The sequence below is a fragment of the Corapipo altera genome, unplaced genomic scaffold (assembly GCF_003945725.1).
Source record: "Corapipo altera isolate COAL_440 unplaced genomic scaffold, ASM394572v1 99, whole genome shotgun sequence".
NCBI classification, from domain to species: Eukaryota; Metazoa; Chordata; class Aves; order Passeriformes; family Pipridae; genus Corapipo; species Corapipo altera.
In genome coordinates, this window is record NW_020884988.1 from 766,479 (window position 1) to 838,567 (window position 72,089).

The following is a 72,089-nucleotide window of genomic DNA, read 5'->3' on the forward strand; positions in this document are numbered from 1 at the left end:
AACACAAAGAATGAAAGCTCTTGACTCAGGCTGCCATGAATTCTGTTTTATTTGAAATCTGATTGGAAAGTTTGTAAAGTGACTCAGTCCATGCAACCAAAACAACAGCAATTTCTGGTGAAATTCCTCCTAATAGGCCTGGCTGTTTGCACTGTCTGTTGTCTGCTGTGGGATTGGACTTTCTTAGGTGACTAACTGTTGAGAGGGCCCAGTGGGTAAGAACACCTACCAGGAAAGCCTGTGAGCAGCAGCTCAAGATGAGTAAAATAATGTGGATTTGGGCACCTGTGAAAGTGTGAACAGCTTTAAAGCTTTCCTGTAGTGCCTTGTTTTCTCAAGGGGACCATATGGCAAGCTCTGCAAACAAAATGGATGATATTTTACGTTCAAAGCAGACATCTAATTGCACCTCCCAGCCACTGGGCTAAGCATATTTATTAATTCTGTCTTCTGTAATTCAGTGTAACACTCATTTACACATGTGTGAAGCACAGTGGTGCAACCACCCCATTCCTCTGGTCTGGTGTGTTTGTAGTAGGGACTACAGGTGCTCGTGCCAAACTTGCTTGTAGCTTGAGTATAATAAAGCAGAGGGGAAAAACCTAAACAAACTATTTGGAGCCTGATTTCAGCTCCATCTACACTAACCCAACTAAGAAACAAAGAAAATTTTTGTTCCTTTGGGAACCTGTCCATGTTGCGTGAATACCAAATGCAGGCAGAAACAAAGTGGCTGGAGAACAAAGGAAAATAAGACCAAAGGTCCTAGTTTTCCTATTTAATAGTTTATTAGGCTTTATTTTGGGGGGGGGAGGGGGAATGCAAACAACCAAACTCATAAACCTGAAGAAGTTTATCCTGAGTCACAGAATAAATACAGATCATTATAGTGCAAAGTAGCAAAAGGAATGACTGCTCCTGGCACTGAATGCTTAAGGTATCATCTATTGGACCCAATTCACTGTGTTCCAGGTTCTGAACCAGTCTTGGGATTGAGACAGTCAGGGATGATATAGCTGCAAGTTTGACCCGATTTCATGTTTCTTTAGCTTTGTTGTGTAGTTCTGGATAGTCTTAGTCTTCATAGTTAGCTGAGGACCACCAGAGGAATCTTTACAATTTCTGCTTTCTCTTTGTTTCAAAGGGGTTGCATTTGAGGGATCCTTTATCCTTTTTCCTCTGTAGCTAGAAGGATGGTAAAAAGCTGTGAATGATCCTACTGACATGAAAACCAGCAACAGTAATGTCCTGAGTGACATCTGTTCTCTGCAACCTTGCTCACTGGGCTATTCACAAGAAGAATGCACAAATCCATGCAGATGGATGGCAATATAAAAGTAAACCTATGTTTTGGAGATTGATATTAATTTTGGCAGTGTTTTTGTAATAATCATGCCATAGGTGAACAGTGCAGCGGTAGCATTTAATGTTAGATTAGGAATCCAGACTCCAAATGGGATCCAACGGGAAGAGGTTTATTGTTGTGTTCATTCAGCAGAGTAGCCAGACCATACATAAATCTGAGAAGGAAAGAAATTCAGTAGCATCTGGGAGCAAGAAAAAAGTAGTTCATGAGTTGGACAAGGGGAAAAAAAATCTGATAGTAATTAAGGTCAGAAAAAAAATCAATGCATGGAAATCAAATGCGTCCAGGACAGTTAAAGGAGACATCAAGGTAGTTATTAGAATGAAATGGGGAGAAATGCAAAAAAGATGAAAGATATGGCTTTTAGTTTTCACTTTTGAGAGGTTACAACTTCAAAAGAAACCAAATGAAACAAAATAAAATGCTTCTTCCTCATGCAGAAGTGATTTGGCCATAGGTGCCTGTGTTCTTTTTATAATTTTGTCCTCTGGAGGGTTTGAGTCCTCCTAAAGCTCACTCGAGGCAACCACTCAAGCTCATTCACCTCAATGATTAGCAAGAGGCCTACAGTGCACTGAAATTTTATAAGGACCCTATTGCAGAGCTCATCATGAGCCAAACAGATTCTTGCCTTGGCAGCATTCCCCCTCCTGGTTTGTGAAGATAAAAGGAGGATAGGTAGAGGTTAGTATTTCAAAGCAAGCATCTTGGATCTTGAAATATTTGGTGAAATTATTCAAGAATAGTTCATTCATGTGGAAGTAGTTTCTGTGTATTGCTGTCCAGGTCAATGAAAGCTGAAGTCTGACGCTGGCCAAGCAAGCAAAAACTGCCTGTGGGCTCCCTTAGCTTACACACCTGGAGACACTGAGCTTGACACAGTGAAGTCTGTGGGGAGCAGGACTGGGAATTCACAGGCTTTCTGGAGTCGGTTCTACTGTTGTTTTAAGTTGGACTAAAACCCCTAATGTCATCAGGAGCTTAAAGCACATACTTCAGGAGTGCTGATGTGCTATGGAATCTTGCTCTGTTCGGGCTCCTTCCTTCCCAGCTACAGGCTGGTCTCCCAGCTACAGGCTGGTCTCCCAGACCTCTTCCCCACCACAGCAGGAATCAAATGATGGCATGCAGGTCCACCAGTCAACTGGTGCATGATATACCAAATATGTTTGGCTCCTCTTTCAATACAAAATTAACATTTAAACATCCAAGTTTTCAAAATGGTTGAGATGTTAGGTAGTGAGACGTGGGGAACCTGCCAGCTCTCAGCTGTGCCGCAGTCATGCCAAGCCAGGGATTTTGTCAAAGGTCTGCTGAGGTGTCTGAACACAACCAGTGTGTGTTGTGTGACATAGCAGCTCATTCTGGGTGGTTATCCAGGGCCACTAACATGAAGCTGTTTACAGGGGCTGAACATCTGAAACCAGCTCCTATTTAGGAGCCTGCGTCACAGAGCTAATGACCCTTCATCCTGAACAGGCTGTGACAGCCACGTCTGCTGTATCAACCATGTCTGCTGAAGCCCATAGTGCAAAGCATGAAAACCTCTGCTAAGCATCTGTGTAAGGACTAAATGCAAACATTTGTAGAGGCTTAGCAGGTCCTGTTACCGAGTCTGACTCTTTGTTTAAGACCTGTATGCCAAGTTGTCCCATGTAAATGCTTAGGCTTCAGTAGCTTATTGAAGAGATGTTAAGGAAAGGTTGCTCGTAAAATTACTTTCCTAATAAAGGAGGAAAGGTACAAGAGGTGGGCTTTCAGGGGGTTGGTCAAGTGCAGGAAAGCTGAGATTGTTTTATCATTTCACACAGTGTGGTAAAGGTTTTAGACTTAAATTTTAGAAATTATTATCTACAAGTTGAAAATATCTGTTGATATGCCCTCACTGAGTGGACATGTCTGCATCTGAGTACAAAACAATCCTCCTGTGATATGTTTATCTCCAGCTTTGAAGGTGAATGAAAAGGTGAGTAATCTATTGGACTAGATAGTAATTTGGAAACTCTAATACATGTAGTTCCTGGGAAATAAAAAGTGGGGTTTTTTGTTTGTTTGTTTGTAGGGACCTTGGACAATTTGGAAATTCAGTTTGTGTCATATTGTTACAGCATTTCTTAGTTTTCTGAGGAAATTAGGTATGGACAACTGCTATTGAGTAAAGGAACAGGAAACAATACCTACTCATAACTGGTTTTAATAATTTTCAGCCATTGGTATTTCATAAAGTCTGTTTGACATGGAATTCTTGCAGAAGTCCCATGCAGGGTGTTTTCTGAGGCTTCTGAGAAGCTGGGTGATGCACCAAGGTGGTGCTGGACCAGCATGAGCAAGCTTGCACACAGAGCAAAGAACAGGTGCAGAAATGTGAATCCAGGTGCCATTCCCCCCTCCATGTGGCAAAGGGACTTTTCCTTTGGTGAACTGGAGGGAAAAAAAAGACGAGCTACATCTTCAGTGTCAGTTTGAATCCTGTCTTTATTTCCTGCCATTTTGATGTCGGATTTTGTAGCATGCTGTGTTATTTTACTGGGTCTGTGAAATGTACATACTCCAACCTAAAAATCTGCATGTTCCCATCTGTACCCCGAGGATATCTCAAAAGGGGGGATTCAGAAACTGGGGAAGAAAGGTTTCATGAATTTTGCAAACTTTTTCCTTTAAGTGCTTTTTTTTACACTTGAGTGATGCTTACGAATTACACCATCCACTATAATTTAATGTGTTATACAATAAAGAGTATCTGCTGTTCTTTGTGTATTTCAATACCAATGCTTTCCTTATCTATTTTTCCCAGCTTGCCATTTCATGCAGTAGAGGTTCTGTCATGTGATATTACTCCACACAGAGGGAAGTTGCAGCAGCCCTGCACGCTGCTTTACACCACTGGTAAGCAGTCAGAGGATTTGCTTTGGTCATAAATGCAGTTTCTCAATGTGCATCTCTCCTCTCCCTTGCATGTTGAACATGGCATTTCAACAACTGAAAATTCAGTGATTGTCAGCTGAATCAGGATTCAAATTAATAGCTTGTGTAGTTCTTTGGAATAATGTTTTTAGCCCTAATATTGATTTACAGGCACTCCAAACTACACTCACTTATGTGTGTGTGCAATTTCTGTTAATATCATCATTTGAATGCCAAGTGAAGAGTAGATTATATTACTTGTCTTCTAGATTTTGCTGTCTTTGCACAAGCTCAGTATAGTGTTTTTCATACTCTGAGATCTTTGCAAAATTAGGAATCGTTGCTGTGTAAATATTCATATTTCAGGATCTGTGTTATCAAAATACCCAAACTGTCGTATCACAGACTGCATATATCAGTTACCTAATTCCTACCCCTGTGACTCTGTACCTGTTTTACTGTTCTTCTGAAATATTTTGCAACAGGAAAGGAAAACGAGGAATATCTCGGGGTGGACTCAGGCTACAGAGTAGACTCATCGTGCCTTACTTTAAGAGATCTATTCCGATTTGTCCTCTATCTTTGCCTTCAATGGGCAGCTCGTTCCATCTTCAAATAATTAAGTAAAACAGGTTTTTATCTGTATATGGAAAAGGAGCCTAGGCACACAATTTTTAAGCAGCTTAAGTAATTTAAGAAGAATCCATTTCTTCTTCTTAAATTCCCTGCATTTCTTCCATTCTCTGCAATACTTGAGCAATTGCGTTTTCCTTCCACCCTCTCACCCTATATTTTTCTGATGTCTTTAACTTCAGATATAGGTTTGGGCCCCCTTCCAGGAACTGGACTTCTCAGTAATGGGTGTGAATTGTCTCATGTGGGAATTCTGAGTAAAATTACCAATAACATACTTACATTCATTAAATGTTTCAACATACACATCATTTAGCCACTCAGTAGGGAAATGCTCTCTGCCACGTTCAGGGATGGGTAATCGATACCTGCTCACTAGTAACATGTCTGAAAATTTCAGAACACTGTAAGTAGCTAGGTGATGTAGATGGCTTTGTCTTAGTAAATTGTAGTCTGACAGCTTCACTTAACCGTAATCAATTCCCGTCCCCATTGTTCAAAGGAAAACTGTCGAGTGCTTTAGTTGCTTCTGACTCAGTGTCAGAAATCATGAAGCACCCCGTTCTAGGGAGAGAAACAATCTGGACTCAATCACAAAATGAGCAGGACATGTTGTCTCATTGAGACAACACTGTGGAAAAAATTACATTGAGAAAAAAAGAATCACAGTGAGGTGTGGGGGTGAACTTAATGGGTGTTCTCACTTCTTGAAGTGTCATACACTGACACAGGCAGGCTAACATTGTAAAAACAAGGAACTCAAACAGCTTATCCACAAAAGAGATTTGGGCATACCCATCAAGAAGATGTCAAAGGTGACCTGTGATTCTGGTGAGTTGTTCAGTGCAGGAAAACACTGAGCTTTGACTGCAGGAAGGTTGAGTGAGGGGCTGTGTGAGTGCCAGGGGAGTCCAGTCATCTGGGCCTACAGAGCTTCCCCCGTGTCCCTGCTTCCACAAAAGCTAGGCAGGTGGGAAAATGGGGAAAGTTCACCAGTGGACATGCTGAAGGCAGCATGGAGCTAGTAGGTGAGTAAGAGAGATGATAGCATCTGTCCGGGAGTCCTTGACCAGTCGTACCCATTAATACTGCATGTAAGCACCTGTTTTGGCCAGTTCTGAGAGGTAAAGAAAGGTGAAGCTTTCTGGTACTTTTAATTTAGATGTGAAGGTCAAGCTGCACTTGCACTTGGACACTGGATATATTTGAGTTGAAACATGGGTATAGTCCAACATATGAAATAAGAGATAGACGCCACCCTGTTTCTGTCATGTGAATAACTTGATTGATGCCTATTTCTTTTCCTAATAAACCAGTCTCCTGCCTCCCAGTGAGCAGGTAAGGAGTGGAAATAAAGTCGCCTTTATGGCTGGAATAAAATTACTAGGATGACAAATGTGGGTCAGGATCTGTCAGAGCTCACAGAAGACCCAGAACCAATCAACCTGATTTCCTCAGCTGTGAATACTCAAGTCAGACAAATGTTTAATGCATCCAACTCTGTCTAACATGTATGTGCAGCCTCCATGCTGGGACTACACTCCAGGCTTTTGAAGTTTAGCCAGTAGCCACTGTATTTCTAGTTGTTTAGCACTTGCTAAAGAGGAGCTCAGTAGTAACAGGATGAATTATAATTTTTGCCCTGGGAAAGAAACAGAGAAAACAAAAATCTAACCGGACCACTAGAAAGCTTTCTGGAATAAGTATTATTTTATACAGGAAAGCTCTAAAAATATCAGACATGGATATTTTTTTTCTTTACTAATTGAATTGTGACCTGAGACAGAGTACAGTTTTGTAAAGGTTTGTTAAAGTACAATGTGTACATAAAAATAGCTTGAAATGAATTAATGGATGGAAAATTAAGCATTTGGAGAAATCAAAAACAGCACAAAGGTTTAAGCACCCTGTGTGATGCACGCTGCTACTGCAGAATGAAGCAGACTTTGCAGGTGTCTTTGGTGTTTATAATATGTCTAACTATAAAATCTCTAAGAAAATGTATAATTTCTGCATTTTTCCACCCCTAACTTCCCTATTCTCTTTCTCTACAACTGAGTGATACTTTCTTTGGGGGGAAGGCCTGGATTCAGACAGATTAATTGAGGGTTACAGTTTGCTTCACTTGCCGTTTCAGGAGGCTGCATCAACATCCTACCTGGCAGTGTTGTTTACAAGCAGTTTTGCAACCTTTCCATTCTGCTCTCTTATTTTTGTTACACGTAGTGTACTGATGCCATATGACATTTTAAGTCTGAATTGATATTCTTTGCGGTATCTCCTCAGGCCTGTTGTGCTTTGGGTGTTTGCATTGCCTGTTCAGACACCCACACACAGTGTGGTTATTTTCATTTGTGACTGAATGCAAGCTTTACGCCGGATGTCTAAGGAATATGTTTAGAACTTCCATTGATCTCTTAACTACAAATAATCATTATAGCTGCAAAACAAATACTGGATCAAAACTGTGGGAACGTGGCACAGAAGATGCTGCTCACTTTTCCTTCTGAAATGCATGATGTGCAGGTTGGAGGTATAATACATGAATGGTTGAAAGGTTTTTAGCAAGAAAACAGGACAGGATATCATTAGGCAAGGAAAAAATTAGCTTCACACCTTTGGTTCTTTAAAAGAAGAAAAGGAGAAAAAGGTACAGGCAACCATGGGAAGTTGGCTGGCTTATGGGAATCTTCAGCACTAACACAGTACTCTCTAAATCCCCTGCTGTATTTTGACTAAACACAGGTTTTTGCTTCTCGACACTGTTGCTTTGTGGCGTTTGCACAGTTCACCTCTTCCACCCCAGAGATGGTTGCATCCTGCATAAGCAGTTTGAGGAATTTATAGACATATTCTGTGGGGTAACATGTAAAATTGTTCTTAATCCATTGTTTAATTGGAGACATTGGTGAACAAGGCATGGCTTAGAAGCAGAGCAGTAAATGCAGCCTGAAATATCAAGATGAGTTAGCTACACATTGGGTGAAACCTGAGTTTGGGAGAAGAGTTATTTGAAAGTTTAAATCAAAATTATGTTAGAATGCAACATTTATATTGCAACATCCTGGGTCCTTGCACCTCTTTAGTTCTCCACCTTACTTAGGAGAAAGGGAAATTTCCAGGGTCTTGTCAAATGTGAGTGCCATTTTCAAGTCAAGAAAGGTGATCCAGTGTTTCCCTGAAATTTCTTGTTTATCTCTTTTTCTTGCACAGCTTCTTTGGGTGTAATTCTGGGCAATCTATGGGGGCGTACCTGTGAACATGATGGGGATAGAGCTGCCTCCTGCACTGCTCCTCATCATCTAGTCAAGTCCTGCTGACAGTCTGACTTCAAAAATAGCCCAGCCTGAGCACAGCCAGGCTCGTGTCTGTGAGCATGAGCTGTCACAGCTGCACGTTGCCACAGAGGATGAGGTTAGGTCAGTGCCAGCTTGGGGAGGTCTGTCCTAGTGCTGCTTCAGAGAATCCACTCCTTCCTTAACGTCTCTCTGCTTTGGTCCTCCCTCTGTAAAAAGATAAAATTCCCTTCCAGGAGGTCTTCTGAAGATAAATGCATTGACAAGTATGATGCAGGTAGTCACTGCAGTACTGGAGAATTATTTATATGTCTAAAGGTTTTAGATGTAGGTGATTGCTAGCTGAAGCTTGTCCTCACAGAGCCAGGAATGTGTTTAGGTCCTTCCCAGCAGAAGATCTGGTGCTTATTAGAAACTGGTGGTTTACATGTTTTAAATAATTGTTCACAATGATTCCTGTCCAGAAGAAATATGCAGGACATAAGCAGCACTCTCTGGCAGCAGAGTGCAGTGATACCATGCTGTCCTTAGCCCTGCCAGCTCCCTACTGCTGGCCAAGCACTTTCTGCAGTAGTGCTGTGACTGCTAATGATGACAGTGGTGTATCAGTAGCACTGCACTGTCTTTGAAAAGTGGGGGGAAAGTTGGTTCCAGAGTTCATTCCATCATATCACATTTGTTTCGGGATAATTATTGAATGTGCACAAGAACAGCCTTTTTTTTTTTTTTTTCCCCTGCAAATGAACTGTGGTTGATGTTACGCTATTTTGGTTTTGTTTTCTGCTTAACATTCCACTGTAAGTGCAGCTCCTCTGAGGCTTGAAGTGAGACAAAACTGAACCAAAGTGACTTTGTTTTCTCTGTGTAAGAGGATGGACACTGAGTGATAATGACATATTTTGCGTGTGAGCAGCAGGTGCGAGACCAAATGTCTACTGCGGATTAAAGTAAATATGTTTTTTTTCCTATATTTAACTGATATGTGACAAAGACACAATTTTTAAATGTCACTTTCCATGGGTTTTTTGTGTGTCTGTAATTATACATTCTAATGTGCCAAGTAGCTACTCACTGAAGTTCAAATTTACATAGTAAAGTTGTGCATAACAAGACAAACAAGATACAGTCTAGCATTCATCTCCATGCATCTGGGCTGCCTCCACCCAGCAGTTACACTACCAACAAATGAATGTTTTCTGCTTTCTTGAGTTCACATAAATAGCCGTAAATTCCTATAATTAACTATGATAAGTCACTCCCCATATTAAAACAAAGACGTGTTTGTTTATCGGTTGTACTTGCATCCACCACTCTTAACATTACAGTGTCGACTGATGTTTTTTCACTGTGTTAAACAAAGCAGAAATATTCCTGTTGGGCAATGCCGGAGTCCCAAGAGCAGCCTCAAAAGCAGGAGCACCGGGCTGTCGCCTGCTGAATGCTCCACTTCTCTGCGGAAGGCTGTTTCTTGTGCTTACCCCTTACTGCACCATCTCCAAAGACAGCAGCATTTAGGCAGGTAGTTAAAGCTTTGAGGGGAGCAAGGCATGGCTTAGAAACAGGGCAGTAAATGCAACTGAGATATCGAGGTGAGTTTGTTCTTATGGGGCCTAAAAGTAAAGCAGTTCCTAAGCACATCTGATTTTCCATGTATCAGGCCTACATTTATTTAGTCATCGGTGATTTGCATAGGTGATCTGGCTAAGTTATTTTTCCTGACATTGAGCTAGATTGGGAGTGATATAAAAAATACTTGTGACACTTTTCTTCTGAAATCTGATTTCAGTTTTGTGTGAGTTTCTGGGGCTGTTTTTTGGGCTTTTTTGTTTGGGGGTTGTTGGTTTTTTTGACGCTAAGGTCACCAAATTTTGCCACAGAGCCTCACTTTTCTTCTCAAGTCTATTTTTACTTTTTACTTACTCTCAGAGCTTAGTGAAAACTCTGCTTCACTTATTTCTTATATACATAAGAATATCTGCTGCATTTTGGGTGCTGTGCTCAGGTTGCCTCTACTATGGCAGGATGGTTTTTTTTCACAGCTTTCAATGCCTCAGAAGTAATACATCACAAGAGCTGCTGACCACAGAACTAAATTAGGCACCCAAATTACAACTCCCATGAAATACTGAAAAGGCGGAGGTAAGGGGGTAGGAAATATAACAGTGACAGTTTTGTTTTGTCTAAATTTTCCATGAAGAAGTATTTCATAAGTTATGTCAAATTGGAAAGCTGGTCATATGTCTCTCTCTGCATGGGAACAAGACCTTCTGTGGTCTACAGATTACACAGGAGTGGATGCGCAATAGTGGATGCTGATAGTCAGAAACTGAGGTCATTCTCTACTCTGGTATCGCTACACTATCTTCTTACCCAGCATGTGGGCCTGTTAGTTGTGTTATGAATATAGTTAGTTGTGTTATGAATATTTTCTTTAAAGAAAATAGCTGTAGCTCAGAACTTTGTATCTGCTGGCTGGAAGAGACTAATAGTTGACCACCTGCAGTAGCAAGGATACCCAGAAAGTGCATTGTGAAACTGGGGGCCACTGACGGTTTAGTGGTTGCTGGTCATCAAAAAAGTATGAAACAATTTTCTTTTTAGCTGATTTCTTTGGATAGTAAAAATAAGTCCTTTGCTTCATATTTTAAAAGCAGACTATATGTAGCTGCTTCCTTTCTTATGGATTTTGTTATACATAATTACCATGCGTGAACAGCACAGCACATGGATTATACAGCAAATTCTGTTTTAGCCATGCAAACTCCCAGTGACACTGTGGGCTCTAACAGCTGGGAAGATGTGATTACAGACTTTCATGTTAATATTGGGTGTCTTAAAGACTGCTGAAGCTTGTTCCTAGGTCAGCAGAACTAGAACAGACTAGCTAAGACTTCACTAAAACAAAGAAATGGTGTAGAGGATCTTCTGTGAAAAATAGAGAAAATTAAACACACCAAGTTTATTATAATGCTGAAAGAGTTAATTCTTAAATCTCCACCCCAAACCAAGGTGCAAGTCAGTCCTAGGTTCCCAGGCTGCCCTTATGCTTGGCTTTTGTGATAAGTAGTATCAAGCTTACATTGATATTTACAGAGTCCAGAACTAGTTCTGGCCTCATCGTATTTATTAAGTTCTGTGTACAATATGTGGCAAGAGATGTAGTATGTTGTAGCATTTTGACTAAAGACAAAGGGCAGAGGACAAAGCCATTGTTCCTTATTTTACATGGAGAAACTGAGGCACAGGGAGATGAGGTGACTTACCCCACGCTATCCCAAAAGGCTCTATGTTCCAGGGATTGCTGCTCATGCCACTGAGCTTTTCCATCCTGCAATGGGTGGAGTCAGTGAGTAGAGCTCAGCCTCAAGCTGAATAGTTTGTTTTTAAATAGAGCTTATCTTCCTGAAATAAATGCAATCTCCTCTCCCACTCCTCTCTAAGCCACATATCGATGGATCAATGGAATTTTTCAACTGTAAACTCTGCCTTTGGATAAAAGCAGTCAAAGGGGTTGTTTAGATATTCTGCCTTTTATTTTAAGTCCTGGTTTCATATTCTTTCCAGCAGGGAGAATAGAAACACGACAGTTTGGGAACATGAGCTTTTTTCTTCTCCCAACTCTAGGCTTGCCCTGGGACCAGCCTATTTTACATGAGCTCAGTACAACTGTAAAAGGAAGAACTAAGAAAAAGGCCAACAAACAACAGAGCATAGCGAAAATATTACACTTAAAATGTTAACAGCTCAGAATACCACTGAGCCTCATTTGTCTGTAATCCTGCTCTATTTAATGGAACCCCTTGCGTCCAATTCTCCTTGTATTTTTATTAATCTTTGTGATTTTCCCTAATGATCTTGTTATAAAGACATCACATCACATGGCACAAGGACAATGCACATAAAAAGTTAAGAATGCATTTAACTACCAGCCATTGATTAGTGTTCTTGATGAGCTTAAATACTACCTGGGAAAGGCTTTCTATCAAATGCAATTGGCTGCAAATGCATTAAGCTTAATGAAAGTCAAGATTTGGGTATATATGAATACTATTCCTTAGAGAAAGTGCCCTTGCCATGAGAATATGAGCACTTGCTATCCAGCCTCCTGCCCCAGTGGGAAGAGATGGCAAATGGCCATGTGTGTGACCCCACCAGAGCTCAGACCCAACTCTCGTTCCACTTAGTTTGCTATAAATCAGGAGAAATACCACTGCTGTCAGTGAGATTGAACAAGTCTTGCTAGTTCTTGGGATGTGCTGATGTAGAGGAGATGGAAGATGTTATCTGTTGGTGAGGTCTGGGAAAATGTCAATCTGGGGGATCTAGCAGCAGGCTTTGGGGAGGGAGGACAGCCTGGTATTGTCTAGATCATGGAATTCAGTGGAAGAATCAGAAAGAGAAACCAAGTCATAGTAAAAGGGTCCACCAGACCTTCCCAGGAGCTCAGGTGGGATGTGTGTGGTGTACCAGAGGCTCTGTGGTAAGGACAGAGAGCACTGTGTGCAGAGCAGGAAGGATTTTGTCCTTTCCATGACCACCCTGCTGTGACAGTGAGATAAGCTACATCCTGCAGACTAAGAATATATATGAAATGTTAGTGAAGAGTAGGAACAGGCTGCAAACCCATATATTAGCCTGGCATGAACAGGTACCAAGTGCACAGAGCCAATCCCCTACTTGCAGTTGAAACCACAAGAGCCCATTTCTTCCCTGTGTCTTTAGAAACACAACTTCACAAGGAGTCCAGAGGCTGCAGCTTGTGAATCCACTGTCACCTTTTCCTGGATTGTAGTGATGTCTTCAGCTCCCAAACTTGTTCTTTTCTGCTCCCCAGACTTATTTAATTTACAGTAGTTTGAATACTGGTTACCACACGTATTTTGTTTGGCACAATTTTTTCCAAAACCTTTCCATAAAACTAAAAATATAACACACTGAACAAACCGCTCCATTACCCTAAGAGAAGAACTTATTACTGAAACTCAGAAAAGTATATTGAGAGGTATTAATTTTAACTTCAACTTCTGTCATAAAATTGTGAAAAACAAAAAAATCTGGAACATGCAATTAAAATAATTGTAGGTGTGTGAATGCCTGCCTCCAAGCAAGGAATTTAATAATACATTAAAACCTTTATTTTTGATTCTAGCAAAATATACAATTATAGCCATACAAGCTGCCATTGCGTCACTTCTTGGGTTCATGGAGGAAACTTCACCTACTACTATTTCTACTACATGCCATGATATTATTACAATTCTTACTTAATTTAACAGAGCTGTGTGCTCTCCAGTACACTGAACTGAAAATGACACACACTTTCCTAGTAAGGTGGTACTTACTATTGATTTATCTTGCCCTGGAGAGTTTTGGTTAGCATTCCAGTGATAATTGACCCTGCTTTATTTAACTCTTTCAGAAACGCATCTTCCTTTCCAGCAATGCCTTGATACCAGGAGACATTGAAACACTAGTTCAGACAATAAATAAATATGCAGATGGCTGATTCACTATATTTATCATTTTTAAGATTTATAAGAAAAACAGAAGTCTTGGGATAAGATATGATTAATTAGCTCATTAAAGTAATGGAGAATTTTCAGATATAGATTAGAAGAGAATTGTCATTTAAGCTTTCTGAGTACCACCACTGTTATATTGCAAGCTTACTGTTAGGGATGCTTTAGCAGGCATCTTTCAAGTTAGGAGTTACCACTGTCTACACTGGAAGAGGTATAATTTCATTGTATTCCAATGGATGCAGTGCAAATTAATAGCCTTGTACTATTCTAGTCCATGGAAGGTTCTTCTGCCACTTCACCAAGATCCCTTGAAGTTTGAAATAGCTGCGCTAAAAATGAAGAGGACTTTGCTCTTTATATGGCTACATTGGCCCCAGGCCCTTAAACACTGTAGAAGTGTAGATCTTGGCTCCCAACAGAAGGATTAGACATATGATTTCTTTTGAATGCAGTATATTTATATGGAGTTATATACAGGTCCACTTTTTTCACAAGTGTAGGATCATCCCTTTCTTTGGAGGCTGTGGAGCATTGGCCCTGCTTGAATGAAATCTAAAAATTGCAGATGTCTTAGCCAAGTTATTTTCTGCTCAGTGCTGTTGACATACAAAACTGCAAAGTGTTGCTTTGCCAGAGAGGCAGAGGAGGTGAATGACACCTGAAAGACACTTGGGATTATCCCATGGCTCCGCCATTGCCTCAAGGAACATTATTCCTCTTCCATCAATGATGCCCTTCTTCATCACACTGTGTTTACTTGGCTAATCCCAGAAGTGGCAGCCATAAATACCTATAATTAACATTGACAGTTAATACTTGTGATGTGAAAAATGATTCCTCCTGCCTCCCTCTTGAAGCTCTCCAGTAATTATCGTGATTCCTATTTTGCGTAATCGCAGCATGTGCCACTCATTTGCTCTCCTAACCAACAGTTCTCTTCAGTGGTGGTGATGCACGTGGGACTGTATATGCTCCCAGATCAGCCAGCTGCCAACATACCAAGTAGGCACTTGTGTGTGGCAGTACTGTGGTGCTGTTCTTTAAAACACTAAACCATGTCTGAGAGATGGGGCAAAGCGAGGGCAGAGCCTGCATCCAGGCTCGCTGCTTTCCTTTCACAGGTACAGCAATGTAACATGTTACTGGACTCAGAAACTGCCTTAAGGGGTCTCTAGCCTATTGGGCTGCTCCTTCCTATTTGTTCCCACCCCAGTTTCATGGTTCATTGCGATCAGTGTGGCCACACTGCAGCCTGCATCACCAAAATGGTGCTGCTTGGAAATCTCTTGTTTGTAGAGAAGGGAGCAGGAACTACAGATACCAGCTCTGCCACTTTACTTGATACATCCTGCAGCTGCACCCAAAGTTCTGCCTCTCTCATTCTCACCTTAACTTTCAGGAGGGGTGGGTCAGGCAGTGAAGGGTTAATGTGGGAAAGCAAAGAGCAGCATTGCTCCCAGGAGTGCACCAGAGGTGACAGGGTGGCTTGCTGCACCTCCTTCAAATATTGGCAAGATGGACTTTTTAAATGTAGGTTATGTAATGTGTTTGGGGACTATTTAAAGTAAATGTTATTGACAGCCACTACATCTGGTAGTATTAGTAAGTATTTAGGGAATTTTTTTAAAGGTGAAATATTGACAGGAAAGGCTATAACAGCTACTTCTGGGCCATTACAATTTATCTTCTAAATCAGTCTGGGTTTATGGTTCACTGACATGTTTCACCCTATTACCTACTAAAGGGCGGTTAATGACAATGTGTGGCTGCACATGATACTAGAGCGTGTGTGACACAGCACATCTATGATGCAAAGGCCTTGCAGGGAAGTGCTCCTCTGAGGAAAGCTGTCCGCAGCAGATCTTTGCAGGGCTCGGTCTTAATAGCTGCGTAATAGAATAGAACATTGAATTTGACCTCTCGGAGTGATGTCTTAACTTGCAAATGCGTCAAAGTCTGGTAAATCTTGGGTGTAGTACAAACCCAGGCATTACAGACTTCCATATGGTACCTGGGGGCAAGAGCTGCAGTGGCTGTGAGGGGTCTGGCCATACTGACTGTGGGGGGAAGCACAGGCTGGTATTGGCTGTTCCTGAGCAATGCAGAGGTTTCTCCTTAAAGGCAACCCTTTCAATTCAGCCCTAGATTCATCATGAATAGAGGTCATTTTAGGGTTATTTGAGTGTGTGGGTAAAAGCAGCTGGCTACAAACAGTGAAGTCACAAATAGCATTCACCTCTATAGGGGCCCTTATGCACAGCTTTGTTGGGAATGTTTTCAGAAGCAAGAGAAAATAAGGACACAGCATTGCCCAAAATAACTTTGGTCTGTAAATAATCTGAGATTGGTGTCTTGATCCTTGTTGGTCATATTCTGGTCACCAGTACTGGATCCTTGCTGGTCATGCCCTATTCACCAATATTGTTCTGAGATAGTCGTTCCTTTTGCGATTTTTGATTTCCTTCTCCCCTACCAATTCCAAACCACTCCAGAAGCAAAACAGATATGGATTCACTTGCCCACAAAGAACCTTTCCAATGTGAACAGCATAAACTTGCACATATGGCCCAGGTGTTTATAACAGAGTGAGGTTTTGCCATGAAAACAACGTTTCATGCCCAAAGTACAGAATGTGCACTGCCATATTTTTTAACTTCTGACCACCAATTCTAGAGACCTTTTCAGAAGGCAGGGCAGGAAAGAGGCTGAGTTATCTCTAGTCCTGTCTCTTGTTCTTTCAGCAAAAAGCTACCTTTCACAGCCATCTTTTAAATCACCAGATATCTCCCGTTAATCCCAATCTTGCCCTCCATTCCTGTAGCATGACAGAGTTGTTTTGCATGGAAAGCCAGCCTGCTGTTGGGATGCAGGGCTGCTTTGGGCAGCGAGACGTTTTCTCCTCCCTTTGTTTGCACTGGGTTTTCCGCAGCCCTCAGTCCCTCAGTGAACATTTACACTGCAATCAGCATCCTGCCCTGTTCTATTTTCTGCAGACATGTAAATAGAAGCCTTTTGTAAACTTCATTTAATGATAGTGCCTTATTATGGGTTGTCTAAGACAGTGTGAAGGGATCCTGTTTTCTTTTAACTTCACCGTTTGCTAAGGTGTAATCTACAGTACATCAACACAACACATCTCTCTATTGAGTGTTGAGGTGAGATACAAAGCTTTCAAAGCAGGCAGATTCTTTTACTGTTTCTTGGTTTCCTCAAGCACTTTGTACATGAAAGATTGTTTCCTTATCTCCTGGAAAAGCTTTTGGATGAAATTAACCCTGGAGTAGAGGGTCAGCCTAACGGCCTCTATACTGCTTAAGTCCTACTTAGAGCCTATTCTCAGGGCTTAAATTGGATTTATATGGTGCAAAAGGTGCATTTCCCTTTGTGAATAGGTAAAAATTAAAGATGAAATAATTTATACTCAGTAATTATTTCTTTTCGTTACTGAATATATTTTACATGGCTTTGTGTTGGGGGAATTCTTAAGAAACAAGTCACTAACTGCACACAGCTTTTAGAAGCTCTCCAGCAAGCCTGGAGGAATTGGGCCTAGCTGAAGAGCAGCCGGTCACCCCTGTTGCTGCTGCTGCTGTGCTTGGTGCCATGGAAGCACTTGTGTTATCGCATGTGCTGAGAGCAAACAGGGAGCAGCAGGAAAAGGCTTTCCACCAAAGGCCCAGATCCCATGCAGCTCATCTGGGGGAGTGCAGCCTTCACCCCTCATTCCTCACTGGACTCCCATGGGGGTAACTCACCCTGGCACAGTTGACAGAAACCTCGATTTCTGGTAAAATTCAGAGAAGCAACTGCAGCTGCTCTCTGAACATTTCTGACAGAGAAATGTTGGCGGCTTCTCACATTGCCTTTCCTGTTTCAACCCCCACTACTGAATTATACTACTCTATGTCCAACTGGAAGAAGTTCAGAAGAAATCTATTAGGAATTGTTGATTAAACTATTCTCAATCTTCAAATACCTGTTTGATACTGAAGGAACAGTCTCAAACTATAGTCTCTTATTTTCCCTCTTGAGAACTCTAGGTAGGGCTATTCATTGTTTGATATCAGGGAAAAATAAATCCAAAATGCTACCCTAATGTGAGTCTGTGGACATCACTGGTTAGGCACAGGTATATGTTGGGGAATCATGCACCAAATGAACACCAAAGGGACTTAATAAGGCATTTCTCTATCTTGGTTTTGTCCTTCCAGAGTACTCGGCTGGGGCAGGTTGTCTGACTTCTGCCCATGCTGTACCTATGTTTCAGCTAAGAATATGGTCCTTCTGTTACCAATTAGGTCAGCATGGCACTGGTCAAGTCAGGCACTTGTCTAAATTAAACTTGTCATTTTGGCCATTTATAAATGGAAGCAAAGCTGTGTTTCTTCGTCATGTTTCTAAATAAGTTCAAAAACAATGGGAAGTCCATTTTAAGCATCGGGTCCACCCAGCAATCTTATTTCCCTTTTTGGTAAATTGATCTTTCTGTTATAATATGTGACGTCAGAACTTTCAATGATAGAAAATCACTTTCCTCTCCCACCTTAGGGTCTGTGAAGCTAACCTTGCCTGACCATCTAGTTCACGAAGTTTGTTTGAATATACTCTTATATATAGTAGGGGCTGGATATGACACAGTCACGTTGTAAGTGGTGTGAGTTATTTCTCAGCATACCTGAGGCTGAGTTCAAGTGTGAGCTATGAAATTAGGAGCTTCATCTCTGAAAGATTGAATGCTGCTATGGGCCCTCTCAAATCATCCCTGTCTCAGTGTGGTGAAGACTTTGTAAGACCAAATTCCAATACCAATTTTTTTGTGCTGGCAAATCTTTTAATAAGAATTCGGAGTCTGAGGCTAAGTACTTTACAGGTCCCAAATAAAATTTTAGAGACAAGTAGTTAGTACATCTGGGAAGGTACTCAACTCTTTGAAGGACCTGGTCCTTGGAGTGTACCCTGATTGTATCTACAGTCTTTTGAGTCTTCCGCATTTAAGTTAATATACAAAAGCTCAGCTCATAAGAGCAAGCAGGAAAGGTTTGCAGAAGCAGCATCTGGCACTGGTAAAATACAGAATGTGTTTAGTGAATGCCAGTTTTCTTTCTGCAGTTCAGGTACTTGTGTGTCATTTCTATCTCATCCACTCAGTTTATGAATGACACATAAGGAGTCCCTTTCCAGTAAATCATAGCAGCAGTTGAAATGGGTACAAGCCTGCTCAGATACTGGTGGGAATGAAGCCATGGGGGAGTGGAGATCCACACTGACTAATTTGCTGGGAGTGAGCCCCACCCTCAGCTGGAATCCCTGTTAATGTAATAATCATCCAGAACTGGGAGTGTTAATGGCAAAAAAAAAAAAAAAAAGCCCTGGGAGAACAAGCACTACAGGAGGAGGTGAAAGATGTGGGCAGATTAAAAAATAGAGCGCCAAATTCTTGGCTAGAGTAAATAAATAAAGCTCTTTTGAAGCTACTGGCGAGACACCAAGTAACCTGACCCAAAATTTGTACAGGTGGGTGAGTCCTTGCAGGACAAACCTCCATATGTTTGTCATTACTTTTAGATATCTCACAGCTGCTCAAGCCCTGCTCTTCCAGAACCTTCCCCCTCTATTGTGCAGAAAAAGGAGCAATGTGCAGAAGGCTTCTCCTCTGAGATGGTGGTGTCACGGTACAGCAGGTTGGGTGAGGAAGGTCTCGTCTCCTTTTTCTTGCAGGTTTTTCTAACCCAGCCCAGGTAACTGGCACACAGCAAAGCCCCTTGGAGGGTGGTCTGGTGCGGCCAAGGGTAAGAGGAGCTGCTATGGGGATGGGCAAAGGGAGTCAGAGGACTCTGCACCCTGCCCCTGCAGCTGTGCAGGCAGGAGGAGCCCGTGAACAAGGCACTGTGTGAAGGGGTGTTTGAAAGTTGGCCTGACATGCAAAGAAATACATTTCAGTCCATCCATCCACCTTGCAGCATTCCCTAAAGCTACTAAAAAGACAGTCCTCCAGTAATAAAAAGGAAAACAAGTAAACCACAAATCAATGTAATATTTGACTTGGCTTTGGGAGCTATTTCTCTGAAAATGTTTAAGGCTGTTATGAGTAACGTGGTGTTTAGCTTTCTGCTAATGTAACAGCTGAAGAAAAACACATTTTGCTCTCAACTTGCTTATTAGTCAATGGAAACTATAACCGCAAACAGTACGACTCCATTTAACCACTGTATTAAATATTAAACCCAAAACTGTCATTACCAATTATTTTCAATAGGGCATAATGGTTTGAGGGTTAAGTAATATGGACTAGGAGCCAATGGATCAGTCTAATCAAATGAAAGTATTCCTAATGGGATAGTGCTGTATGGGAAGATGCAGTGATGCTGAACCTTGGTTTCTAACACTGGGACGATTTGATGTCAAGATTTTTCTGATTTTTTTCCTTCATGGCTAACTTAGTCTAAAGCTGTTGATGAGGAACACGATTCAGGGAGGCAGAGAGACCAAAAGCCTGTAAACTTTTAGGTTATCTTCAGGCAGGACTGATGGCCAACATATCACCTCCTTCGCTCTGCAAAATGCTTGAGTGAAATTAGAATTTCTCTATCAAAAGAGATGTAACCATATTGAAAGAAACCTTGTGGTGCCTGTACTTAGGAGAAAAGGTTGAAGTCCCTGCTTGAAGGTTGTAGATAAAAAGGTGCTGTTAGAAGTTAGAGGTCTTCCTTTGCAACAATTTATATTTATAAATATTTATAAAAAGAAACTCATAAGTATATGTTTAATAAAATCCTGATCATATTAGAAAAATCCAGTGCTGATGGACAGACACAGCAGGCTGCATTTTCATGGCCAGGTTAGCAATGTGCTAGGGAAGGTTCTCAAGTGTTTTAGACCTAAAAATGTAAGAAAAACATTTAGTGTCCAACTATGGCCATGCAGAGCCCCATGCTGCAAACCCTATGGCTCTGGACCTGCTCTGGATCTCCTCCAAAGCTCTTTGGCATGTGCTAAAATTCTCTTCCAATTCAGGAAGAAATTAGCTTCCATATTGGGCCTGGCCTGGCTGTGTCCGTAGGCTGATGGATCTTGGACACAGGACTGTCATGGTTATTCCCTGAGAGGTGCCAGGCAGCGGGCAGGGAGGGTCCTAGGAGTGTGCTAGTGGTTTTCTGGAGCTCAATGTGTGCAGCAAGTGCCTGTGAAATACGTTAGATTCTCATCTGCCTCTTCTAGCGAAACCAGGTTTTGTCAGAAAGATTCCTGACCAAGGCCAGCCTTATTGTTCTCATGGTTCAGCTGAGGTCAGTAATGTATGTAATCAGTACCAGGGTGTGGATGCATCTGGCAAGTAATGGCAATATCCCAGCCTGTGAAGACTTTCGTCTGAATGACAGTGCTATAATTAAATCTCCAAATTCAGGACTCTGAGCCAGAATTGAAGTTTGGGAACTTCATAGAGGTAGGGGCCAGCTGTGAAGCTCATCTGGGGATGTGGATTGCAATTTACCGAAGCCCTGGGGCAGTTTGGTTCTGGGGGAAGATGCTCAGGAGTTGTATAAAGAGATTGAGCAAAGATAGCAAGTTCTCTCTCACAGCACTAGACTGAGTAAACAGGTTTGCAATAATCAGCTGTTGACAGATGGCAGCAAAACACCTGTGAGTGACTAAACTTTTCAGCCACTTAGTCAGAGCTCCAGGAAAACTTGGTGCTGATTCTCAGAAATGAGAAGCATATCTTCTGATGTATTCTGTATCTTTAGCCACATTCTTTCTTCTTTAGCCACAATAAAATGCCTATGGATGAAGCTCATGGAAGTTCATCAAATTAATTTGGCACTGTTTTAAGCCTACTTTTAAAATATGTCAGATGTAACACTAATCTTGGTGCAACCGCACTGTAATTAGTGTTTGGCTCACCCCACTCTAGTAAATGCACCTGACTCAGCTATTTCACAGTTAGATATCATTATGCTTTGAAGCTGTATTTACCATCTGCAGCTGAAATATTTGCCTAAAAGTATCCCATAGACAATAAGGCTTTGGCCCAATTGTCTTGTTTGTGCTTTGTTTATTTAATGACCCAGATGCAGACCCAAAAGATGACCATTTGCTTATAAGTGTTAGAGCCTCATATATTGTGAGATATATTTCTTGACTTTCTGAAGGCATAGTTTCACAGGGCAACAAAGAGGAGTTCTTAATTGGGTAAAATCTGTACAGTGGGAGGGATTTTCTCAATTGCATGAGAACAAGGTGAAGGTAGGGTAGACAAAAGAACCACGATATGCTTCACAAAGGGATCTGTGTCAAAGCTTGGCTGACCTCCAGACTAGACCCTCAGGGCTAGTGCTGAGTGTCATGTGGAGATGCAAAGTTCAGACTCATACTTTTGGTGGTGCACACAAACCCCAGCACAAAGGGGACTTCAGGTCTGCTCCCCAAAGGACATCATGGGGCTTCACACCTGGTCTCTCCCACAGGCTGCCAGAAACCACTGCACAATCAGCACAGTGTCGTCAGCCTTGAAGAGTTTATCTCCAGTCTTGCGTTTCACGTAGAAAGAGAAGTTTTCGTTCTTATGGTTATGGAGAAGAGCCTGAAAAATGAACTTTAAAGGCTCAAACCCCAGAAGGCATTTAGGTGTGATTTATGTGTGTGACTCCTGCTTTATGGTTTTTCAATGCTGAGGGTTAGCAACACAGCCAGCTTTGTTTCATGAGGTAAAGCGGAGCTGGAACACTTCAGATAATGGAAAGTCCCTGGTAACACTGATACAGCTGGTTCCTGCCCGTCTCCCTGTCTCCCTGCTGCAGCTGTTTGCAGAAGGGCTCTTATCTGGGGCACAGCGCCTCGGGCATGCCCCAGTCCAGCCTGGAGCCGGAGTGCCTGTGGACAGTGCGGTGTCTGTGCATAAAAACCCACTGCAAAGGGGGATAGAAGCATCCCAGGGGTTGCACCAAAAGTGTGCGTCTGGCAGAGGCAAATGTGGACCACAGTCAGCCCACCGCCTCCCTGCACGGTGGTTTGCACACAGGGTGCCTGTACTTGCACTGGCCCTGTGTCTGCACCACACTGTCTGGTCCTGGGTAACATGCTGATCACATGTTGATGACTGTAAGGAGAAAAAATAAATTGTGTTTTTTCTGTAGATGTCAGATATTCTGACTGGGCATCATTTATCCCCTAATCTGTGGATCTGGGCTGCAGGCTGGGTAAATGCTTTGCTCGCTGGCAGAGCCCTCTGCAGATTTGTCTACTCATCTGCTGGAGTTCACAAGAAAGTATGACCCTTGTGCATAGATCCCTGGTCTGACTGGAGTTTAATTTCATTCACTGCATGCACAGAGGTGATGGATGCATGATTTTCAGGGCTAAATTAACACTTCAGCATTTAGTTTTGCCTTGTTGCTTGTCCTGACACAATATTAGGAGGGTAAACTGCAAATCAACTTTTCCTTTATTATGTGTTCAAGAGCTTGAAGATCCATCCTGACAACTATAGGGTCTTCTTTCTTATTTCCACTTCAGTTATGTAGATTTCAGACATCCAAAAATCATGAGATTTACTTGAAATTGTGAAGGTCTGTCTGAACAGATTAGGAATTTTGGGTGTTTATCTTCCCAGCCGTTAAGTTGTGTGTGTTTCTTTGTTCCACAATGATGGGACCGACAATGTTAGACTTGAAAGGCATTTACCTTCCTATCACTCCTCAAAACTCAGGTGCACATGAACTGGAAATGCCCACTCTTACACAGTGGTTGTGTAGCTATGGGGTAGTTTACTCCTGTCTTGCTGCACGGCATTACCCACCACAGAGTCAGTCTGAGTGTGCCCTCACTGACCAGTTTACATGTTCCTACTGTATGCTGATTTTTAGGCTGTGATTGTTTTTTCCTGCCACTCTGTGAGCAACCTGGCCCTACAGCTTTAGAATGTACATTAAAAGATGCAATCAAATGTTTTGTTCTTGCAAATAAAACTGATATTATAATGTTTAAAATAAACTTAATTAAGAGAATAGTCAAATACACATAGGGTTTGATTTTTCATGTAGAAGAATTAAGCCAAATTACCACACGTCTTTGCAGTCATATCAGTGACAATGTAGGTATAAAACTCAAGAGAATTATATCTTTAATATCTACTTTCATGTGGTGAAAAAGATCAATTTATTTGAATTGGAACATTTGCTTTATTTGAAACTTTAAATTCATCACATTTCCAGGAAACTCAAAAGTAGCATTTTACTGTGCTTTCTTTTTTCAATCACCAGGGAGACCATCTCTTACTAATTCAATAAAACAAGAGTTCTTTTTTATTATTATTTATTTTAATACCAACCACAGCTATGACATCTGTGAAAGGAGCTTCTGTGTTATTAAACTTCTTAATAAAAAAGTGGCTCCCTCTTCTGCTGACCCAGATAATTAGTTGTTGACGTTTTAAGGAAAAGAATTTACAAATATGTGTTCAGAACTGCAGCTGATCTCTTTTCTTTTTTCTCTTGTTGCACAGATTTGTGAATATCTGGGCAAACCCCCCTATATGTTTCAGTGTTCAGAATTAGAGGTAGCACCATTAACTGACTGAGCAGTTAATAAACATGAATAGTTTACATTTTCTAAGCATACTAATATTATGTTCCAAAATAAAAATGTGCTCTAATTATGATGCTGCCATAAATGCATAACATTATTAAGTTAACATTTATGTCTAAATTATGTTTCGTTCTGCTCTACAGGGAGAGAGAGAGTGTAGTCAGTTCTTTCCTCAGGCTTTAGTGCAATAGTCCAGGCATAGTTCAAAGGTGATAATACCTCTTGCAATGTGGCTTTGGAGATGGCCCTTCTCTTTATATTACTCAGTCTTACTGGAGTCATTAGTGAGTTCAGAGTAAGCAATCAAAAGCCACTCTGCTACAAAGTCCCCAAGCTTCCCTTATTACATTATATTTTAAATTACTCAAGACACCAAAAAAAAGGGGGAAAACGCTAAAAAACCCCAAACCACTAATTACCAGCAATAAACAGTCTTGGCTGTAAACTTCACATTTCAGGTAAATTTGCATGCTTTCACTGGTTCAGAATCTATCTTTTTATAAACCTCATTATAAAATGAGCATACTACAGCCTCTGAAGAAATCACTGTAATAAATGAGCTTTGCATTCACAAGATGAGTTCCCACATGTGTGAAAATGTTAATATTCCCGTGACTGAATTCAATGACATAATGAATCTACACTGGAAAATCAGTCTACATCAAGCAAAGACAGGCATAACTGTGCTGGGCTGTTCTTGGCAGACAGAACATTTTGTATCTCAAGTTAGGAAAGGCAAGTAATTGCAATTGAGTGACAGTGTGTGCTAACTGGGCATCCTGAGGCTATTTTATTCTACTTGTTGCTACACCTGATTGAAAAATGTTGCTTGAGAGTAAACAGAAGGAGAAACCTACTTGAAGAGGACTCTCAGATCCAGGATAGATACCCTTTTAACCTTGATTCACATCAGGCATGTTTATAAGATCTTTTGTAACCAGATGTGAACAAATCCTTCCATTATTGCTGCCTTTGGGACTGAAACCAGCTGTAAGATAAAAACGACATACTGGCAGTGTGACCCCATGTCTATGCACGTGTTGGAACTGTTACTACATGGAGCAGACCTAAAGTTGTTGCTTTCACGTGTTTCAGGTAAAAGTGAATCCTTAATACCCTGCAGGTGGTCAGAAAATTGAGTAAAACTCAAGAGTCTGTCCTGACTTTCCTGGTACTGAGTTGCAAGTTGTAAGAATTGTGTTGGACGCCATGTTAAGAAAAACTGGTTTGTGCATTTAGAAGCAAAGAAGCAGCTGTGGAGCTGTTACTACTAAATCTTGAGTGTTGTTCCATTTGAGAGTATGATCAGTTAGCTATAAATTCACAACAGACTTATTGCCTCTTAGATATAGGACTTGCCAAACTGATTCAGAATGACACCAACCTTAAAATATATGAGTGCAATTGTAATTCTTTTGTGAAAGGACCTAGAGGAGGAGAGCTAGGTCTGAAATGAGAGGTTTGTCACTATAGGCACCTTTTCTTCTAGTCCAAGATAGTAAGGGTGGGAATTACCATATGCTTAATTTAGGAAAGCAAAAAACACACAGGCCAGTGGAGCTCCAGAGAATAAGTCTCCTGTGTTGGTTTGGGAGATCTAGTTCAGTTTAATCTGAGGGTCCAGCCCACATCTCTCTAAATTCAAGAGAATTAGACTGACCAAAACTTTTAGGAAAAGAAGTATAAGAGCTTGATGCCATTTCTGTGAGCATATCCACTTTGTGGTATGTACTGCCTAAGAAAAATAACCCTACAAAATATAATGTATGCTGAAAGAATGCTTTAATTGTTTGTGAGTCAAGTAGTTCAGTGCTTCAGCATATAATTTTGTTGTTAGTCCTTTCAGTCCAACAAGTATGTGTGTTTTGAAGTTCTGAATGTGTGTTGCAGAAGCATGTTCCTTAGCTTTCAAGTTTTGTGCTGGTGCTTCTTAGGAATTTTATGCAATCAGTTTATGAACTATCTTACAGAATTAATCACATACCTTCTCATGGATCACCAATCAGCTTCGAAGTCTGGGCTTTAAAATGAGCATCAGTCATACTGCTGCTTGATGTAAAGGCTTGTTTTTTGTGGTACAGGAGAAAAAAATAAATATAATGTCAGTTGCTTCATCATTTGGCACCTTGACTGTGAGGAGAAATGTTTTGGACCTATTGTGGCTGTCAGGTGGGAGATGTGTCAGGTTGTGACAAGCAGCAGTCATGGATGAGAAAATCTAGAGTTCCTGGTTCTTGGTTCTTCTCTGTTGTCCCCTCCTATGAGTTGCGAGTTATTCTGAGAAAGAATCCTTTTCCCTCCACCCATCTGAAGAAGTCCTAGGTGAGCTGGGAGCACCCAGTGGATGTGATGGCTGGATAGCATGCAGAGTAGTGCTCTCAAATGCTGAGGGCCTGAACTGAGATACACCAAGCCTTCTTGATGTGTTGATACAACGCATTCATGTTTCACATAACCTACTTAAAAAAAAAAAAAAATGCAGCCACTTTGAGCCATAAAAATGTCAGAGTCTAATTGTAAAGGGAGCTGAACAAGCTATCATGAGATAAAAGCAAATGAAAAGATGTCTCACAAATTTTTGAAACCTCCTGTGAAAACGAACAAGAGCTGGAGCCTGAGCCAAGATGTCTCTGAAACAGTGCTGCATGTCATGAGGACACTGAAACCCACTGTTTTTCCACTGCTTTCATTTGGTCCTAGGGGCGTGGACGTTTGTTAAGGTAAATCAGGACCTGGATAAGCCAGCAGAGGTAAACCTGGAGCTGAGGTATTGTGCCAGCATATGAGGAAAGGTCCTGATATTTCTGTTGTTCATCATATGAAAGATGGCACAGGACTATATTTAACTGCAAAAGCATAATGCTTTGAAGTGCAAATATGAATAGCACATTACACTCAGTGATCCGAACGTTCCTATCACGTTGGCCACAGTGATGTGACATTTCATCAAGGGGATGAAATAGGAGAGGGAAAACTTCAGAGGGAAAATTGAAGCATGTTCAGCGAGCAATATGGACTCAAAACAAGGCAGCAGTGCTAAAGGGAGCTGTTGAGGTAACTATTTGGTTAAAATAAACACACCATCTACTGGCACACGTCTTAGGTGCAGCCTGCATAGTTGAATAGAACTGGTTGAGTTGTTGGTCTGCCCAGGACTTTCAGTTTGCACCTTGTAACAGCTGGTGCGTGTTAGTTGTTACAGCTGAGATAGCTTAAAAGAGCATTGCTTTTTTTCCTGAATGTTCTGTTTTTATCATTCTAACTCTCCTCTTTGGTTTACTGTCACTGATTCTCTGTCATAAATCCAGAACTATTCATTTTGATCATGTTTGCTACAATTCTGAAATGACCTGCTTTGCTGCAACTTCTGTTGTGTTAGAATTCAGTCCAGCAGGGAGCTCATGGAGGGATACAGTTTCTTCTTGCAGGATTTCTGAGACAGTCTGTGAAATTAATATAGTTTCCTGCACCTCTTAATGGACCCAGTTCACTCAGGTACCTGTTGACCACTTGCAGACTTTCAGAGCAACCTGCCTGCTATTTTGCATCTTACATTTCTGCTTTGTTTGGATTTCTGAGACTGAGCTGGGCTCATGGAGAGCTTTTGATGAGACACCTGCCTCAAAGATGACTGGAAGTTGGTCACCATTGTTATCTGCTTCATTCTGCTGCTCGAGCAGTGTGAGGGGTGGGAACACATGTGGGAAGGCGGCTCCTGGAGAGCTGGGGGATAAATGCCACATGCAGCTGGACCAGCCATTCCCCACTCCCCATTGGCAGAACACCCTGTAGCAAAAGGCACCATCTTCACCTTTTTGGAGCCAGCTGAAAGCTTTTCAGATAACACAGGCAGAATTAATAGGAAAGTTTAGCAAGGGAAGGCTGTCCCCTCCCTGCAGCCCCCACCCCACGGTGAGAGGCAGGGCTGTGGGCACCCAGCTGTGCTCTACTGGGACACCATTCCACCTGTGCTGAAAGCTGCAACTGCCCCATATCACTGCCCAAGTACTGCCAAGTTCTAATGGCTTTTGTCCTGCAGCCAAGCATCTCATGGTGTGTTCCAGCTCCTGATTTTTGTTCGGTGCTCTTTCCTCTTTGCATGCTCCTAACAGTAGTGCTTTGCTGTCCTCTACAGAGCAGAGCTTCTTTTTCTTTGCTTTCCCCCTGTTTTACTGAATTTAGTAATCTCCTCTTTGCAGCCTATTTGAGTCCCTGGAGGCTTCTCTTAGTCATTGGCTTCTGCATTCATGTCCTTTTGAGTTATGCCCTCTCACCAGTAATTTTTTATTGGATTCCTTCATCCACATTCAGGACATTCATCGGCCACCCAGATAGAGAGGCGTGCTCTGGATTCAGGCTTTTATTGACTAAGGTATGGATGGTCCAGTTATTTCAGGCTGTTTACTTTACCAGTTTTAGCAGGTCTTCTCACATCCTGGCCAGCAATCTCACCATTGCTTGCTGTTTTAACACAACCACCTACCTTAGGTCAAAGAAACATGAATTCTCTCTGGGCCCAGCCCTCTGAGGCAAAGGCTGCCTGTACCCTGGCTCGTACAAAGTTTGTCATGCAGGTCGTCTTTTCTTGTATTTTGTAGGCAAACTGGACAGTACAAACCGCTATCTATCAATTTTACATGCTGTGTCAGGTAATGTCTTCCACAGCATTCCACTATATTGAACTGGAGTGAATGCATCCTGCAACAATCCATATTACAGAGATAATTGCTTTGTTATATAAATATTATACCATCAGGCATCTCCCTATCCCTGTAAAGGTAAGGTTAGCAAGACTTGAGATTGCTGGAGCCATTAATCAGTCCATTCTGGTTCTTTTGAAATTGAGTGGGATGGTTAGGGGTCATTTATCAGCCTGTCCCAGGCTGTACTTATGAATAATAAATGGTCACTGGTGCTGGAGTTACGGCTCACTAAGAGCGAGACCTTTTGGTTTCATTGAATGAAACCCCAATTGATTTCAAGGGTGGCAGGATCGGACCCTTAACGCAATTTTGATTCACATGTGAACTGTAATCTGACAATCAAAAAAAAGTCATGTTAACATTATTCCAGCATCATTTAAACAGGAGAATAACTTCAGAAGGATGGTAATTGGATGCTGAGAATGGGTATGAGATGGAATAACTTGAAAATGAGTAGAGTAAGAGAGAGAAGGAAATTGTGGAAAATGAAAAATGTGTATGATTATATTTCACAGACATATGGTTTTAACCCCTTCATAGGGAACGTTTTTCTCAGAGAAAAGTTGAAAGCAGTTCAGAGCAGTTCTGTGCTAAGTTCTGGGTGTTACAAATGGATTTGAGCTTAAAACGCCATCCAGCACCATCTGTGTCTCGCATGGGGGTGTATGGAGAGCACACCGCCCACCTCCTGAAATGCATGGCTTATATTAGTCTGGTTTTCCTGAGATAAAATTTTGCCAGATCAGCCAGAGGTAAGCCTGGAGCCAAGGCCTAGCTTACATTGCAGCTCTAGAATTGTTCAGCATTGACAACTGTGGTGATCTTAGTGGGAATCTGTGAATATTTAGTGGGTTTCTTAGTACTTTTATTTCTGAAAATAAGTGAAAATGTGATAGCCTCTCCATATATAAAATAAAGTTCTTAGGACTTGTGGTTGCAGAGATAGATTTCAGTTTGTGGTTGGGTGAACACTAAGGGTTTTAAGAGAAGCAGTCCATGAGAATGCAGAAATAAATCGCAAATCCCTTTCTTGTTGCCTATTAGTATCTAAAACTTATGAAAATTTGTGTTTGGCAGTACTAGTGTCCTAAGTGTTGATTTATATTTAGACTTAGAACTGGCACTGTGTAACAGTCAAGGACTAGCAGACATTGTAACTCAGCTTTTTTTGAACCAAAATCATACATGTGAAGAGACACCGTGTGCACACGCTGAATTCCACCTGCGCCATCTGCTAAATGGCTGCTGATTCTTGGGGACACAAACACTGGAAAAGGACAGAAACTCCTTTGGTAGGTACGGCCCTCCTTTGGAAGGAGGCTTTACATAGCTCCTGGCCTGCCTGCCCTTGTGGGCTCTCCGTTGAATCTGAAAAACTCAAAGTTACTGTCATCAGGTTCAGGCAGAGAGGGGCCCGTGGGAGGTGCGTGCATGGCACTACATTGGTGATAACAGGGCCTCGGATGACAGAAAATCCCAGGGGCTCAGCAGCTTTTTTTTTTAATATATATTTCCTGGCAGGCATAGTCATCATTCACTCTCTAATACAGGCCTTGAATTATTGACAGGATTCCTGTTCATAAGCATATTCAAAGTCTGTTTGTTACTGGGTCCAGTCTTGCCACTTTCAAAGTTATTGCCATCTGATGCACAGGCTATGTTCAGGTTCAAAACAGAAATAGCCTGATGAAATTTCTTGCTATAAGGAAAGTTATTGCACACATACATTAGTTATTTTTTGTTGCCTCAAGGGGAACCACAAATGTGTGTTGTTTTTAATTAATTGCTGGGTTATGTAAAGAGTGCTCCATATAGCAAAATGGAGCGGGATGCTTGACACAGCAGTGAGATTCCTTAGATTCCTTCCCTTACACTGCTGAGCTTTCTCTATTTTTCTCCCACTCTCGAGTAGCTGTTCTTGTCCCAGTGAGTCATGGCTCCAGTAGATGGTTGTATTTCTTTAGAGTGCAGATATTTATAAACAGACATTGATTTCCACAACATTAGGCCTTCAACACCTCACTGGAGGACGAGGCTGGAGACTTCTCCTGATATAATGAGAGAGAGTGAGACATATCGGTGGTTGCAAACACCTGTTTACCCTCCTAGATTTTCTGGTTTTGTCTTTACAGTTTCTTTTCCTTGTCAGACCCATATTCAAGTTGTGTGTCCCTATTCCTGCATCCATTCAGCATCCAGTGCCAGTCACTTATTGCCTCAGAAAAGAGAAAATGAAGTGTAAGTTTATTCATTAGAAGCAATGGCCACTCTTTGAAAACACCTTATGCAGGGGCAGAGGTGACAGTCCCGGATGGAAGGACAGAGCTGAGCACGTCCAAGACATCCTCATCTTCATGTCATGACTCTGATTTGGTTACTGGTGTTTATCCTGGCTGTCAGAAGTATGAATAAGTGCAGGATGAAGCCCTATGTCTGCCAGGTTATGGAAGTGTGTGTGTAGTGTGTTATGCCAGAGGAGGTCAGGTGGTGAAACTAGTCACAGCAGGTACAGCATGGGAGCCACAGGGGTGGGAGGTCAAGAAAATAGTTTTCAAGTATATTCCAGGGGAACTCACACACTCAGCTGCTGAGCTAACACATTGAAAGGGCTCGTCTTCTTCACACTTCAGGGAGGCAAACGTGCATCCCTCTGCAGAAGCAGGTTACAGCAGTGGGAGTTGCTCAGAGCTGTATCAGGTCCTTAGGGATAAGGGTGTTTGATGGCCCAAACCCTTCTTGCACTCCTAGAGAAGAATATCAGGAGATGTTTGATGGCCCAAACCCTTCTTGCACTCCTAGAGAAGAATATCAGGAGATGTTTGTGTTGTCTTTTGTTTCTGCTTTTCACTGTTTACGAAAGGGTTCTGGTGTGATTGGACCTTTAGGCACTCCCACTATACCAATAATATTAACTTTAACTGGTGTTAAACCTCTGGTCGATTATTGGATCTGTTATCTTTACGTTTAAATTTCTAACTCCCTCTCAAATGTTTATGGACTCGCTATTGCTTTTGCTGAGCACTATGCTGTGAGTGTAATAGCCACTTTGTATACCTTGGGTAAATATTAAAAACTGTTTTAAATACTATATATAAATCCATATGTTGTCTGGAATCCTGCTCTACGTTTCATGCAGAAAGAGAATTGAAGAAAGACCATATATTTATTAAAGCCGTATTTCTGCAGATAGCTTAACCTCTGCTTTATAAATTGTATGTAACATCAGTATCATATTCTATCTTAATCTACTGTTGCATTTTAAACTCTGTTCCCATGTCAGTCTGGAGTGGTCCATGCAAATCAGTCCAGTGGATAAAAAACAGGATGGTATTATACAGTGTCTCTTTAGTGTTATATCCAATTTTATGCTTTGTTGAGAGCAGAAGTCACACTATAACAATCCCTCAAAGGCTCAAAGCTAAAGGAACATTAATCAACAGCAAGAGTAACTGACTAAATATAATGCCCATGTTGGAGGAAAAGAGCTTGTATCTGCTTCCATGCATTTCATCTGATACCTGGGACTTTTATCAACTAAGGTTGAGGGGGAATCTTTAAAAAGAAATATTTGAGTAAGAATGATTTATCATGTGACAGGGAAAAGTCCACTGGGAAAGGTGACTGACCAAGTCCATGTTGACTAAGTAGATCAAGAACGAGTGCCACAGATATGTCTCAGTTTTAAATGCCTGTTGGCTGGTCTCATTAATCTGCTAAATTGCCCAGCTCAAATTGCTTATGTGTAAGTGTTACATCAAGGTACACTATTTTGTATTAGCTGCCATATAAAAAGGAAACAGCCACCGAAGGTAGGAGAGAGTGAGGGTGAGTTATTGGCTGTTAAGTAATCCAGTAACAAAGTACTTACTCATGGGGAACAAAAATTGCCGAGAAATATTCACATGGGTATCTGATAATGTCTAATTTGTTCCCAGAATCACACATCATTGTTTCTCCATGCTCCAGAGAGAGGAAAACAGCACAGGAGAGAAACAAATATACACACACACACACAAATAATTAACAGGCATGCGATCATAGAGTCCGGTATTAGATCTAGAATACAGTGAAGACACAGCATAAGAAATGTTTATTATGAGCAAAGATGAAAAAACTTGACATTAGGGCTGGCTGATTGCAGTTATGAATAACAATTCCTAAATCATCCATGGCAAACCCTTCTTACAAAGGAAATGAATTGTTGCAACACAATACATCCTTGTTGTATCGATATGATTAGCTAGTTATCCATAACATGTTGTAATTTGTTTTGATTTTTAAGTGTTCTTTAGCTGCAGAGCCTTAATGAGGCTTCTCTAAATTGATTAGGAACTGCGAGATACAGCACGGTTCACAGATTATTTCAGAGAGCTGTCAACATCCTGTGACTTTCATTTCATTGGATTTAATGATCGTTGAAAAAGGTGTGCATTACAGCCAGATACAATCACATTTGTCAGCATGATCCTTTTAAGTGCAATTCAATTAAAGTGTTATTCTCTAATTTTATTATTGCTCAAGCTGAGTGCTAATGCTGGCTACCAATAAAACTACAGGTAGATAATGGTATACAATTTAATTTAACTAATTGGAGTTTAGTGATCTAACATGCTTTTCATATCTTAATTCTTTGAATAATCTTTGATTTTTGCATCTGCTACAATTCTTTTAATGGAAAAGGGCAACTGAAAACATCGGTTACATTTGAGATTAAATTATCTAGTAACATCTGCCTTTAACAGTGTATCAGTATGCATGCGAATTTTCCTCTATTACCTGGAGTTGCATCCATTTTCCACTGTCAGTGTGCTTGACCTTGAAATTAATTTATCTAACTGTGCTTACATTCCTTATTAAGTTAACTGCAGACTTGGAGTGCCAGAAACATTCTCACCAAGGGGAAGCTGGCTAGATGACAAATTAAAGGGTCAGGAGCAGAGATAAACCAGTCCCTCCAACCACACAAAGCCTATATTTTTTCCTACGATTGTGAAGAGTTACAGATAAATAAAGCACAAATGCAGGAGCACATAGATACACGGGGATAAGATTATTTGATTTACTTGTAAACTCCTTGCTGCTGTCTTTCTATACCAGTGGTTTTTTGTTGGTTTCTTGTATCTGCTTTATTTTGGAACATGGATATTAACACTTGAAAACTGATGGGAGGCTAAGTTATCTTCACTGCAAATTTATAACTGGAAATTCTATGGTTGCAATACCTCAAGCTCTCTCAGTCAGTTCAGGTGTTTTGCTGTGAATTGAATGAACCTTGAAATATTTCATTTAGGCACAACAAAAACTGAGCTCCAGGATAATTGTGCCGCCCCGTCTCTCCAAGAGAGCGTTGCCTTACATATGACTACAATCTCTGAACCCTACCATTTTGAATTAGGCAAACTTTTCAATATCTTTTCTGTACACAAACTGGAAGAAATTTAGGCCACATCACTTTGTGCAGCAGCATGGCTTTATTTTAGGCTCTCTCTGCTCACTTTTTCTTTTCTGCAGAGCACTGATATTAGTGCAGAAAAAAGGTTTCAACTGTACTCTCCCTTTCTGACAGTGACAAAGCCATTAAGTCACTCTTTGTCCTAAGGCCACTGTAAGTGACTGCAGTGGCAGTATGTCCACAGAGCACTCTGAATTTCTCTGACGACCTCCCTCAGGTACTTGCAGTAAAACCATTGCTCCAGTAAACAAATGCATGTCTGTCTTTAAAGGATCTATGACACCTCTGTGACAAAGCAAAGTGCTATCATTCTCAAGATATAGATGGCAGTAAAGGCACAGGGGAGCACAAGGAGTTGCCTAAGGCTGTGCACAAAACTTGTGTGCAGGTTGTGCTGTAACAACAGAAAAGTAATGACAAAGGAAAGTAACCCACTAGCCTAGGTCTTCTCCTAATGGCCTCATCACCAGCCCTCTCCAGTAGTGGTGTCAGCTATTGCCAAAAAGTGAATTCTCTTTTTTCTGCTCTATTGTGTATGGAGTCACACATGAGAGCAGCTTTAAAAGCAGTTTAAAGCAGCTTTTAAAAAGAAATCAAAAGTACAAGGCCCATTTCTGGTTGTCATGAAGGTGTTTTTACAAAATGCAAAGAGATTCCGCTAAAAAAAGTGCATTGTCTCTTTCTCTTCCCTGTTCTTCAGCTAAGATATTTCCAAAAAGAATGAGCACAAAGACTGTTCCATATGTCCTTACTCAACTGTGTGTTTAGTTTCTAGCTAGACTTGGTTATGGCACACTTTCAAAAACACATAATCCAATATCTAACATCAGTCATTTGCCTAAAACCATGGTTGATCAGATAGTTGGGAGATCACAAGTGTCCTTCTTCCTGGTGTGAGTCATTGCCTGCACTTGACATGTTCTTTCACACTTTAGATGAATTGAGTCCAGATTTCAACAGCTGGTTTCTAGTTAGGAGAAAAAAAAAAAAAGGTCAGAATATGTAAGAAAAGTAGCATTGATGTCAAAGGCAGGATGGAGAGCTCATTCTGTATACACATACTGGGCTTTGTGTGGTTTTTATGTGGGAGTAGGGATACTGGCTACCATCAGGGACTTGGCATTGGGATAAGCATGAGAAAGTCTTGAATGTTACCGAGGCTGCTGATTATTGATGATGAAAAATCCCTGATTATTGTCAAATATGTTACGTTTAAAGAGTCTTGACAGGTGATTCATTCTGTCCCTGATATCTTTCAAAGTCATGATGTTGTTGATGCGACATTGCTGCTCACACGTAAACAAATAGTTGACTTAATTATGGTGATGCACTGTTTAAGTTTTCCTGCTTTTCCTGTTGTGATTGTAAAATATGTTTTGAATTCCCAGGACAACAAAATTTGCCCATTCTTTCATTTGTACATTGTGACTACTGTATCTGATGTTAGTTATTTGATTGAACTATTTTCCACTAGGAACACTTATTGACAAAAGTTTCATAACTCTTTTGGCAGCATTTGGTGCTGCTGAGCTTAGCATTTAGTATCCCTCAACTATATTCTTAAAAATAAAATGAATAGAGACATATGTTTCCTTAAAAAGGCCAAACTGGGTTCTATATTTATAGTATTTTAATGACAACAAATCCAAATAAAAGGGCTGATGGGCCTTTACTAGCTGTGAACTTAATCTAGGAACTAAGAACTAAGCTGGGATCTCTATGGAAATAAACACCCTACTGATCAGATTCACTTCTCCTTCACCCAGCACAGACCTCATCGATGAAGAGACTCTTTTAAAATGAAATGAACCATTTAACTACCCCAGTGCTGGATGCTGGGGTGTTTTCTACATAACTTGGAGAGAAAGAGCTGCTATTAAAATGATGCATCTTCTATTTTCTTTGACTGTGAGGATTGCAGAAGGATTCTGCAGAAAGACTTTAACTTTGAGTGTCATTTAGGAAACAGAAAATTTTACTTTTCACCATACTCAGGATTTCTGTCCAGGCCACTTGAAATGAGAGTAATGCTGAAATATTTCAGCAGGTAATTTCACCCATATATTATTACAACCATAACCATTTCTTGAATTGAGATGTATCTTACTGAAATATTTTTCTTTATTTTATGTTACATTATAGGTTCATGTTCAGAGGAGCAAGATACAGGTTTTGTTAACTAAACAGTGATATATTCACTCTCACTCAAAAACCTCTATTTAGATTTTCCACCAGGGATAAATAGAGGAAATGTATTTAGGTCTAAGTACTTTGTCATGATGCAGTGAAGTGTAGTCTGTACACCAGACCTAGCAAACTGTTAAATGATGCCAGGGGTGCAGTGCTAGTGGAATTTTAGATGAGATTTTATTTCATGTATATTAGTTTTTTGTTTCTTCTATATTTTTCAGAAATGTTTTATTGCTTCTATCAGTTGCAAGAGTACATGAAACTTTAATGATGAAGCAGTAAAAGAAATGATCTCCAAATATTACTGCAGATCCCTTGATAGATTTCTGTGCACTCTGCAACCTTTGTCTGAGCTAATTAAATAACCAGCAGAATAATTCTGAGGATGCTTACAGATAGCACTGCTGTGATGCTATTTCCAGAATGGATATTTTTTTCCTTAAACCTCCTTGTCTAGGAAGCAACCCCAGAGCCATTTAACCAGAGGTACCAGGCCTAAAACTGCCTACAATGATTAACACAGGAACAGGAACAGAAATGAATGTGAAGGCAAAAAATAATCAAGAACATAGCAAGCCATCATTACAGCTGTGTACAAACGAATAGAAGTGAAATGAAATGTTTGGTGGGTTTTGGAACATCTGCTTGTATAAATCATCATTAACATGATAAAGACAGTCTATTTTTCCATTCAATGGGTTATGTGTATTGTCTTGTACAACTTGTGGTTGGGAAAGTTTCTGTTTTCCATCTGAGTCTTAAATATGCTATTCAACAGCTTTACTCTTAGTGCCCGACTAAACTCTGAAGTCTGAAAAACATGTGTTTTCAGAACCCAGTATGTTTTGTTTCTAATCTGACTGGTTTGTGTTACAGTAGTACAGTAAGGTCCCAAATGGATTTGGTGCCCTGTTGAACTGAGCTCTACTGTAGAGTAAAAGAGTCTTTGCCCTGGAAAATGTAACCTTAAAGGCAGAAAAAAATAATTTTACAGTGCTAAAAAAAAAGGGCAAATTGAAGCACTTACTGGTAAAATGACTGCCCACTACTTTGCTATCCCCCAAACATCTGCTGAGCAGAAAATAAGACTCAGAATTCTTGCTGCCCATTGCATCCTGTTATCCATCCTTTTGCAGTGGTTCTCTAATAGAATGGAGCTTTAGTGTTTTGCTGCCCTATCAGGGAAGAAAAAGACCAGTATATATAGGCTTATTTGAGTCTTGTCACCATTTTAAATGCTACAAAGAATAGTAGGACATCTAAATATTCCTAAGGTAGAGGTTTAACTGATGTGAAACCTAAATGTGTTTCCAACTACTGATAGCACATCCATAGCTTTGACAGAGCATTTTCAAGCCCCTGACAGCATTTTAGCTATTTAAACAAGAAAATACCAAATGCTTGCAGGAATTAACAAGAATATGCAATCTGTAAGGGCATTCCAGCAGCCGTATCAGAGACAGGAGGTCAAATCCCCATTAAATTGCCCAGATGATCGTAGGAAAGGTGCTTGCTCATTCAGATCAGTGCCTGCTCCAAGCAAAAGCCAGGCAGTCGGTGGTGAGAAAACTAATCTGAAGCCTTTGCACGTTGTCCTCCAGCCGCCCAGTCCCGGGTTGTGTTGTGTGTTGTTAACAGGAGTGTCGTGACTTATTGCAATGGTGCAGGCACTGATCTCGGCTATCGAGCAGATCAGACTCTGAGAGAGCCAAGAGGACCTGGAGGGTTTTGTAGATGAAAGCCACTGGGTTGAATTGCATTCAGAAGCAAACGGCACCATGCTGAGCTCAGATGTAACCTGCTTAGCGTACCTTACAGCTCCGCTCCCTGCACACTGCGGCTGCCTCTGTGAGGGAGGGTTGGTGTTTTCTGTGAGGTAGGGGAGGACTTGTGTCACCTGCTCTGGTGGAAGCAGCAAATGTGTTTTTGGGAAACGTGAGTGTAGGTGGGATGTCTCAGCTCTGGACTAGCTCTCCTCGGATCCTGGCAGTCCCCATGGCTTGAACCGCCTCAGGCTTCATGCTAAGTTATTCCAGTGGGCTGTGTTCACACCGATCTGCAGTGCAGGGGAAACATAAAGGACCCAACTTTGCATGCTCTCTAGATTAAGAACTTGGCCAGAACTTGGCCCACTTCCTCTGTGCACAGAGGCTGAAGCAAGACAGCAGTTGGCTTACTACAATGATTATTAATTCTTTGTATTAATGGGTAATAGAATTGAGTATTTTATTTCATTCGTGGAAAAAAATTAGGGTACTCTTGAAGTAGAGGTCCTATCTACTAGTGTAGTACTCAGTGTAGACTGTCATTTCAAGGAAATGTTTCCACTATGATCCATGTTTATTTTAATGCTGAGCTTTTACCACAGAGGTATTTGCCACAGTTGAGACACTGATGTTTTCCTGCCACCAATACAACTTCACTCCTGACCTGGTGATGACATGGTCTTGCAAAGCTTCCCAGAAGCACGGACCTCTCCCTCCCAAATGCAGTAATTCCTGTAATGGTGATACTTTAAAGTGGTGGCTGGAGGTATCTGGAGTGATGCAGGTGTATTTTAGGACACTTGTGAGCTGGCTCATTTCTGAATTGTGGTGTTGTATATTTTTGTTTCTATTTTTAATCACTGTGCTAGTTTGCAGAGTTTTTCTTAATGTCAGTGTCTGCTGCAACACATGCTGCATGAATCATTCAGCAGAGCCAGGTACTGCTTTTGTAAGCTGCATCATCTCTGGGTGTAATGGCAAACTATGAGCAGTAGTGACCAGAAACGAGTTGCACCCCTGATATAGTTTCCATTTGTTTTGATCTCCTCAGCTTTTTAATTCATTGCTTTGATTAGGAAATTCCCAGTGACCTCTAAAGAATGGCAGATTCTTTCTTCTCCAGTGATGCTGAGGCAGCTGGGAGCCAGCCCTCGGCACAGTTTGGAGTAATCTCAGGGCTGTTGTAGCTGGTGCTTTCAGGGATGGTTCCTGGAGGGTTGCTTTTTTGGCCTAAGGTTACCAGAACATCAGCAGCTTGTGTGTATGCCCTGACATCCCCTGCTGCCAGGGGCTGGGGCGGCTCTCTGCCTGCATGGGCTTTACTGCATGGAACAGTGCTGCCAGCAGAGCAGGATTTCCATGTCTCCCACTGGCAGCAACCTGGAGCAGCTCTGTGTGCTGACTTGACTGTGCCTCCTCCCAGGCAGGCTCTCTCTGAAGTCCCTCTGCCATATCACTGAACACTAAGTAGTTTGAAGTGAGTTGTGTTCTTTTTTTCTTCCCCAGGTTGTTAGCGTAAAATTCAAATAGGTTAAAATATTATTCATCTCTCTAACACTGTGAGGGGACAGAGGCCTGGCTAGCCCAGGTAATCATAGCTGAATTCAAAGCCCATCGTTGTGCTTTCAAGCAGCAATAGGTTACTCATTACTGGAGCTTTGAACAGCTTCCCTGTGGGTTGTGTGTGTCTCTGCCACCAGCACTACTGGCACCAATCAATTAGTGTCACATGCAGTTTTAGAAAGGGCCAAGCAGGGAACATGTGTGGAGCTATTCTCCCACCTGCTGTTCTTACTGGTGAAGCTGGAGGGATCTGGCCTGCCAGTATGGTATCTCTTTGGGAGCTAATTAGTTTGGGAGATTACAGAGAGCCAGATATATAAGATGCCTGATCAATCTCCTTCATAGCCCTGTAAAGGGAATAGGTAAATGTCATTTCTCATAATACCAGCATAAAAATCGAGGAGTAGAGGCCAGATGTCACAGTCCACAGCCATCGGATCCAGGAGCATGGACGTTGGAGCCGATACCTCCCTGGGAATATCTGGGGTGGGGGATACTGCCCCTTTTGGAGGGAATCCCAGGGCAGCATGAGTGGCAGGCGACCACAGTGATCACAGGAGGAGAGTCAGTGTCCATGGTGCACTTTGAACCCACTGGACTAGCTGTTCTCCAGAGGGACCCCATCACTGGCTCCCCTGTGCTGTCTGTCCCCACCCTGGTGCTCTAGCTTCAGTCTAACCCACTCTCACTAACTGTACCCCTCACTTTTCCAAATGCTTCTCTCCCATTCTGCTTTCCATAGCCTGTGCCGTTTGGCTGCTGGAGGGGACACTTGCTCAGTGTGCTTTGTGCAGTACCTCTCACCAATCGGGAGGCAGGGGGTTCGTGCTCCTGCCTCATTACTCAGATCAGTAGAAATAATGACACTGTTTTTCTTAGATGTGCATTCAGAGAAGTCTGTGGTTAAGATTCTATCAAAAATGAAAAACAGTGTGCAGCAAAATAATTATTTTTGTAAGGCTTTTCAGATTTTACTGATGATGAGGGAACCAGCAGGAGTTCACTAAGGGAATATATTTTATTGATGCCAAGGAATTATTGCATCAGTATTAGAACTTCAGGGGCATGTAAATGTTCGGGACAGTGAAACATTGCATTATTATGGAAAAATTGTGCCTTTGAATAAGAGAAAAAAAAGCACTGAAGTGTTGGAACAAAGTTATTTCTGTGACTATCTGAGTGATTTAGAAACATGCTGTTGATGAAGTGGGTTGTGGACAATTCTTCTTGTCCTTCCTCTTATGCATTTCACCTATAGTTCTGGGATAGCTCATTTAAAAATATCATTTTTCACCTGCAATTAAAAAACCCTTAGATTCAGTATCCATAGAAGAAAGTGTGATTAAGGATGAGATTCACTTGAAGTCGCTGTCTGGAATTCATGGTGTTCTAAAATATTCCAAAGCTTTTTGTTTTAATGAAGAAAGAGGAGTGCTTTCTTTTCCTTTGCCAGTGTCCCATTTCAGTGTTCCAGTCTATTAAGGAAAAGCCGAATTTTGTTTCCTGATGGATCAAAGAGAGAATGCCCAGAGCAAGCCTGTGTGATGTTCACAAACCCATTGCCTTGCTTTGCAACCAGCAGCACAAATGCTTCCCTCGAGGGCAGCACTGGGCACGGTGCAGGTCTGTGCCGGGACCCCGGCGCCAGCTCAGGAGCCAGACGCAGTCGCTGTCTGCACAGCGAACACCTTGCTCAGGTCCCTGCGAAGCCAGATGCCGTGCTGTGTTAGATACCGGGGCCTGCTGCAAGGACAGTGAGATCCATCTCTGAGGTACCTTTCACATCCCCAGCTGCCCTCTGCAGGTGCAGTTCTCTTTTTTTTTTCCGTTTCTCTGTGAGCATTTGAAATGCACACCTTGTTCAATTAAATTTGCTGCTCATCCTCGGGAATGCAAGGTGGGTTCTCTCCGGGGGGAGAAGAGGACAGTTAGGAGTCTAGTTCCACCTTTTCCTCTTTCTTAAAGCCTTCTTTCTCCATACTTGTAAGATGATGCCAGTTATAAATGTTTTCTGTTTTGGTTTTAATGCCATCTCAATGCTGGCCAAAATCTTGTTAGGCAAAAGTCTAATTGCAGCTGCAATTATCCTCACATAACTTGCTTAATTAGAGGACCATTGTATACTCTACCACCAAACATACTTTTGGGAGAAGAGAGTTGCTAGAACAAATTTTGCTGGAATAGTTACAGTAGCAGAGCCTTTTCAACACTCACTCCAGCCTTGCCAGGAACTTGCAGCTGAGCAGCTGCTGAAGAAATCCAGTACCCCTAAGAATAGGCCTTGAAGAGCACATTCTTTCATTGCCTCTCAGCTGAGCATTGCTCAAGTCTGGGGTTTTGTACCTGCTAAGATGTTTAGCAAAAAAGACCCTGGAAGCACTTTGGAAGTAGAGCTGAAAGAGGGTCTGTGTTTCACAGCCTCTCCTCCCCAAGCTCAGTCCTGTCCAGCATTCATCTTTTAAAGAGATACCATGCTTCCACATCTACATGTCTGCCTGCCCCCCTTCAACAATGCAAGACTCCTTGACCTACTATTCTTAACCTTAACTGACAAAAAGATTGTAATATAAATAGGACATTTATAACTAGCATTGGAAATCCCTTCTGTTGTGTGATTATCTACAAAGTGTTATTACCCCCTTTTTGCACAGGAAAATACGCCTAGATTTTCATTGATCCACCTTGAATCAATGCTTTTAAAAATCTTGGACACATTTTACTTAAGAGCAAAAGCATGCATTTTATGTTTTGACATGGTATTATTGATTGGAAAGGAGAGAGCAGTGCTCTCCACCTGACTGTCTCCTCAGTTTCCAAGTCTGGCAGTGTCTGGTAGCACAACATCCTTAATGGCTTTGCTCCTGTTTTCTCTGCTTGTTGCCTCTCCTCTTTATCCTCCCAGTCCTCAGCACGGTGCCTTTCTCAGTTTTTTAAAGTAATCAATATTGCGCTCAAGCCTCCTGCTGTTCGCTGTCACTCATATTTGGCACAGCTATAAATTATGCATGGGTCTTTCTTGGCCCATATAAAATTTCTATTGCATTTGTCAATTGCTAATCAATAGTTCACTTTTCTTATCCTCAAAGACACACACATGTTCTGAAGTTTTAACACAAGCAGGCTTCCCCCTTACATGTAGATGAGTAGAGCAGTGAGACTTCAGCTAGGGAGCAGGAAGCTGCAGACGTACAAGTCTACACCTGGTGGTGTATTTGAGAACATTAACATAAATTCTCTACCTACAGGGCTTTGCTTTCTTCATTTCACTGTGGAGCTACATGTTACACAGGCATGGTAAGGCAGTGTTTTAGTGTGGCTTTGCTTACCTGTGACCCTTTCAACCTCCATTGCACAAGATGCTCACAGTGGTAGACTGTTTGAACTTCCAGAGCTAATGGCATCTGACATTTAAGTCAACCTTAAAGAAATCTCAGCAAACCCAGTCACTTAAACTAATATGTCAGTGTCTCTTTAAGGAGGCATATTGACAGGCTTTGTAAAATGTCATGTTATGTTGATGTCTCAATCAAGTGCATAACTCTCCCCTCCCCCCTCCCCAAGTTTTCTCAAGCTTTGAAATTGGGTTGTAAACCCAAAAAGGAACAAATAATTCCTTTGTATAAAAAGTGCATTTTAAAAAAGTTGTATTGCTGACTATCTGAAATAAGCAAGTGAGCCCTGTAGCATCAACTTCTGCTGCAACATCTTTAATACATACACAAGTGCTGTTAGCTGAGGCAAGGAGAAAGTACCGGTGGAGTGAGACTGCTTGAAACCATATTTTGCTTTAGGCAAAACAGTGTGCTAAAAGAGCTGAAAACAAGAAAAGCTGCCTACTGCTATCCCTGCAACATTAAACATCAAAACTCGAGCCATTTGCTTGTGAAGGTTGGTCGCTTGAATAAACACTTGAGATTTGAGAAACTACTGGTCACGATGGGGAGAAGAGAGAAGAGAGCTTATTCCTTCAAAAACCTGACACCTCTCATCACTCCAGAAGACCAGTTGCTGCCTAAGTAAATCCTCAATTAGGACTGTTGGCTGCAGATCCTGGAGCTGCGCTCGACAGAGGGATTTGCCGGAGCACTCTCCATTTACAACCGTGTGTGCTACAGCACTTTCTGATTCGGAGTCCAGCAGGGTTTGACCTTCAGGCCATGCTGCAAAGGTCTCTTCACTTTGGAACAGATGGTGCCACTTTTATTCACACTGAGTAGTGTTTTCCTCCTTAAGAGAGCTGACATCTCAGCTAAATTACACTAAAGTAGGTCCAGCTGTCTGGCTTTTCCAAGCTATACTGAGTGGAGAGTGAGTTGTCAAAAGGGCATAATTCTCAAAAATGCAGAGTGCTCAGGGGCATTTGAGTGACTACTTGATGTCCAGGCTTTTGCCTGTGAACTGGGGAGATGTGAGCCAGGTGTCATGCAGCAAGGAGAGGCCAAAATGACAAAAGCTTGTGCAAGGGGGTGTGCGGCTCATCTGTGCTACAGCAACTGACTTCTTTTATCATGAGGGAGTACAGAGGTTGATGACAAGTTGTAATAAAAGTGGCAAAGAGATTGTATTATTAATGAAATAAGAAATAGTAGTTTCATAAAAAGTTGATTCCACTGCATGGGTTAAACCACCTTCTCTGAAACAGCCTAAGGTTTTGGGGTGGTTGAGCAGAGGAGTTTGGATGATTGGATGGTGCATCCAGATCACTGAAATCTAGAGTTGGAGATCTGCGTCATGGATGTCTAGAGGTGGGGATTGTGGAGATCTCAGTCTGAATCATGGAGTCCTAGAGAAACTCCACTGGTCTTGGCTTTCCAGGTTCACACAGGTGTGACCAAGAGTATTATGCAGCACATCACCTTCCAGTCCACCCAGGGGTCCCAGCTGCCTGAGTACAGCAGGAGTCACTTCCCCAGGAATGCCTGTCCTGGGGGCCAAGAGGACAAATGTGGAAGGACTAATAGCCACAAGGAGTAAAGGAGAGACTGGTCCAGTGTCATGAGGCATCAGAGAGGCAGACTTCAGTGGCAGGATCACCTCTGCTGCCTTCCTTCTGAAGCTTCTGCCCATTAGGAGAGCTCCATTAAGTACTTAATAAATTCATTTGGGAAGGACTCTCTGCCCTATGCCCTGTGCTGATTAGCAGCATCACTTCCAGATGAGCTGGGTGCTTCAGTGCATGCACTGCCTGCATGCCTCTCCTTGTACTTCTGGCAGGGTTTTATCCATTCACTTATGTGATAATATATTAGATTTCTGGACTGAACTTAGATGGAAAAAAGAGAAAACATGGGGAAAGATGAATTCAGAGTGTAAGTGAAACCTCTTTGCAATGAGAGAAATGGGTTGTGCATGTACCACATAATAAACACTCAGGTATGATCTGGTATGGCTTCAGTAGCCTCTCCTCTGTCAGGCAATTCAGGAAGAGTGCAGGTTTTCATTTCAGTCATAGCAAAACACTTCAGTAAAGGAACTCTATGGGCTTACAACACTTAGCTAAGAATCCAGAAATGCTTTTAAGTTTTGTGACTTTTACCTCATCTTTTGATTCTGGAGGACTACTTCCTTTGGCAAGTGTGATGCTGAACTGTAAGGGACATCAGACAGTAGGCCTTTCTTTTTTGTGTTTGTTCTTTCTTGTCTCTGGCAAATGGGGACAGATTAGCTGAGGTTGAGTGACGAGGTCACTGCCCTCAGCTATCTGCTGTGTCCCCACTGCATGGTCAACTGAGCCATTTGTGAATTAGCTGCTGAGCCATTGATTCCTACAGCACAGAGGTTTAAAGTGGGCTGAAATTGTTTATGGTTAACCTGCGCATTAGTTCAGAACCACGATGCAGAAGTGGTTCGGATGTTGCTGTATCAACAGTGGAATAGACAGTATGGGACAATAATGCTTCCTTACTTATCAAGCAGAGCTGACATGGGATGTCTTTTTTTTTTTTTTTTTTTGGTGCAGTCTGAGGCAATGATTAAGGCTCTTGCAGCTTGTATTTGTATTTGTCCCTACACAACCCATGCTCTCTCCCTTTCCTGAGAGAGGAAGCCATGTCATTCACTGCCTTTTCCCCAGTACAGGGAGCGTTTCTGTGCATGCACAGAACCCACTAAAGTCAGCAGAGACAGTGAGAGATTTGGCCATGCAGAGAAAGTTGCAAGATGAATTACTTTTTTTTCCACTTTGAATTTCCAGGAAGGTTTTCTTGGTTCTGCTGGACTTCAGAGCATGCCAGGGTCAATTCTTTGTAAATATCACTCCTAAATAAGTATTTTTGAAGACTGTTGGAAGAAGGAAGGCATACTTCCCTGGGATCCACTGGTCAGCTTGGTGTCTGCCCACAGGCAGTGTCCAGGAGGTGCTGTTTTGATCGACATACCAATCAACTCACATGCATCTTTCAGCCTTTATTGTTTCTGTTTGTAGGGCACCTTTTGATACTCAGAAGTGGGGAAAGAAGGATGAGCTTATTCAGTGCAGAATACAGCTCCCTGTGTATCCCTGCATATTTTGCTTTTCTAGAGTTAGTGTTTTACCCTAATATTGAATGCTTCCACTTTAGAGCAGATACTTAGGAAAGCTAGCAGGGGAAGAGCAACTTTTCTGCTGAGACCCTAAGAACTGATTGTTTGAACTCTCTTTTCCCTGATACCTGCACTAGCTGGTCTCTGCTCTTACAGTGCTGCAAAGAGCTCAGTGCTCAGCAGCGCAATTCCCTGGAAAACCAGATTGCTGGCCACTGAATGGTGCCAAACGTTTCCACCAGTGGAAATCCTCCATGGTCTTTGCAAACTCTGATGAGCCAACAAGCAAGACCAGAAGTGCTGCTCATTTCCTACAGGCTCTAATTCTCACGGCGCCGATGGGAGCTGCTTATCCCCTTTGGGGAAAGAATGGGAAACAGGAGGCCAGGAGCCCTGCTGGTACCTGCTGCCAAAAGTCTGCAGAGGGGCTGGGTTTGTAGGATTGTAAATCATCTGGAGCAAGAAAGCTACGTTAGTTAATCCCAGATGAGGATCAGATCACCTGCCTTGCAGCCCAGACCATTTCCCCAGGACCACTGCACTGGCTCAGATCCTGTTGGCTCTAATTCCACCCTTTGTTCTATTTTTGTACAGTAGGTTTTTTAATTAGTAATTCTGCTGAATTTATAACACGTTGTGACTGCACGTCCCCTGAGCATAAATAGAGCACAAAGAAGAAAGGGGGCAGTGATTTAATGCCAGATCATCGTGGGCCCAATTCATAAAAATGTTATACTTTTTATGCAGGAAAAGGAGCGTCCGTGTAGCATATTTGGAATTCATTGAATCTTCTTTCTTATGCATAAAAGTTGCCAACTGCTCATTACTCAGTGAAGGGATTCATAACTCAAAAGAGGGCAGAAGCAGAAGAAAAATGAGCATGCCCTACTTAATGTGTAAAATTCAAATATTAAAAAAAGAAAGAAAATCTGGCAGGGATACAGAGTAAGTAAATCATCCCTTTAAAAAAGAAACCTCTAATAATTACCTAAGTACAAGATTCATGGCTGATAACTAGTCGGAGCAAAGATATGCGCATAACCTTACTTTAGCTTGTAAACAGCACTTGTGATTATTGTTGTTTTAAACAATGGCAAGTCTGTTTTCCCAGCAAACTGTATAGTTCAAACGAAACTTCAATGTATTTATTGGGGGAGCCACATGCAGGAAATAGATTATTAGGGGAGAAGATGTTCTTCCATTTACGGTGATCCTAGAGCAGAGAATACAGAGAAAACACATTAAGAAGCACTTCACATTTTTCCTTTGCTGTAACCCAACCCAGACTTGTGCCCAGAAGAGACAGCATCCTTTGATCATTGCAGATCCATATTGACATGTCCCATGCCATCCTTCACTCTCTAATCTCTCAGCACTGTGCACATTGAACACATTGCTGTACACACACTCATTACCGTACTGAACAAGAAACCACATATACTGTACCAGAAACCACAACTAGACAAAAGTCATTGGTCAAAGATCATTTACATTCCTTTTTAGTTGCTTCTCCCTCCTGAGAAGCTCTGATTTATCAGGAGATTTGAGCTGTAGTTTTTTCCCGGTACAGTGCTTCTTTACACTTGGGTGGGGACAGGAGAGGGGAGCGGAGATGCAGCAGCTTTACTTTGCTGCTGCTTTTTCTTTTCAATTTCCTGACTTCCTGGCTCTCTCTTTCACATCAAGCGTGAGAAACTTTGCTCTGCTGTCTCTTCTCACCCATCTTAGCCCCTTTCATGGAGAAAAGAGAAGGTGGAAGTAGAGATTGTGGCATGCATGTTGTAACTCCAAGTACAAAAGCCCTGGCAGCAGAGGTGCAGCTGTGCCTTGCGGAATGCAGAGCTGCTGTGTCCCGAGTGCCAAGGCAGTACCAGCTCAGCACAGTGGACCTCCACAGTGAGGTGTGGTTTGGGGGTTTGAACCCTTAGATGGGGAATAGTGTTGGTATCAGACAGTGGATGAAAAATTAAAGGATGTTGTTTTAAAAACAGTGAGAGTGTTAGGCAATGGCCCAGCAACCCATGGTACTTTTGCTTCCTTGCAGTGTTTCCTTGCAGCTGGAGCCACAGCAGCTGCTCTGGTGTGAGCTGGGCAGCTCCTGGGTCTGTGTTTGTGGTGTCTCACCACACACCAAGTCCATTTTCACCCCTCCCCTAGGACAGGGAGAGAGCATACACATCTTCTCGGCATCTCCTATTCACTGATAGTACCTTGGGGCACTCCCTGAAGCTACATCCATGCTTGCAGAGACCTCAGCCCTCCCCCAAATACATCAAGAAGTCTGGTGGAAGTGGCAGATAGAGAAACAGCCAAGCGTTTTTTGACTTCCAAGACTAACTAGTACATAGACATCCCACAGCAAACTGTAGAAATCATTGCCATTGGTTTCAGTGGGAGCAAGATAGACCCTTTAATGAGGTCAGCTCTAAGGACATGGATTTGACATCAGAAGCAATTCCTGATGTGCTTGTTATCTGCTCTCAGAGGAACCCTGGCTTGCTTTCACAGCCGGCAACATACCAAATCCAACAGCTTATTCTGGAGTTCTCTTTGTTTTTTTTTACTAATAGGCAATATTCATAGGCTAGACTGAAAGACATAAATATTGGAGACAGGGTCTAAGGTATGTCTCTGCACTCATTTCGTACTGGAGATCTTAAGAGAACTGCAGGCAACTCTACCCACACGTCTGATTTTTTAAAGGGGTGACGGTTTCAGTTGGCAAAAGGCACTGAGCTGCAGTGGGTTGTTAGGTGATGCATTTTGAAAGCACATAGAAATCAGATGCTGTACCCCATCCTAAGTCAGGCATGGCCAATTTCGTCCTCCCAGCCAGTCTCTCCCCTGCATTTCCAAATAGATGTAATATTCTCCTGCCCTACCATTTCCAGCTAGCATATACAGTTTCTGCAGCTAGTCAAGAGCTGCTGAGTAGCATCACAGAAATGGCCACATTTTAATGGAGCCCCAAGCAATTCCTGTCTACATAAAGTTCATTAAAAAAATTGCCTGAGATAAGAGCAGCTGTGTGAACATAAGATACTTCATTATTTTATTGGGCATCTGATTTGTATCTCACTTGCACAATTTTTCACTGGATTGACCTTATTGCCCTCATTGAAGTTTACTAATAATTTATACAGATCAGAATCAGTCCATATAATTATATATCATAATTATTAGCTGCTGTAAATTGGGGTTGGTCCACTGAAGTCTAATTACACCACCTAAGGAGTTGACTCATTTGTTATGACTCTGTTATACAATAGACTGAAGCTAATTATACTGTATGTCTATGTGTGCATCTTGGTGTGTATTTTCCGCCTCTCTTTATCCTCTTTCATTCCTCATTGCTTCTCCAGTGTTTCCAATTACATTAGTTATTTCGCTCCCTGTGGAAATAGTTTCCAAGAGACACTTTTAGGAGCCTGGAATTAACTGACAGTCTGGAAGCCCAATTTTGTGGCCTCGTATTTGCTGTGATCTAGAGGTGTCAAATTGCCTACATTTTTACAAATCTAACCTTTCAACATGTTTGAGAGTCAAATTTATAGCTGTATTTATGCTTGCAGTTAATTCATTCTAACATCCCAAGCAGAGAGTATTTCCTCTCCTATTAGAAAATGAGCCTTTGCTGAAAACCACAATGAAATGGCATTTTTCTAAGTGCTGTTGCAGTGGTGAGAAGAGGAAACCCTGGGTAATACTTTTTTCTGGAAAGGTAGGGGAGAAGAAACCATGGCCCATGATTGTTCATCCCATGCACTCCCTGAATCTGAAGTTCAGGAGCAGGCAGTGCTGCACAGCCCTTCAGTGGGATCTGGGGAAAGGGCCCTCAGGCCCAGTGCAGCCCTGAACATGCTCTAGACAGCTCTGAGACATACTCTGCCATATGATCCAAACTAACTTGTCTGGTGACTGGTAGCAGGTTTCAACTGCTACTAAATCAATTGGGGAAAGCTTCCAGAGATGTCGTTGGGTATTTGAGATTGAAGTGTCCAGATAAGGAGAGGGTGCAATGGGTATATGCAATGCTACTGAGAGTTTCCAGGAAACAGCTGACATGGGACTTGTTTGATGTTCCAGAGGCTGGGAAATATAAACAGTATGCATTAAAATATATTAAATGCAGGAAACATTTTTCTTTTGCTCAATCATGCTGCAACCAGAGTGCTGGCTTTTTTTTTTTTTTCTTTACTTTGTTCTGCCTTTTAGTGCCAGCAGTCATTATATTCACTGATTTGTTCTATATTAATTGTGGTGGTGTGGCTTGCTGAGTAACAGGTACATGACCATCCCAGCACCCCTGTTGCTGTAGGATAATGCTGACCTTACAGGTTAACAGGAATCACCATTCAGCTTCTGCATCCTTATGGGGTGAGACAACGGCGTTTCCACAGTGCAGGTCTCTGCATGCCCTGGGTCACCCAAAGGGAGGTGCTGGGTAACTGTAGCCTTGGTGCTGGGTGGAATATAGGAATGCAGTGGATGCACAAACAGTATTAAAAGTAATCTCATGTTTAATGGGGTTCTGCATAGCATGCTGTGTTTTTACGGAGTAAATTGTGTCCTTTGTGGTCACCTTCTCTGTCCTTTCAGTCAAGGCAAATGTCATGCAACGTCTATTTTATGATCTGGAGACATAAGGGTCAGGAATGCAAACTCAAATCAAACTTACTCTGTTGTAACAGCTGAAGGACAGGAGAGTGCTCACTCTTAACCACTGCTCACACCTTCACCTGCCAACAGGACAAAAGAACAAAATGCCTTGGCTCGTGCCATAGCTGTTGCTCATGCATCTCCGTAAGTGCTGTGAGCTTTGTGGGAAGGTGAAAACATCAGACTTTCTCTCAAAAAAGTTAACATTTTACTTTCTTCATCTGTGCAACACCTTTCTAGTAAATCACCTCTCTGCTCATGATCAGGACATTTCTGTTTCCCCCAGAAAAGCTGCTTCTTTGACTTACTTTCAAGCTCTGGCTTCATGTGGTGCAGCTGTGGTACTAAAAAGAGGGCTCTTCTCTCAGATACTTCTATTTAGGTGAGCAACTGATAAACAGATTAAAATAAAAACCGTAGAGAAAAGGACACTAGTAATTAAACCATCAAAGGCAACCTCTGCAGATTTTGCTAAGTCCTCTGGGTTTTAACCAGGTGGAACCCAATCACTTTGACAGAGCCGATGAGGCTGTGGTTTTACCAGTGCAGCAAGGGTGAGATGCCACCCTCTGCAAAAAATGTTTACAGTCTTTATCTCTGGTTCCTCTCTAGTTTCAGCTGCTTAGACTCATTGTGTGAATTTATTAGTCACTTGTAATTTCTTCACTGATTTTTGTTAAACTGTTCCCTGGCTCATGGTCTTGGCAACCTGTTTCTGTTGGTTAAACAAGCTTGCCTGTCAAGCAGGTTTTCCCAATGTCACAGTTCCTGTATTAACTCTCTTTATTGAGTAATGCTGCTTCTTATCCAGGATGAGATCAGACTTCATAACAAGTGGATCAAAGCCATCCAGTTTAGATCAAAAATTGGAGCCGAATCCGAGCATTCTTGAAATTTGATGATGTTTAAGTTGAGTTCTGGTTTGACCCTGCCATGGACAGAAGTTCAAGCAACAAAGTTCAGAGTTGGATTTGTATTATCTCATTAATTAAAGGAGTTTTTAGTCACGCATTTTGACATTGGGTCCATCTTTTATAACCAATGGTCAAACATGATGAGCTCCTAAACTGTCCAGCAAAGAGGTCTAACACCTGCTGAAATGTGTGGCAAAAGATTTCCCCAGAAATTCTCTGTTGTACTTAAACAATGTAACTTGTGCTGGCAGCTGGAGAAACCTGGTCAGTTAATAGATGGAAATCTAAGAAGCAGCAAAGGGCCAAACTTTTTTTTTATCAGAGTACTTTGATTCATATTAAATGCTACACATTTCTGAACACTCTGCTCAGATTTCTGCCCAAATACCAGAGGGCTGTTATAGCCGTATCCATAACAAAGGCAGAATTACTGAAACCTCATGTGAGAAATGCTGTTCTTAAGATTTCCTTCAGCTGAGTTTTGCAAATGAACTAATGCTGATTTGTTCAGATATGGCCCAAATGTTCATATTGATTTTGTGGGGTGTTCACCCAAACATTTGAACTGTGGCAGAGGTTTGACCCATAACCCTCCTGATGCCTAGACCAATATATTATGCTGTGCAGTGATGCCGATAATATTGCATTTCCCAGAAGCTTTTAATGCTACAATGTGATGCAGACACATCATGATGAATGAGTTTCAAACCCCAAAAACTTATATGTTATACCACTGTTTCAAAAATATTCCTCAGAATGCATTTTAATAATGTAAATTCAGAATCTTATATTTCAGTGATAGGAGAGGAATTATACCCTTCTGAGTGGTTAGTTTCTTTTTTTCTCTCTTTTTAGTAATGAGGATAGCTGTTTTCTTAGATAAACACACTTTTACACCAGGAAATATTTAATATCTTTCAGCCAAAAAGCAACACAAGTGTAATAACTGTGTAACTAGGATCTCTCTGAAAAGAGCCATGAGTTGTGTAATTGTGGCTTTGTAGTTTATATAATCTAGGAAAGCTGATATAAACCTTTGAAATATTCTGAAGTTCGTGCTATGCCAGTGTTTAAATGAACTTTGTTCCCATTCTCCATGCTCAGTTGCTGGAGAAAAAGGAAACATCAATAGGCTCTTCATGGAAGATTTTTAAAATATTTATCTAACATGAAAATTTTTGAATTACAATGCTTTTGCAAACTACTCATCTCCTTGTTTCTGTCTGCACATTACATTAAAAGCAACTATATACGTCATTTCTCCTCAAATACAGAATTGTTATATGGACTTGTGATTCTCTATGGGCCCATACTACATTAACCTCATGAAGCCATAACTACTTCTTTGTAATTTCTTTATTATGAAAAGTTTTGTACTGAAACACTTTGACAATGCTGACCTAAATGAAAGGGAGGTTGGGAAATAAATATGGCTTGATAATAGTGCAGCCAGTGTTTTTAGAGGCTTCTAGCTTGACTTTTATATTTGAGGGGACATAAACAGCAGAATCAGTGCTTGTGTATTTACCAATTAATTGACTTTTAGCCTTAAATGAAAAGGGAATTTTCTAGCATGTGCATTGCGTTACCTCCAACATGCACCTTGTTCATGTCACTTAAACTTTTTTCTCATCTCTAACTGGATCTAGTGACACTTATCTATTGCAGAGAGGTATCATGAAGATCCATTTCATGTTGTAAAGATGTTCCATCAGAAGGTAATTTCCAGGGCTCGATACCATCAATACCTCCTATTGATTTCAGTGAGGTTTGCAGTGGAAGTAATCCAATAATAAAAGCATCCAGTAATAATGTGAGGTGCAAATGTCAAATTTAGCAGAAATATTCTTGGGTTTCCATCTGCAATGGGTTAGTTTCACCTTTATCAACCTGTAAAGATTACTGATTTGACTCCCTTCACAATGACCTATGCCAAACACACATGAGTGTCAAGCGTAGGAATTTTCCACTCTTTCCTGTTTTTCTGGATACTTTTTAAATTATTTTAATGTGTTTTGCTAGTGCCACTTAAAACGAAGACAGAAATGTCTAACGTGTGGTGTTTAACTAATTGCCCATCTCCAAGCAGGGCTGTAAATTCCAACCACTACAACTACACATAATGCTAATTTGGGATCTATCTGTATTTTTGGTGTTGAGGCCACTGCAAAAGTATTAGAAGTCAGTGTGAAAACAATAAAATGGATAATTTTATTTTACTATGTCTCTGAAAAAAAAAAATGGATAGATATAAAGAGCCCTTTATTTTAAGAGTATGCACCGTGTGATTCTAAGATGGTTGCTGGCCTGAACGTATGTTCTGTGTAGTATTCTCTAGATCCCTGAACTTTCACACAGTAGCTTTGCAGTGGCATGTCCAAAAGGATTGGGTGAGTCTAACAGAACATGATGGAGACATTGTCCTTGAAGCCTTTGTACAAAATACCTGACACCTTTCAGTGCCAATGAGAGAACCTGTCTCTGTTTTCCCAGCGTGTTGTAACAACTCTGCTGAGCCCCTCTCAGGCTGCATTGCCTTGCTGGCTGTGGCAGGAAGTTCTAAACAAAACATTAAAATGTGTGTTTATGCTCAGTGCCAGATTTCAAGCACAGGAGAGAATCCCTGTGCCAATTTTTTACTAATTGTCCCTCCTGGCATTGTCTGTTCAACTTCTTGGAACTGCCAACCCTACAGATCACTGTAAATACTAATCTTCTTATACTTAAGGTATCAGGTTTTCTTTGATGTTACCAAACATGTTGACTCTTATCTTGGTTGAATGCACAATCCAGACACAGTTATCATTAATAACATTGTGTCTGCTACTTCTTTATGGGGAAAATAGCAAGATATTGCTATTTTCAAAATGATAGCTTTTCAGCACTTCAATAATGATCAAGCCTATTTGATTTACACCCTATTTAATGTTCAAAATGAAACACATTTACATCCCTGAAATCTAAAAGAGAAAGCCAGGCCCTCATCCTGGTAAGGTGTATGTATGTGCTTAACTTGGCACTCACAAGCCCCTTCCAGCAAGAAATATACATGAATAAATATGTGCAGGACTGAAGTCCTGTGCTCCATTTAGTTGCACAGCTGTCCTGAAGGCAAGGATTTTTCTAATATATATAGTCAGCTTTCAACTCACAAAGGATCTGAATCTGTTAGCTCTAACTGGCACAGGCAGATCCATTTAATTCTCTATTCATGTGATATTTTGCCAAGTCATTAGCTTAAGTAGAACAATTTATGCAAGTAAAGGCTTTTAGGCAGAATCTGAAGAGTTAAAAAAATTACATGTACTAAATTTCATTATACAGAAGATTAAAAGTCATTCACTAAATTCTACACTCTTGTAAACATAAGGCCTGATCTTCACCTGAAGTAAATTGGCATAGAGCTATTGACTTCACCGGTGCCACTGCAATTAATATCAGCTGAGCAGAAGTCAGTTTTCTATACAGTGACATTTTAGTCTCTTCATGACTCATTAACTTGACCACATACTCCCTGTGAACCTGATCTGAAACCTGTATCTCAATTACTTGATCATCCTAAAGAATGGCTAATTAACAACTGCATGCTTTAAAAAAATGGAAAGAAAGAAGGGGAGATATATTTTTATGTTTTCCATTTGGCAGAGTATTATGCTATGAATAATATAATATGCATTTCAAGATCTTGTTAATTTTGATGTGATAATGAATGGGAATTCCTAGTGGAATTTTTTGTCCAGAAATATGAATGGTATTAGCTCAACAGTTATATGATTAAGCAATAAGACCTGCTGAGGCAGGCACTACTCAGGGATGATTGACTGATTTAATTGATTGACATCCAGAGGTAAAGCCAAGGGCACCAATTTACAGATCAGGTCAATTATCTCCTGGTAATGCCCACTTGGTATGTCTTATTGCTATGCTAATATTAACTGTTATTGAAACATTTTAATGAGTTTTTAATTTAAAAGTGGTAAATTTAAAATGGGTGAACATTAAATTATTCAACTTGAAATAATGGGGATAGAAATACTGTGCTTTGCTAATGGTGATGTAAAAGTTTTGTTGTGCATACCAATACTTCTAGAGATCATTTTAGTTCATCTCCCAGGGAAGGAAAATTCTGTTTGGCATTTAATAAAAACCTACAATGCAGCAGCACAAAATACCCAGAAATCACCTGAGCAGCTCCCAGAGCCTGAGAAATAAACATGGACTGCCACATGTGAACATTAGGTGGAAAACCACCCCAGGGAGAGGACGCTTCCTATGGCAATGTTAAAGGTCCACTTATAGAGGCAATGGAAGGTCCTCAGTGTGACCCCAAACAAAGGTCTCTAAAAGAGAGGGAGCTGAGCACAAAATTGGGCACGTGTTTCACAGGGGAGAGGCACGTGTCCTGGGAAGGGGGCACACCCAGGCTCTGCCAGCCCCCCACATGCTTTTGAAGCACAGGCATGAAGTGCTGCGTGGGAACCGGGCTCTGTTTGCTGTTCTTGACAAGATCTCGCTCCTGTAATCCAACCCAAACTTTGTCAAGGAAGATTTAATTTCAAAGAGCCCCATGTTTTTTACAGAGCAAGGGATGTGAGTCCCCTGGCTCGCTTCTCCACCCCTTCCAGCTGTCCAGCAGCTTGTGGCTGCCCTCCTGCTCCAGGTTACCTGGAGGAGGTAAGGTGGAGCACATGTCAGCACTTCAGCTCACACTGTGCAGGAGCATGGGGAGATGTGATGTGTTGGGTCTCAAGGGTTCACACAGCTGCTCTCAGGGCCAGGTTAGAGAGAGTGAGAGGCCTATTAAAGTTGCCAGGGGTGAAAAGAATCTGAATGCAGTTGCCATGTGAGTTTACAATAGCAGCCAGGAAGATCCAGGATATAAGGTTCTCTGGGAACAGTCAGTTAGCTCCTCTACAGCACAGACTCTCTTATAAACAGTGAAGTAAGAAACTTAGACAACCATTGAAAAATAAAGGGAGCAGATGGCTTAGGCAGTTATTGAAAGATACTGAAATTTCTCCTGTGTGGAGGGCACAAAAAAGAACAGCTACATGGGTTATATCCAAAGAACAGGAACTGCTTTTCCTTCATGTAGCCTCAAAGTAAAGTTTTAGGAAGGTAAACATAAGCATGGTCATGAATCTTGTTCAAGGAAAAAGTGTTAAACAGATCTAGGAGATCCTTCAAGAGGGATCCTAAGAGACAAGTGCAAAGTTCCTTTGCAAACTAAAGAGAGGAAGGATAGTAAATAAACAGTTTAGCTAAATCACAAATTTTTCACTTCAAACACTAGGAGGAGGAGAGGAGTGTAGCCTTAAGGTCAAAGATTTTTGATTTGTAACTGTAGTGGAATACAGTTAGACAATGCAGAAAATGCCATGCAACCAGGACATCAGTATCCTCACAAATTGCCTTGTAGTTCTTGTGAGAAACTAGAGTAGTCACAGAGCTGCGGCATAGCAAATATGGTGTCTTTCTCAAGGGAACTAGTTCTACAGTGTTTTAGTAAGGCTTTTGACATCATCCCACATGCTATTTACAGCTGAAATTTAGGAAATTGGTTGAAAAAGCTTGAAAAGCTAAAGTTGCTAGCAAAAGGAAGGGGGATTAAAACTAGTGGGCTTCTGTGGGAGCCTGCTGCCGGCCCTGTACTTCTCAGTATTTTTATTAGCTGGACAGAACATGAGACTATAGTATCTCCCAACACTGAGGATGTTTAAGAAGGTGCCAGACGAATACCTGTCAGGTGTGACACAGAACAGCTGATCCAGTCTTCAAGCAAAAGCATGAACTAGGTGACCTTTATGGTCCTTACAGTCCCATCCTTCTTTGCCTTGCATCAAAATATTTTAAGCTAATACATCAGAATTTAAACTGGAACAACCAAGATAGAGAAAAATATTCTTTTCTGCCAATCCCTCTTTGTGGGCTGTAACCTCTAGCAGAAGGGTGGGGGGAGTAAAAGATACAGTAACATCTTAAATTACTGCTGTAAGACTCAACAGAACTCATCTGTCAGCAAGTCTTGACAGGAGACTCCTGAAAAAAACCCAAACAGGACTAGCAGGTCTGAAGACTAGGTGGTTTTTTTCTTGTATTCCCCCTCCCTGCCCCCTTCTCCCTCCATTTACTCACTCTATCAGCCCTCATTTAAGGGAAGACAAACTCAGTTATGCTCGAGTTCAAATGAAACTTTCCAACTTACAAAGTTTCATTGAGTACCAAATGATGCCAAGCAAGCTTGCCTGTCTCTGGCTGACATAGCACTGTGCGACTCCAGTCCCTGGGACCAGCACAAATACTAGTTATCAATCTCACAGGCAAGGGAAAGTTAAATGAAAGATTGAGGGAAACGTGCGTGATGACAGACGAGTTTTGCACACCCCTGTTGGGTGTTGCAGGTTGCTCAGTCATACTAAAAGTGTAGATGTAACACAAGATGTAAATAGCTTTTACATTACCAGGGTTTGGGGTCAGTACCTCAGACTGTCCACAAAAAAAAAAAATGCTTTTGCAGACATGGTGTGGAAGCTGGGGGAGCTGGTTTCCCAATCACCTTTCTGCTCTTTGCTTTCCCTAACTGAGGTGTGAACATTTCCCAGCCCTTGTGAGCGCTCTGAGCTAAATAGATGGAAACGATTGTTTGAGAGCTAAGGACCTAATGCTACAAGGGTTAAAAAATGCTACTGGTAGTCTTACCCAAGGCTTAAAATACGTGTTTATACAACATACAACGAGGACCCACAGTTACAGAAGAGCTGCATTAAGCATCTAGCACTATGCTGAGTGCGAATTGTATAAAAAAAAGCTCCAAATAGTTTCAATTCCTTATGTGTGTTTTCAAAATACCCTTTGTTAATGCTCTTGAGTTTGGAATAACTTTTATGGGCAAGGGACCAACATTAATGTGAAGATGAATTTCACGGCCCTCTTAATCCCTGCCATGAAGTTATTCAAAAGTCAGTGAAAGATCAGTTCCAGTTCAACCCACACTGATGCCCTAATCTGCATGCTGTCATCAGGCAATAGTGAGTTTGGAACTTGCCATATGGGAGCCTGGCAGATGTTGCACAAACTGTGTTTTCCTTCCTGCTTCCTGGACTTTCGTCAGTCATATGCTCTGTCACAGAAGCGTGCAGGAATGGGATCATATCAACCCCTCAGCAGTTGATCTAACATTGTTCCATTTTGCCCAATGCACAGTCACAGGTCTCTGCCGTGTTTGTTGTTTTCCATAATACAGCCACATACCAGAAATTATATTGCAGTGTTGTCCCTGTTGCTTCTGTTTGTAGCGGCAAGAGTTCACTGACAACAACTATCATCGGTGGTTTTGGGGACAGGTAATTTTCCACAGTCTATGAACAGGATTCATCAAACCCTACAGCATTTTGCCTTTTCTGACTGCTTGTTGATGACTGGATGGTTACACCATCCCATAACCAAGCCAGCCAGATGCCACAGTGTTTTGCAGAAAGGCTGTGGTCAGCATAAAATTGAACATGAGCTAATAAACCCTGCCTAGACTATTTTGCATTAGCATGACTACAGAGTGTTTATATTAGAAGGGGTGGCATGAGGATGAGCAAAACAGATACAAATCCACCCTTAGAGGAACACACAGACTGTACTAAAATCCCTTTCTTTGGCTCTCTTTGTGACAAGGATGTTCTGTTTCCTTGAGGCGTTAACACTTCTTTCCAAAGTCGATTTCTTTTGCTCACTAAACTTACAGGTTTACTTCTGTGTGTCATCTCCTGAATGGCAATAGACTTTCCATTTTGCCATGTCTCTAAGTTAGGATGTCATCTTTGATGTTGCTTTTTCTTTGTATACAAATGGGCTCCAAACACCCCTGGTCATAAGTGCAGCTGCTAAGCAAGGCTGCTTCCAAATACCCTCTACTGTGCTGGTGTAGAACTGGGGTCCCCAAAATACAGCACACTGTGAGAACCAGCAAAGAGCTGGTGGATTATTTGAAGGGACATACCACATTCCCTAATACCCACTTTCAAATTTATAAACACAAGACATTAGTAGGTACAAATCTGTACTGAAATGCATAAATATCCTGGGCTGACCATCTTCTTTTTATAGTTATGAACAAGGTAATAAATCTATGATGCAGCAGAGCTTTCAATAAACCCTTTAAGTTTCCCTGACTAAAGTATTTTGAACTGTTTCAAGCCTTGATCCTGTGGTACTTGCTTCCCTGATGCCAGCTGAACTCCTATCTGGATGGAGTTTGTTACAGTATCAGATGCTTCTGCAGAACAAATAATGGTCTATTACAGTGACAAACAGTACTGGGAGATGTTACCTCCTATTGCAAAATATTTATTTTCTAGATATGAAGAAATGCAGGAAAGCATCCGTCTATCTTTGATACGTGTATAAGAAATAGAATAGTGTGGTACAGCGTATTAGTGTTTTATATATATACATATCAATCAAAATCATGTCAATCAAATGAACAGGAGGTAGTCACTTCCTTTTAAAAGGTAGAAGGACAGTGTGTCATACAAGAAAACACGTTGTTGATTTGTGCCAAATCTCATACTGTTGTAATGAACTGATTTATTTCATTTTCCTTGATCACTGAGGAGTTTAGCTTTCAAATTACTAGACCTGTAAGAAAAAGGAGAAAATACACATCATGCATGTATAGGCAATTTGTGCCAAACTATTCCAAAGCAATATAGGTTGTCAGCAAACAGGGCTATTTGCTGTGTGCTGGTATCTGCTATATGTCGCATATTATCTGTAACAACTCTGCAATTCGTTCTTTCACTCTTGTTCTCTCTCTTTCATCACATTAGATTATGTAGAGGCACTTCAAGGTAAATTTTTAAAACTGTGTGGGAGATGCATGTTGGAGAAAAGCTAAGAAGCAAATATCTTGAATGTTTTTTAGCAAAACTCCATCTGTCACCTGTTTTGACAACTTACCTGCACATGTCACCCTCTGTATCGTGCTGCTGTGTTGAGTCATATTGTGTTATCTCAGAATAACATATTTTGGATCCAGAGCTGCCTTAAAAATGCCTCGTGCTTAGTAATTATAAGAAAGGCTTCTGTGGATAAAGAATATATGATGGATTATTTCTGTTCAGCCACGTCCACAGTCCTGCTGTGTGTGTAGTGTTACACTGTCATGAACCCACTCAATGACACCACACTTGGGGAAGCTCAAGGTCAAGAGACTCATTTGCATCATGAGTGCAACACCTCTTGCTGAAGTACTGTTCCGCATTGCCCCCACTGATATGTCTTATTGCCAAACTGTTCTTTCCAGATTGTGCAAAATAACAAGGCAGCTAAGAATGCTCAGAGATGACAGTGATATAAAATATTAATATAGCCTTATAAAAAACAATCTATAGGCTCTTACGACACCTGTGATTTTGTTTTGCAGTTTACTGTATTAAAAGAGCACAGCCAACTTGCAATCCAACCTCTTACAAAAGTGTGTTACCTATAGGCTTCCTGATCATTTACAGTCACAAATGATTCTTTAAGCATTTTCTGTCACTGTGTATAGGGGAGGAGCAGGAGAGAGAGAAGTGCTAGAACCAAAGTGAAGACAAACTGAAAATACAGAGTGAACCTGCCAGCTACACAAAATAACCCAATGGAAGGAAATCCTCCCTCCTGCTCTCTTTTCCTTAATGGCTACTACTTAGTGCTTCTGTTTACAAATAGAAGTGCATGTCTCTCATGAGAAATGGAAGGTAGACTGTGACACTTCAGAAATCAGAGAAGGAGGGAGAGCCTGAAGGACTGGCTGGCTGCCTCCCTGTCCCAGCTAGCAGGTAGCTCCAGCTCGTTTGGGTTTTTGGGGTGGGAGAGCATAAGTTGGAGCAGGGGAGCTTCAGTAATTTACCAGGATGAGATGCACACTTAGTGGTGTTTTTCAGAATGGATAATTAGTCACTCAGAGTATGTGGAGATGGACACTAACACCAGTGGGGTGATCGCTGCAAAGACGGTCTTAAGTCTGTGCCGCACAGGCTCCGATTCCGCAACTGGTGGTAATGAACAGAAGGACTGGTTGTAATGAACAGAAGGACTGGTTGTAATGAACAGAAGGAGTCTCTCTGGCTCCATTCAGCTGTCGACCAGGCCGTACCCATGTCCAAATGCCAGAGCTGTCTGGCCAACTTGCCTGCTCACATTCTTGAGGGAAGTGTGATACATGAGACTCATCGTGGAATTTGGAGCCCGAATGCTTGTTAAGTGTGGGAGCGCTGGCCCTGCTGCACGCCTTCCTGGTGCTCAGAGCACTGAGGGCACGGACATTACAATGTTTTGAAGCTGTGCAGAGAGAAAATGCAGATCCTGGGAAATGGTAGAAAGCGGAAAGCTTAGAGGTTTTGATTAGAGTCATCTCCATCATAAAATGCATCAACCTCTTAAGGAATAGTCACAGGGATAACAAAACTGCTCTAACTAGATCCACAGTATACATGGGCAAGGAGAAAGAAGTGCTCAAAGGCTGAGCTTTTTTTTTTGGGCCTGTAACACAAAAGCCCAGGCATTCCTGGCATTTAGGGATTTCCCCATCCTCTGGAGGCCTGGTGGACCTAGGAACAGGCTGTTTGATGCAAAGGCATTGTGTAACTCTTGCAGACAGCAACCCCTGCAGGAGGTGTAGGCTGAGCCCGGCACACATTGTGAGATTAGCTGGTGTCAGCACAGTCCTTTGGCAAAACAAAATATAAGCATCAGATCACATTTATACATCCAGCTTGTACCTGTCCTGCCAAGGTTGTGTGAGTGGCACTCGCTGCTGATAGGTTTGGGGACACCAAGTGGCAATGGAAATGCATTGACTTACTATCCACTGATTAGCTTTGCAGACACAAAACGTTTGGTTTAAACCAGCTCTGTACTTCTGTAAGACTGTTTTGGAACTCCAGTGTATATGTATTTCTGGGATGGCTTCTACTATGTTAGGCTGGTGAGATTTTACCGGAATACATCTTGCCAAAAAGCTGTGGGAGACAGTACATGGTGTGGGAGGCAGCTCCTGTGCTGAAGAGCATCAGGCATGTGATACAGCATACAAGCCCTTCAGTAGTGAGCTAAGGAGGCAATTATCTAACATGAATGGTACATCCAATTGCACATAGAAGATTCCTCTGCTTCACAGTGAGAACTGAAGTCCTTGATACAGGACCTGCAAAAGCAATTCAATATGTGGCTTCCACCCAATTTCCCTAGCATTTCCACCTATTTCTGTAGGAGAGTACTGACAAGATATTACATAGTGCAATTTAGGAGTTGGAGCAGCACCTGTGTAGCTTACTAGCAGATCATTGGCCTAGGAGAGTGAAGAGCCAGCCTGAACTCTGCCAGGGACTTGTCCATCTGACATTTATTATTATGGCAGATTTCTTGTTTGTACGTGGGCTCTGGATGATGGGGAGAGATAAGGGAAGCTGCAGGGCTACTGTTGATCTTTGTCTCTTTAAATACTGGTCTAGCTCCAGTACAGCTGATCACAGGTACAGGATGGTCTCCCAAATTTTGGGTTTTTTCCCATAGATTCTTCTTCCTTTCCTACACAGCTGAAGCTTTGTTTCCATGCCTAAGCCTTGTGAACCATGTAAAATGGGGTCTTTGAGGTAGAGTTCCATAAAATGACTTCAGCTTCAAGGTAAGAAGGAAACACTGTCATTCCTTTCCTGAGATTTAGACTCCACAAGGTCAGACACAGTTGTACTTGTGGCTATACCACAGAAAAGATACCCTGGTTGCAGCAGCTGTAGCAGAATGGTCCCACTGGCCTTGGGACCAGCTGTCCCAACAGTTTAGCTGTTGAAGGCTTAGCTCTGAGAGTATGGTGGGTGCAGGCCAGCCCTCCTTCTCCCTGAGCACATCTGCACCACCTGGCACCCCCACCTGAGAAAACCCTCCCTGTCTTCTGCTGGCAGCACTAGAAGACTTGAGGGTGGATGCTGCTGAAAGTTTATCTTGGGATCAAACACCAGGTGTTGTAAAGGTCATTAATGTTTTCCAAGTAACGTTCTATTTGCTTCTCAAAGCCTCTGCCAAGCTTCTCAGAGGCGAGTTCATAAAATGCCCTGGATGTCTCATACAATAAAAAAGGTATCAGGTTTCTAAACCAATTTGTGATACATCAGTAGCATCTCAGAAGAATATGTTCTTATTACTTGGAGTTGTTCAGACTGGCTTCTGAATGCTGGCAACTGAATGCTTACAGCTGGAATTAAAAAAAAAAAAAAATAAAAATCCATGTTGTTTATATTTTAGCAGTTTTGCAGATTTAGAAGTGTTACATTAACTGAAATATGCCCCAGCTGTTAATTTAGGTTTCCCAATCTATCCCCACCATTATTTTTATGATATAGTGACCTTGTGACGTGTAGCACTCTTGGCTGATGTTCTGCTGGCAATCAATTAAACCAGTTCAGAAATTCAGAGGAGGATGCAGGATTCCTTGCAGAATGGCTGCATAGAAAGACATTGTTCCAGTACAGTTGATCATATAACTAAACCAGGTCTGTTAGGGATGACACAGATACTGTTTTGTTCCATTTTAAGATAGGTAACCAGGCTTGATACATTTTCCAAATTACCCTATATAAACAGTCTTATGTAGTGTTTGGTAACCCATGTATTCAGTCTTTTTCATTTTTGGTATGCAAAGGCCAATGGGAGAAAATTGTTTATGTACACAAAGCCATATAACTCTTTGCTTCTCATCAGAGTTTGTGCACACATCATCTTCAGCTGCTGTCCCGTGCGTGCTCCCTCACCCCCTCCCCAAGTTCTTGTTGCCTCTAACGTTTTGTCTTCTGCCTCGACCTCTTTCAGTTAGAACAATGCAAGTTACTTCAACAGTGCCAGTACTGGATCCTTATTAACGTGGTTCCTTGTGGCTGAAATGAGTTGAGGAGCAATTATGTGAGCAGCCGAGCCAGCAGATGAGAAGGGATAAAAACTTGCAGCAGAGGGAAGTGGCGAGCAGATGGAGCATGGGGAGAGCACCTCTTCAGGTAAAGTAGCTGTAAGCTTAATTAACACAGTCTAAATTGTTAGCTACTTCCTGTCAACCAGGAAAAGAGGGTGGTGAATTAGGTGTTTGTGGCATGGTATTTTTTTATCCACACACAAGATCTTGGGAGTTCACTCTTCAATTCAGTTGATTTTATTATTACTGCAATTGAATCTGCTTATGCTAAATATTTATTTATGTACATTCAGCCTAGTTGCCTGTGATATTATTTTTTGTGCTGCTTTAAAATCATTCCTGCCTCTCTTATGTTGAGATTTCAGAAGTGAGTACTGTGTCCTTTGGGAACACTCCTGACAGTGAAGCACACAGGGAGGGCTTTGTCATGTTTGGCCACTAACAGGATGTTCTTCAAATAAAGCTCCACGTTGCATTAGGCTTCCATCATTCTAGATTTTGTTGCAAACTGTTATAATTGATGACTTACTATCATATTATCAGAAATATATCCTACCTACTGATTTTCAATTGCAAATTACCTCTTTCAGTGTGTTTTGTAAAATAGGAGACAAGGACCATGTTCTATAGCAGCAGTCTTACAGACCTTATCTGTCCATGTCAGTCAACTCTGCAAAATGTATTTTTCAATCAAAGCATCTGTCTTTAGAGAGAAAAAAAAGAGAAAAAAAAAGGGAAGCCAGTAGGATCCAAGCCTAAATAATTAAGACCAGAGCCTTAGCTAGTGTGAACAGAAATATAGAAATCATGGGATACATAGCAGATGTTACCAGCTCAACATCAGCTTTTTTTATATTACAGCTGTGATGGAAACACTGACCTTATGTTACAAGTAACAATTAGACTTTTCATATATTGTAGTTGGCTTACTCTTTCTTAATCTTTTTTTTTTTTTCCCTTTTCCTCCCTTCCCCCCTTTTCTTTTCTTGATCTGTTGAATTGTTTTATTAGAGTTCAAGATCTGGACAAGTCAGGCATTCCTGATAAACCTCTGTTACCAGCACAGCATTTAGTCATAAAACTTCAGAACAAAGGGAATGAAAAACATATTTCACAATATTTATTTCCTGCAAGTCTTGGAATAGACCAATATCCTTCCTAAACTTCTTTGCAAGCATACAGGTATAATTTGGGTGAGTTAAGTAAAGAGACGAAAGGGCGTATTTCAGCTACATGAAAGAGGTTTATATTGTCATTTCAGAATGGAAAGTAGAGTATGCATAAAAAATATGTCTTGAAATTTAAAAAGCAATGTTAAAGACTGTGTTTTGGCTAAACCATTACTGGATTGCTCCAAACATTGGCTGGCAGAGAGAATGAAGGAGGTGGCTTCAGCAAATGCAAAGTCTGTCTTACATGGTATCTAAAATGAAATATAATAGGTATCTTTCAGTGCATAATAAGTCTCTCAGGTTAAACTTCTGCTCAGTTTCCACTTAACCTTTCAACCCAGTCAAGGAAGTCAGGTTGAAATAGTAAAGACTCATTTCTTTGAGTGAGAAGTTTTATCCAGAAACTGGGAATCGGAGTTTAGAGTAATGCCAGACAGATTAATTTGAGAGACAGTGGCACATTTTTTGGGGTTTGGCTCCCAGGAAGTTGGCAGAGGGCATGCTTACTGTGCCCACTTGCCCAGAGCTGCAAAGGGATGCTCACAGGAGGCTGGAGGATAGTGGACATACCTGAAGAGCAGAGCCTCCATATTTTCTGTATGCAGAGAGAAACTGGAATGACAGACAAAACATGGGTCAAAGGGGAAACTAGGCTGAATAAATGAGAGATGAGATTGAACTGGAGCAGTCAAAGAAAAGAGCATCTTTTCCAGACACAGGAATTAATGGTTAAACTTTAAGATTGGACTCCTTGCAATTGGCTTGAGCTCAGGACAGAAAATAGATTTAGTAAGTTAAAGAGGAATAGAAACACTGTGTGCTCAGAAGAAATATATCAAATTTTTGACATAAGGCCTCTTTACCATCTAATTCCCACTGCACAGAGGTGAGCTCCACATGTTGCATCAGGGAGCTGCTTGATCAGTTTAGCTGCTCTGCAGGGGCAAAGCTACGAGACAGATCTGAGCATGGCCATCTGTACAAGGCACTGCTTTCAGCTTTTCTGGCTCTGAAAGTTACTCTAAAAGTAAAGATGATGAGGCAAAGGTAAGGTAAAGAGACTTGCTCAGAACAGCAGGGTGCTGTGCATGGATTTTGAGCATTAAATTGGAGAGGTTTGGTCTTCCTGTGACATGACTTGTGGGGATGCTATACCATGTATGAAATGAAGAGAAAACTCAGTAACTGGTTTGATAGTGTTGTATGATCATACTTACAGGGGCTGTGGACTGAACTGCAGTGCTCTAACTTCAGTATTCAGTGGCTGTTCTTGCAGCTGCAAGATCAAATGAGAGCTTATGTTTTCTCTCATGGACCAAATGAGCTGCAGCTAGAGCTGATGGCCAAAGCCTTGCCCTGCATTCCCTGGCTACTTTTGTTTACTCTCATGCAGACTGATTCTAGGATGCGTGTGTGTACAGGAGATTAAATTTACTGATAATTGTATCACACAAATTGTGTTTGTTTCCTACCTGATGCAGTTTGAGACTAGGATAGAACATCTAATATAATCAGTTATGTAGATTCTCTGAAACCCTGCACTTAGTTTGCTTCATGTGGGCTTTGGAAGTTGGAATATTACATTAAAAGTAGTTTCCTTGATGCATAGTTAAAGTTGGCCACTTTTATAAAGTTAGTCATCATCTCTGTGACTGACTTGGCACAATTAGTTGTAAGAGCCACAAGGTGCCTGTGTGTGACAGATATTTTTTTCCCTCCTAACTCATCAGCTAAGAGATCTTTAATTGTGGAAACTGTAGGAGGCCTCACATCCCTCCTGCTCCTCAACACTTGGACTGCAGTTGCCAGTAAACAGGAGTCAAAGTAGGTTGCAACCCATTCATCAGCTTCATGAATGCTAGCAAAGAAGTAAAAGCTGATAAAATAATGAATCTGCACTTGGTAAACATGAAAGGAAAAGATTAATAAAATTTGTTGGCTGGAATTGGAGATTCACCTACTCTTACTGACCTAAAGATGGCTTCCATATGGTGGAGGGAATATGAAGCTTTTGGGAAAAGAGAGTACTTGAAGCAGAACCCCTGCCTTCCAGGAGGACAGTGAAGTATTTATATTTCAGAAAGGACTGAAGCTGGTTGAGCAACATTCCCAACCCAGGCCACAAATGCTGCTCTTGGCTGTGCTCTAGAATCTTCTCCAAAGGGTAGACTTTTACAGAAGCTTAAAGGTGTCAGGGAGAATATCTCTGGTCCTGCAACCTCAGCTTCAGCTGCTTTTCCTTCCGTACACTCCGAGAAGTGTAGGCATTATTTCCCTCCTGCTGACATCTCCCTGAGAGGTACATCCCTGTTCTGAGCTGGGGACAGCCGTGCTGTGCAGTGCCAGGGATAACAAGGCCTCCAGAGCCTCTGCTCTCCCCCAGGCACATGGGAGTCTCCCATTCATTCGTTCATTCATTCGTTCATTCATTCGTTCATTCATTCCATCTAATAAAAATATATTGGTGTGGGAGGCTGGGATCACACCAAGCTTGGCAGAATTATCAGGTTCTGAAGGAGAAAAGAAGTTCACAAAGTGATAGTGTGTCACACACGGAGAACGCAGTAATAGTGCTCCCGATCTGTATTATTTTGCAGTAACATCCTAGCAACCGTGTCAAATAGAACAAAAAACACGAGAACAAAGAGTGCATGTTAGAACTACCCTGAAGCATGCCTGAATTAATTATGCCTCTTAATTTTTTGGATAAAAATCAGGTGCTTATTTCATTATTTATAGCACAAAATCAAAACATTGCTGTTTTATTTATGATGATGATGATTCTGCCCAGATTGTGTTGGTTTTCCTGCTATCAACAACAGCTCTGGAAATCTTGACATCTTTCCATACTCTTAGAGAGCCAGGAATGAAGTGGATTTTCCCTAAACTTAAACTGTAGTTTAGAAATTTAAAATAATAATAATAATAATATTTTATATATAGGTTTTTCTTTTATTGAGAAATAAGTTTTTCTTTTATTGAGGGAAAGAATATTTTAACCTTTTACCTAATGTGTGAAATAAATTGTAATAACTGTGTGGACTGTACACATTACAGCACTGCCACCTGTTAACCAATTAATCTTGAAAAATGTTGGCAAATATGTTGGCTACTATGCTAATCAAGTTACAGGAAACTTAGATTTATCAAAATGAGTACTTACTGTATGACCAAAAAAGGAAGTATGTGCAATCATTTAAATTTCTTGAGATGATAAATGCATGTTTAAAAGACATGATTTGCCAGGGAAATATTATCTACAGAATTGAAATTAGTATGGAAATTAGTATGGAAAAATTAGTGTATTCTCCAAGCATTTGACCACAGGAGCCTGTGCACACTGTCAACTTCAGAATAGCTCATTTATTTTCATAGTTCAGTTCCCTTCATCAAATAAAATGCAGTCTGCCAAACTGTATAACATAAAACATTTCTGTAATCTGCACATAATATAGAACAAACAAATTTTTAAAAATGGGAAGTCTGTCCCACAGTTATGCCCTTCTGGCTTTTCTATCAGTAGAACTGTCCTGCAACCAAAGTTATGCTTCTTTACATCCAAAATATTACAGTGATGGATGAGTCACCTCCCTAATTTAGTGATATGAGAGAATGAAAATTGCAAGGAGTTGCTCCTTTCCAAAGTTGGTTTAATGTCATGCAGTCTCCTCCTATTTAGTCAGAATGTTTGCATTTATTATTATTTTCACTCATCTATCAGTCCTCATTAATATTAATCCTTGCATACACACTAACATGAGCTGCAGGAACTGTAGCAGTGTTGCTGCAGAGTGATTGTGTTTATAACTGTAAATACAATGTATTACCATTTCACCATGAGCATGAACTTCACATATAGGATCTATTACACTGGGAAGAAATGTTTTAAGTGAATTCCAGTGTCACCTAAATTGATAGTTAAAGGTATGAAATTCAGCATTGATAAATGGAAATGCTTTTTTACACAACACATGATTTAACCGTGGGTCTGTCTGTCACAGCAAATTGTTCAGTCTGAGATTTAGAAGGATTCAGATTTAGATGTTGATATGGAAATCAGAAATACCTAATGTTATAATTAATGCAACAAATAGTGAAAAGGATATTGAACCACATGTTCTAGGATGTAAATCACTCTCTAACTACTGAGGAGCAGGATATGAAAGCAGGCTGTTTATATCGGCCCAATAAAGTGTTTTTACATCTCTCCTGATATATCAGGTACTGATCAGCATCAGACAGTAGCTGCTTTGGTTCACACATAGAACTGATAATTTCCAAAGGTGCTTTCTTATACTCTTCCTAGCAGGAAGATGTTGCTCACACTGCAGGAGCACCCCAATTCTTTAGTCCAGGCTCAGAAGAGCAAGGCAGGAAGGTCTGCAAACCTATGGCATCATACCATTTTTTCCCCCTAAGGCCCCATTTAACTTTCCTTACTGACAGGCAGGATTCAAGTTCAAATTACTTCTTTTATAAATTTAAGGTTTGAAACTGGTTTATCAAGCATGTTTACATCCCCCTGTTTTTTGAAGCCATGGAGCAGCAAGCCAACATTTTTTAAGGAGATGGTAGGCTGCATGGAAAAGCTTTTGACCCAATACCATGTCATGACTATGGAGCACAGATGTTTAATAAATAAATAGGTACTACAGAAGAAGTGTGTAATTTGGGTCAGAAGAGCACCACTGAAGAAAAATTCTTCATTATTATCAGTAGCTACTCAGTGGTTTACATCATGGAGCAATCTGATGATAGAGATACCTTTTTCTCCTACTGAGAAGTACCTTTAAGGGTGCCATGGGAGGAAGATCTTGTGGCAAGTCTAAGTCAATTCCAGTGGTTCCAGCAGTCTTTACCCACATCCCACCAAGAAGACAAGGATTTCAAAAGAATAGCTGAGCATCCCTGTCCTGCAGTCTCTGTTGAAGGGGAAGGTGCTGCCTTTACCCAGCAGACAATTGGTAGCAGCGCAGTTTAAAGCTTTACAGCCCCAGCACTCTCAAAGCCACCATTATTCCCACATCATAGTGTCTTCAAGAGCACAGATGCTTAAAGTCCCAGGAGACAACTATTCTGGGCTGCTGGTAAAACTGTAAGAAGCTATGCAAAGCACAGATAGGACATTCCTAAACTAGAAAGGGATAGTGCAGTGATTTGCAAAGCATTTGCAGCACAGCACTATCCTGCAGTAGAGGGATAGAGACTGAACGCTCAGAAAACCCAGATATATCCTATAATAACAAATACAGAGCTAAGGAAAAAGGAGAAGGAGCAATATGGTTAGTATCTGATAATATATCTACCCTCTAGCTACTGCTGAAAGACATTCTAGCCCACACTAGATTTAAGATGGATGAGAAGTTTTCTGTCAAACAGGCAGGGCTTAAAAGAGTAGAGGAACTGAAGGTTTGATCTTTAACACCAGATGGAAAAGAGAAAGATGAAAGAAAAGTTAATCAGAGACTTTTCTTAAGCTCTACTGATTACTGGAAAGCTTTTGACATGGTCTGTAGTATGCAGAAGTGAGTGGTGAGCCTTGATATTAACCAGCTCACCTAACAGGGTTTTTTTCCCCCCGAGTTTAACAACTCGGTCAGTAGCCTGCTGGTGACTTACTACATTTTCTATTGCAAAACTGACAACCTTTTTTTTTCATGACTCTCCCAAATGACACTAATGAATTCTTCCTTTAAAAATCAGTCTCATCTCTAGTGACACTACCAATGGAAGAAGGTGGAGAAAAGAAGTGATGATCATCTCCCAAGATGCGGAAACTGCCCGGTGAGCAGGTGCTTTAGGTCAGTTATTTAAAGAATGAGGACTCAAGTGGCTTTTTAGCAGATGATGTCTGTAAAGGTTTAGTGCTTTTGGTCCATTCTAAAGAACTAGTTCCACCCACATTT